This window comes from Macaca nemestrina, chromosome 15 (assembly GCF_043159975.1).
Source record: "Macaca nemestrina isolate mMacNem1 chromosome 15, mMacNem.hap1, whole genome shotgun sequence".
Lineage (NCBI taxonomy): Eukaryota > Metazoa > Chordata > Mammalia > Primates > Cercopithecidae > Macaca > Macaca nemestrina.
Genome location: NC_092139.1, coordinates 69,443,304 through 69,515,021, shown reverse-complemented (window position 1 = coordinate 69,515,021; position 71,718 = coordinate 69,443,304). Strand labels below are relative to the sequence as shown.

The window sequence follows — 71,718 nt, the reverse complement described above, 5'->3', positions numbered from 1 at the left end:
CTCTCTAGTGGGAGGTGGCCTAGACAGGTGCCCATTTTGGGGAGAGGTGAGAATACTCAGATGTGGGTGACTATTCCTGTTCCTCCCTGAATGTCAGGCCAGTGGTCTTGAATCATTCCCACAGCAACTGCTACAAAAGTGACTATCTTAATCCTTTGACTAGATGGGATACTTCTAGCTTTTCAGAAGTGAGCTGTTGAGTAGTAATGTCCGCTACAACAATACGCTCCCGGAATGGTGGTTCCTAAGAGCAAAGTCAATTAGTACAATTTCTCCAGGTATCCAGCTATCTCCAGGTGTGTGGTCCCATGAAGCACTCTAAGAACTGTAAACAATACTTCATAGGTATAGAAGGCATTTGTAATACTGTTGGTTCAAATGTGCTGACATGTAGCCAGTGGAGGAAGATGTTTCTTTGGAAGCCTGCCATCTTTCTGTAATGCACCTTCAACCTGAGGTGATTAAGAGTCATTATATTTCCCAGTCCTAAGTCATATTGACCAGTTCTGTGGTCCTATGACTAAGTGGAGGACAAAATCACAGGCTGTGAGTCATGAAAAGGGGGTGCAGGTTATAGACAAAGGAACTCATTAGCCAGTTTACAATGACTCATCAACTGACCAGATATAGCTTGACCGTATGTCCATGTAGAGTTGCTCATATTAGTCTGTAAATAATTCTATGCATAGTGAATGCAGCTACTGAATTATTAAACTGAGGCTACAAATGTGAACTGACAAAACCCACCTTTGGTCTCTCTTCATATTTTTCATGCTGTCATTTCTCTCTCCCTTCAGATGTTTTTCCATCTGACTGTCACTGGATAGTGGAATTGCTCTGATTACCGATGTCTTTTTTGTTCTTCGGTATATTAAAAGAGTAGTAACAGTTGATCTGGTGACTGGTGAATACGGTTTAATCTTTAATACCTTGTGATCCAGATACTTAGCAAACACACATGAAATTTACTAAATGACCAGCACTGCGATAAAGACTTTTAAAGCCTATCCCCTTTAACCTTCATAATAACCTAATGAGTAAGTGTTATTTTCTTCCTTTTAGAAATGGGGAAACTGGAGCACGGGAAAGTTACTTGCCAAAGACCAGTATCTACAGACCGAGTATACCTTATCCCAAATGCTTGGGACCACAAGTGTTTTGGATTTCCAGTTTTTAAAGATTTTGGGATACTGGCATTATACCTACCAGTCGAGCATCCCGAGTCTGAACATTTGATATCTAAAATGCTCCAATGAACATATCCTTGGAGTACATGTTGGCGCTCAAAAAGTTTTGAATGTGGGAGCATTTCAGATTTTTGACTTTTGGATTTGGATTTGGAATGCTCAACCTGTTTTCAGAGTCAGAACCAAGGTCTGAATGCTCATCACCTGGCATATAGTATGGTATAATCATCCCACCAAACTTATTCCAAAAGAAGCCTGAGTCATCTGCTGCAGATGCTTCTGGGCCACTAGGCCAATGTTAACCAAATTGTTATAGATACCATCTTAACTGTAGAGGATCCCACAAGACTGTGACCTAATAAAACCCTCATTTTCCCTATGCATTGTGACTAACACAGTATGTGATACATTGTAGGTCTCAATAGATGATGAATAGACAGATGAATGAGCACATGAGTTGAATGGTGAGGAGCAAGTGAAGTGTCATATTTAAAAGAGTTAATTCCCAGATTGATTCAAATGCGGACCTAACACTGCAGCTGTAACTCTGGGTCCGGGTCTTGGTGGCTCCTGCTTTGCTGAGCTTTAAAACTTTAGTAACTGGATGATGGTGAGATCTGGGGGGTCCAGAGGAGGAAACTGGTTCTGGAGTGGTGATGCTGGTTGTCAGAGGGCTGAGGGTGGTGGCCTTTTGCGAACTGGTATGGAAACATTTCAGTATTTTAACAAGTATGGAAGTAACAATATGCATTTTCCAAATAGAAACCTTGGAGGCCAGGTGCAGTGGCTCACACCTGTAATCCCAATATTTTGGGAGGCGAAGGCAGGTGGATCACTTGAGGTCAGGAGTTCGAGACCAGTCTGGCCAACATCGTGAAACCCCATCTCTTCTAAAAATACAAAAATTAGCTGGGCGTGGTGGCACATGCCTGTGATCCCAGCTACTTGGGAGGCTAAGGCAGGAGAATCTCTTGCACCTGGGAGGTGGAGGTTGCAGTGAGCTGAGATGGTATGTGAGTCTTGATTGGACCCAAGAAAGAGAATGCACTCCAGCCTGGGTGACACCGTGAGATTCTGTCTCAAAAAAAAAAAAAAAAAAAGAAAAAGAAAAGAAACTTTGGGCGCCACAACAAGTCAGTGCCAGTGCAATATCCTCACTTGATGATGTTTCCAAGCTCCTACCGAGGCTGCTGAGACACATCAATAATTGAAAAACTTTATGAAGTTGGGTTTTGTTTCAACCAGGTATACTTTTTTGCTTTATTCCCATAGCAACACTAGAGGGCAGTAGCTACCTTAAAGATGTAAACAAGGTTTCTCCAAGGTTGGCCAGCCCTCTCTCCCTGCCTCTGCCAAGGGGAATGAATGGCTTTTGTGAAGCCTGAGTATTGCCCCTCTGTTGTTTACAATGGGTCTGAATGTGGAGATGATTCCAGAAGGCATTTGCTGGAGGGCCTGGGATGTCCTTTAACCATGGATAATATGTTCTTGTCTGAAAGATGGAAACTTTCCCATCAACTTTAGAGGAATTGTAGATTCAGCAATCATTTATTAAACATGGGGATGGGAACACCCTGCACCATCTTAGCAGATGACTGGCTTTTAACCCATGCTTATTTAATTGGGACTTCACCATTTACTGTTGCTAGTTAATTTTATATAGGCAAAAAATTTCTTGGTGTCCCCTGGGATTCTGTAAGGACAATGTGCTATGAATGAGAATTCAGAAGGGAGTGGTGGTTTGTGTATTCATAAGGTGTCTACTCAAAGACTGAACTCTTCCATACATTGGCTGAAAGTTCCTGGCGTTAACTATATTAACTAGTCACTGTCCTAGCTGAGCTCAGGGGAGCAGATGTTTTCAGCACAACGGATCCATACAAAGGCAGTAAAAGATACTAGGAGAAGCTCAGTTTGGAAGCCCTGAAGTTCTTGGCTCCAGCCTTAACTTCTGTGACCCGAGGAAAGGCTGTGAGAGCCTGTACTGGTTGCTTAACCTCATTTTCCTTATCTTTAAAACAGAAGAGGCAGACACAATGGCTGTAGGGTCTCTCCAAGTTTTGATTTCTACAGTAAGAACAATATCACTTGGGCATGCATATAAAGCAAGACACAGAAATATAATTTCCTGTATGTGAGTCTTGGTAGGTCACAAGAAAGGAAGTGCATGCCATGTGAGCTCTGTTTCGTTTGGAGACACTTGACAGGGTGCACCGTGCTTTGATTACTCCTCACCAGTGGTTTCCACAGAGGGAGTGAGGAGCAGGTGATCTGCCAGTGTAATATGAAAGGCAGACTAGGCTCAGGGCTAGCTTAAAGGAAAAAGGAAAGGAGGTATCCATAGGGAAAATGGAGTTAGTTTTATATTCAAATCTTACCTGAGATGCCAACAAAGTAATGACAGAAAACTACATTTAGCTATATCAGTGGAGGCTAAAAGAAGATAATCAGAGAGACCAGGAAGCAACCTACTGCAGAAGGAGACAGAGGGAGGGAGGGAGGGAGGGTAAGAGAGAAGGCAGGGAGAGAGAGAGAGAGAGAGAGAGAGATGAAGAGAGATAGAAGGAGAGAGAGAGAGGGAGGGAGAGAAAAAAGAGAGACACAGAGAAAAAAGAGACAGAGAAAGGAGAGACAGAGGGAGAGAAAGGAAAGGAGAGAGAGATATGGAGAGAGAGAAAGAGAGAAAAAGTGAGAGAGAGAAAGAAGGAGAGAGAGGGAGAGGAAGGGAGAGGGAGAGAAAAAGAGACAGAAAAAGAGAAAAAGGGAGAGAGAGAAAACAGAGAGGGAGAAGGAGGGAGGGAGGGAGAGAGAAAACAGAGGGAGAAGGAGGGAAGGAGAGAGAAAAAGACGGAGGGCAAACAGGGAGAGAGGGGGAGTGGGAAGATGGGGGAGAGGGGAGGGGGGTAGCGAGATGGAGATGGAGAGGGAGAGGGAGAGGGAGAGGGAGAGGGAGAGGGAGAGGAATTGATTTGTGGTTGGAAAGTCCCGGGTTTAAATCTTGGCTCCACATGGGTAAGCATGGGCAGGTGAGGGAGGTCCCTGAGCCTCCTTTTTCTCACCTGTTGTTCATAAACGTGAGTTGCCTCTCCTCTCCTTCTTTTTCCTCGAATCTATAGTTCTAAGGAAAAAAAGTGTTTCATGTTTCATGCATTCAATAGAAGCTTTTTCCCCTGGTGCTGAATAAGTAGAAAAGGCACCAGAGGCCGGGTGCGGTGGCTCAAGCCTGTAATCCCAGCACTTTGGGAGGCCGAGACGGGCGGATCACGAGGTCAGGAGATCGAGACCATCCTGACTAACACGGTGAAACCCCATCTCTACTAAAAAATACAAAAAACTAGCCGGGCGTGGTGGCGGGCGCCTGTAGTCCCAGCTACTCGGGAGGCTGAGGCAGGAGAATGGCGTCAACCCGGGAGGCGGAGCTTGCAGTGAGCTGAGATCCGGCCACTGCACTCCAGCCTGAACGGCAGAGCGAGACTCCGTCTCAAAAAAGAAAAAAAAAAAAGAAAAGGCACCAGAAAGTGTAGTGAAACAATGAGGGTACTCTAAATCTGGCTTGAAGGGACTTCACCATTTCCAGAATGTTCCACAGCTAAAGATGAGCACATAGAGAAGGAGACCAGAAAAGACAGATGGATGAGGGACCTGGAAATTATTTTCATGTGAGTCCTGGCATGTTTCCTGAAATGGACCTTCCTGGCATTAGTTTGCATGAAAGAATTACTTTTCACTGGAGTGGAACAGACACCAAATAGCAATGGTGATGATGTGGAAGGATCACCTCCAGTGGCTTTGTAGGGGGTAGTAATAACAATGTGGTGAACCAGGGCGGGAAGAAGAACATGGAAAAAACACTTATAAGCAAATGTTTGTCACTCCTTGTGAACTTTCAGAAATAACCAGGTGAAACCCCTAATGGAATTAGAAAACCTTTATTAATAGCCAGGGAAAAGCACTAGGAATCAGAGGTGATTACTGTAAATGAAACCCGGTTTACAGGTGACCACATGCTATGTAAAGAATGAAGGAAATTGGGATTTATTCCATGAAATAGAGATGTAGGGAGACTGAATGAAGTTTAGCAGAAATTATGCCTCTTTCAAAATTCTGTTTTTCAGGTCTCCTTGAGTCTGAGTTAATACATGAGACACCAATAGGCTGGTTTAGAATTACATGTCTTTATGATTTCATCTTTATGCATTTACTTTTTGGGGTTGCCTCATATTAAAGAACTTCAGCTTCATTTTGTTAAAGTAACTTCAGCAAGTGAAAACAGACTATTCACTAATCTTGCATAAAAAAATCAATATTGTATTTGCATCGACTTCCCAGATCTAATTTACACTGCATATAGGGTATCCCCCAGGGAAGCTTAGCCCAAAGGAAAGAAGTTGAAGAGAAGAGGAAGAGAATGACTAGAATGAGGAGGACAGAAGAACACAGAAAGGGAGGAGGCCAGGTTGTGGATCAAGGCCAGGTCTGAAGGGGACAGCTGGTGGTACACATAGAAGCAAGAGGAAGGTCATCATGAGAAATTCTAGGAGTACAGAAGGAGGGTGTGTTTAGAGGTTCTGATTCCTCCAACAGGGGGAAACAGAAAAAGTCCAGAATCTTAAATAATGGGCTTGGGTCAGCCTCATGTATTCCATCAGGTCAGAGGGAGACAGGGTGTGTGTCTGAGGATCCAGGCAGAGTTTCAGGTGATGTAAATCAAGCCCAGTTGATAGTAGTTGAAGAAGATTCTAGAGAAGGAAACAGGAAATAGCATCTCTTGGTCAGAAATGGGCAGTCAGGTCTTTACTACTATACCCTCAAGAAATGACTGAATTCCAGAACGGCGTCTTCCTACCTCTGCCCTACCCATTACTTACTCTCTTGCAGTGTATGAGATACTTCCTGTGCACCACCCCACGTGCTCTTGGCTTTGCCTCTTACTTAAATGGCTGCTGCTGTGGCAATCAATCTATGCAGGCTTTGACAAGCTTCCTGCAGCCTGGGCCTCAGGAATTTTTGTCACACAGCATGGCATGCCCAAAGAATTGCTCAATACTCACAAATGCTCAGCTGTGAAATGCAGGGGAGCTTATGTCTCTTGGGGGACCCCTGGACAAATGTGGGACAGGATCTGATCAATAAATGTCTTCCTTCCCTTTCTTACTCCAGAGACTTTGTTCTGACTTCTCAGGTGATTCCATGAGATGTAAGTGGTCCGAGTGAGGGCCCATTGAAGAATGCAAATGTATCCTGGTATTGACTTGCTTTCCCTCCTGCTCTGTCTGTCCTCAGCCCTGCTGCCTAGAATCACCCTTCCAAAGAAACTACTGTCACATAAGCCTTTATCTCAGGCTCTACTCTGGGTAACCCAGGCTAGAAAAACAACAGACCAAGAGAGTGAGAAGGAGATGGGGATATCTTCCCTGGAGGGCTTCTTGAATTCAGCAAGTCGCTGCAGGGAGCAGGGGCTTCTCAGAACAAATGGTGAGACTTTCCCCATCCCTTGCTTTGGAGGGTGGTGAATACCTGGGGCAGGTACCTCTCTGGCTAATGATACTCCTTTTATAGGAGACATTTTTCTGCTTTTCAGAGATCATTTCACATAAAACTCAGACTTTGGGACTTAAAGTCCTACTCTCTTTTCTAGACCAATGACTCCCTAATTCTCCATGGCTTCATTGTAAGATCCAGAGTGCACATTTGCCCACTGACTTGATCTTCTGCCCCTGAATGTGGATCTATTCTTTATTATTCCCCTGAAATCAGTCTCCTGAGAACTGGCTGCCCCAACCCAGGTGTGGCCTAACTGATGCAAATATAGGGGAATTCTTGCCTCTGGTAGTTTGAGATTCAGTCCTTGGTCAGTTAATGGGAACCCAGATTATAGAATGCAGGTCTTTGCTTTCAGGAAATTCAATGACTGTGTTGGAAGCACTAATTACCTGCCTTAAAAACTAACATTATTAGCCAAGAATAATTATTACTGCAAGGAAAAGGAAGACAATCAGGAAGGAACACATCTTTAAAGCCACTTTCAATTTCAACTCACCTTCTAGCGGAGGGGGAAAGGTGCAAATCCTTATTCTCCTCTCTATTAAAAAGGAAGCCTTCAACTGTAAGCAATCTGCCACTGAATCCCATTTATATTTTTTACCTGTGGTGTGAATAGCAATTAGATGTAGTGACAAAAACACAACATGTGGAGGTTCATACAACTTTGGTATTTGTTATTTTAAGTTCCTTTTCAGGATATAAATGATTATTGGAGTTTGAGTGAGTTATGGTTGGTGGGTGAAGGGTGTGAGGTCTGAAGTGTGTGTGTGTGTGTGTGGTGGGGGGTAGCATAGGGAGGCTTTATGGTTACTATGGCTACACCACACAACTCCCCTGGCAACTTGAACAGGGTGTAAGGGCAACAAACAGGGGGAGTTGGAAAAGCATACAAATGAAATCAGAGGGGGTTACAAATTTCCAAAATGGAAGACTGTATTTCCTTAAATACCTCTACCATCTGGGCACGTTCTCTTTTAAGATTCTGTACTCCAGATGCATTTTTGTCAAACAAAGCAGAGTTATCTTTAGTAATATAAAATTCAGGGAGCAATGGCTGAGCGTAACAATTCTAAAGAAACCTTGGGATCGGCCATAGAGTGATGCCTGATTTAACTGGCATTATTGGGTCGCAATGCTACATAAATAAAATAACCCCCGTAATGGGAGCTACCTTGTTGAACTAGGATGGATGAGTGGGTCAGTGGGAAGATTCTCTTTATTATTCTCCTTTAATCTGCCTCCAACGCTGCACCTGCAACATCTCTTCTAGGTCTGCCTTGGCCCCAAAACCCACCAAACTCTGTGGGGAGATAACAAAAGGAAGGGTGTGAGGATGAAGGGTAACCTTGATGACTCTAATTCTGTTTTCCACTCTCCTCTCTCCTTCCACACAGGCCTAGCTCGTGGGTAATTGGATGGAGGAGAGGATGAAAGCAAGTGAAACTTCCTCCTTCCTTCAGGCCATAACAGCCAAATAGTCTCTTGCTTATGTGACATACACTTTGTGATTAATTCACTGCTTACCCTTCTTTGTCTATTGCTCCATCCTTTTCTCAACTCAACAGAGACTTCTATTTTTCTCTGTTTTTTAAAGTCTTAATTTTTAAAAGTTTTGTGGAGGTAAAATTCACATAACATAAAATGAACCATGTGAAAAGACAGGTTGAGTATTCCCTTATTTGAAATACTTGGGACCAGAAGTGCTTCAGATTTTGGATGTTTTTGGATTTTAGAACATTTGTATGTATACAATGAGATATCTTGGGGACAGGACCCAAGTCTAAACTTGGCATTAATTTATATTTCATATACGCCCTATATGCATAGCCTAAATGTAATTTTTATAATATTTTTAACAATTTTATACAGAAAATAAAGTTTGTGGTAAGTACTTTTATGTGCAGAATTTTCCACCTCTGGTGTCAAGGTAGCACTCAAAAAGCTTCAGATTTTGGAGCATTTCAGATTTTGAATTTTTGAATTAGGGATGCTCACCCTGTGTAGCTTTCAGTTGCGTTTAGTATACTCTCTGTGTTTCACAATAAACATCTCTATTTCATTCCAAAACATTTTTACCACCTCAAAAGGAAACCTGGTACCTGCTGAGCCATCACTCGCCACTTCCCCCCTCCTCCGCCCCTGCCAACCACTAAAACTTTTAATTGTAGTATAAAATACGTGCAGAAAAATGTGCAGGTCATATGTGTGCAGCTCAGTGACTTTCAACAGGTGGTCACACCCGGGGTCCCCTGAGCTCAGATCAAGATGGAATCTTAGCAGCTCCTCCTGTGGTCCCTCTCACTTCTAGCCCAACTACCAGAGAAGCCACTATCCTAATCATGGATTGTGTGTGTGTTTTTGAGCTTTCATCACATGGGCTCCAACCTTATGTTCTCCTTTGAATCTGGCTTCATATCTTCATCAGTATGTTTGTATGGTTACGGTTTGCTTATTCTCTTCACATCTTCATCAATATGTATGTATGATTGTGTTTTGCTTATTTTCATTACTGTATTGTATTTCCTTGGGCAAATTTACTCTAATTTGTTTGCTGGGTGAATATGCTTCACTTTACTTATCCATTCTATTGTTTCGTGGTGCCTAGTTTCCCTCTTTAGGACTGCAGGACAAATTCCCCTGCTGTCTCAGTGGAGGAGAGCTGCTTTGCCCAGGTCACACTCCTTTGCTGGGCAGTCCACATCCAGTGCTGATTGACATGTGGGGTATGAAGGCCTAGCCCCGTCACTCTAACTTGGGACAACTAGGAAGCGCTATCCCAGATTCAGAGCTCTCCCGTGGGGGTCAGCTGAGGCCATGATGACCTGCATTGCAGCCCACCCGGCTTCTCTCTGCCCAATTCTACTCCCTCCCCTCCCGCCATGGATGACGATTCTTTAATTAATGTCCTGCATGTGAGCATTGCTTTCTGGGTAGGAGTGGGCTTTGGATCATTTGTAATTTTTTGCTTTCATGAAGTAGTGCTGCTATGAACATTCTGGTACAGGTGTTCTGGTGAAGATGTGTGTGCATTTCAGTGGGGTATGTATCTCAGAGTGGAACTGCTAGGTTTTAGAATTAGCACTCACTCAGCTTTAATAGATAGTGCCAAACAAAGTGGTTGCACCAATTTACCTTCTTGTCAGGAGTCCTAGTTGTTTCACATCCTCACCAATATTTAGTTCTCTTTTACATGTTAGCTAGTATAATAGGGGTCATGATATTTCAATCAATGCGGTATTTTTTTTTTTTTTTAGATTGAGCTTCTCTCTTGTGACCCAGGCTCGAGTGCAGTGGTGCGGTCATGGCTCCCTGTAACCACCACCTCCCAGATTCAAGTGATTCTCCTGATTCAGCCTTCCTAGTAGTTGGGATTACACATGCATGCCATCATGCCTACCTAATTTTTGTATTTTTAGTAGAGATGGGGTTTAGTTATGTTGGCCAGGCTGGTCTCAAACTCTTGACCTCAAGCCATCCACCTGCCTTGGCCTCTCAATGTGCTGAGATTACAGGCTTGAGCTACAGTGCCCCGCCTTCAATGTGGTTTTAATTTGCACCTGCATTGCAGCCTATATACTTTTTAGGTACCTCTCTTGAGCCATTGGGCAGATACCCCTTTTTTAAGACTAAATATTTTTTAAGAGCAGCTTTAGGCCCACAGCAAAATTGACAGGAAGTATAGAGATTTCCCATATAACCCCTGCTCCTACATCTGCATAGCCTCCCCCCATTATCAACATGCCCCAACAGAGTGGCACATTGACACATCATTATCACCCAAAGTCCACGGCTTACATCAGCATTCTCTCTTGGTGTTGTACATTCTATGGGTTTGGACAGATGTGTAATGACATGTATCCATTATTATAATAGCACGCAGAGCATTTTCACTGTCCTGAAAATCCTCCTTGGTCTGCAGACACTCTTTACAATGATCACATCCCCCTTTATCCACGACAGGCATACATTTTCTTGTGCACCATTGGGACCAACATTTATTAAGTTTTTTTTTATTTAGGAAAACTATAAATATAATTTACCACAATTATCATAAGTATAGAGTTCCATGGTAATAAATACACTTAAATACTTTTTTCCCCTTCATTCCCCCAAGATATTTATTAATTTTAATACCTTTCTACCTACTGGGTACAGGTAAGACCGGTATGGTTTTATAGTGGACTGGAATATTGTTGCCTTATTACATTGCAGCAGCTCCCTGTAGTAAGAAGCAGCTGAAGAGGCTGGGCACGGTGGTTCACACCTGTGATCCCAACACTTTGGGAGGTTGAGGCAGGCGGATCACGAAGTCAGGTGATCAAGACCATCCTGGCTAACATGGTGAAACCCCATCTCTACTAAAAATACAAAAAATTAGCCAGGCGTGGTGGCGGGCGCCTGTAGTCCCAGCTACTTGAGAGGCTGAGGCAGGAGAACCTGGGAGGTGGCTTGAACCTAGGAGGTGGAGCTTGCAGTGAGCTGAGATCACATCACTGCACTCCAGTCTGGGTGACAGAGCAAGACTCCATCTCGAAAAAAATAAAATAAAATAAAAAAGAAGTAGCTGAAGAGTAACAGAAACCCCTGGGGCATGCTATCCTAGAGCAAGAGAGGTATGGCTAGTACTAGAAAGGGGCCTGGGGCCAGGGGACAGGGTAAAGATACCAGAAGAAGTTGGCTGAGGCAAAAGAAGGTCAAGGTTGATGCAAGAAAAAGAACATGAGTATACATAGAAATAGAAGTAGGTCTAAGCCCTGCTACTAATCAGCTTGAGCCACTGAATTTAGACCTCAGTTTCTACATGTATAAATTAGCAGGTTTGGTATAAACAAACCTTCCAGATTGTTTCCTTCTCATTTTACATTTTCATTAATTACAAAAGTTATATATATAAAACTAGTAATTGGAGTCCCACTTCTGGCATGACAGCATAAGGAACTCCAGTGACCTGCTCACCAGTGAAAATCATCAAAAAAAAAAAAAAAAAAAAAAGCCAAACAAACTAAAGCCTCTATAAATGGTCCTAATGGCAAATGAAAAGAAAAATATCTTCAAGCAAGCCTATGAATATTCAGCAGGAAAGGAGCGAGTCTCTGGTATCTGCCCCAAGACCTCTTCCTTCCTCTCCCCTCCCAGCTCAGTGAGGCTCTTTGCCTCATCCCTCCTGCTCAGCTGAGTGTAGAGACTCCACTCCAGATGGCTGCGGCCAAGAACACAGGGTTCTCTCTTCCCCCAGCTCCCACTGCTTTCTTCCTGGGAGGAGCAGGATATCAGCATTTCTCATCTTGCCCTCAGCTGCCTGTTGCCCAGGCTTAGTTCCAGGCAAGTGCTGGTGAGAGGTGAGGGCTCCCTTCTTCCTCTCAGCCTGTGCTATGCAACAGAGGAGGCTGAAAATACTAGGGCCCTGATCACTCTTGTGCCACCGCAGCTTGTGGGCTGATGGTTCCATATCAGAAGAGGTAAACCAAGAAGACCCCAGTCTGATGTCACACCCTTGATCCCCCAACTCCAATGAGCACTCAGCTAGAGCGGAAAGAAGCTTGTCATCATCCTCACCTCCAGCTTGAGAGCTGTCTCAGAGACTTTGCCTGGGGGAGAAGCAGGCCATACAACAAGTAGCTCCTAATCTCTTTCCAAAGGAACTGACTTCATTTGCGATAGAGAGTGGAGAAGTTCAAACCTAAGGGCCCTCTCTGGTGAGAGGCAATTGATGCATATGGGTCTAGGTCTTAAGACAATACTGTCTACGTGGTAGGCCAACTTGTCTGCAGGAGAGAACTGGAGAATAAAACAGCTGGGAGAAATCCTGTTGGGGTCAGAACAAATCTCAAACATGAACCTCAGGAACTGTGTCTCCAAAGGAGTCATAATTTGATTGGATTACTTTATAAAGAAATTTATGCCCCAGGGAATTGCTGAAAACAACAGAATGATCAGCAGGCAATTAGCAGAGTTAAACAGCTAGGAGTCAACAGGGAAAGAAAGAGAACTGAACCAATATGATTCATCCTACGGTCATCTCAGGGTGACTGTGGTCATACCCAAGTCTGTATCTCCCTAAGGAGCAACATCAGAGGTTTAACACTATGGAGTAGGGATAGGGAGTAGGGGGTGGGAGAAATAGACTTCACTCAAATCTAATCACTGAAAAATAAACAAGAAAATAACAAACAAGTCTTAGAGGGGAATTCCAGTACCCAGCACTGCTACAATATATTATCTAAAATGTTCAGTCTCAAAAAATATTGCAAGCCACACACTGGAGGAACACTGGAGCAAAGAAGGCAATAGAAACTGCTTGTGAGAATAACCAGATATCATATTTAGTAACAAAATACTTTAAGATAGCCGTTATACAAACATGTTCACAGAACTAAAGGAAACTGTGATTAAAGAAGTAAAGGAAGGTAGCATGACAATGTGACATCAAATAGAGAACGTTAAAAAACAGAAATTACAAAACAGAACCAAAAGCAAATTCTGGGGTTTAAAATTACATAACTGAAATAAAACATTTACCAGAGTGGCTCAACAGTGGATTTGAAGTAGTAAAAAAAAAAAAAAATTAACAAACTTGAAAATAGATTATAATTCTTTTATGTTCAAAATCTTATATGATGTTGGCCAAACTGATAACATTTAAACGTGAAGACCACAGCAAGACTTGTATTGGAACAGGTTTAATAGATTTTACCGTCATTTGTAGGGCATGGACCAGCCTAATTTGAATATTTAGGTGTGGGAGGTTATAGTGGGAAAGCAAGAAGCATGAAAAAGACTAACTTGTTCAATATGTCATTTGGTTCAGCCTGATTGCCCATGTATCAAGTGAGATTTTGAAAAAGTTTTAGACTTTGATTGTGTTACTCAGAAAAATAGAGTATGGATTTTGAGGTCTGGGTTTGACTTCTAACTTAGTCACTTTTCAGTTTACCTTGGCCAGCACCTAGTGCTAGGTAGTAACCAATCACAAAATTTCAGTGGCATACAACAGTAAGGACTAGTTTAGCTCGTGTGTTGGTGGGGCAGCCTGGGAGTTTGTTGGGTACGGGATAGATTGATCTAGGCATGGCTCAGTGGGGGTGGCTCTGTTTTATGTGTCTTTTTGGGACCAGAAGGCTAGACTGATGATGGCAGAGGGGCAAGAGAGCAGGTCCAACTGTAAAAGCACATTCTAAGCCTCTGTTTGCATCCCATCTGCTAACATCCCATCAGCCAAAACAAGACACATAGCTAAATCCATAGTCAAAGGGGCACTGTGAATTTACACAGCAAAGAGTATAGACAGATGATCCTATTACTGGGGGGAGGTAAAGACTTGGAACCATATGACAGTCTACTATAGTCAACTACTAGCAAGTTATTTTGTGTTATCTGAAAGAAGGAGATGATACTACCTAACCTTATAATTTTGCTGTGAGGGTTAATTGCAATATTTTATGTACCTCCCTTGACATGTCATACATAATCAATGGCTATGAATTTCCTTCCTATACAAAAGCCATAATGGCCAGGCACGGTGGCTCAAGCCTGTAATCCCAGCACTTTGGGAGGCCGAGACGGGCGGATCACGAGGTCAGGAGATCGAGACCATCCTGGCTAACACGGTGAAACCCCGTCTCTACTAAAAAATACAAAAACTAGCCGGGCGAGGTGGCGGGCGCCTGTAGTCCCAGCTACTCGGGAGGCTGAGGCAGGAGAATGGCGGGAACCCGGGAGGCGGAGCTTGCAGTGAGCTGAGATCTGGCCACAGCACTCCAGCCTGGGCGACAGAGGGAGACTCCGCCTCAAAAAAAAAAAAAAAAGCCATAATGGATATTATAATTCTTTTATGTTTGAAATCTTATACGATGTTGGCCAAACTGATAACATTTAAAAGTATGAAATAATTAATACATTATTTTTGTAACACGCTAGTAAAATAATGGATTTCTATCTATTATTTTCCCACTAGGTTCCACTTGCAAAAATATTTTGGCATTGTTGAATCCAGAGTGTATGGCCATTCTGAATATTGCTATTTTGAATTTTCTTACATCAAAACATTACCTGAAGCTTCTACACTGCTTTTCTGTGAATCCCTTCTTGTGGTTATATGAGAGTTTGTCATTTGTTGGACCATAATGGGGCAAACTATTTCATGGAGAGGTTTCAAGGCCTCTGGGCTGGGCATCCATTACCTGAGCTGGTGTCCTGTTGGTTTTAGAGTGTTGGCACCTGCTGAGTGATTGAGGCAAGGATCTTAGGGTGCAGGGCTCTCGAGCTCCATAAATCCTCTCTTCCCTGAGAAGAAAAGCTAGCATACTGGAAAAGCAACAAAGTCCTCCATGTTTTATTAGTGTGACTGCTGCCCGTGGGAGGAAAAACAAAGCCATCTGCAGGTGCTGTCAGTGTCAATAACACATGACACCAGGCTCCAACCCCACTGAGTTGATTTGGTGGTCTAAAATATTTTGGCCAGACATAGGACTGCATCTGTGGCTTTGTATATTTGTTGAAGGAGCTACCTAAGCTCATTTGTTAAATTTTTAAAAAGCAAATGAAGCGGACCTAGAATTGGTTTAATGAAGATGTGGCTCACAAGGGCAATGAGCAGCAGGTGGGCTCTGCTATCTGGGCAGGGTTAGTTCAATTAAGAAAAGCTTTGTCAGCAAGCTGTTGATTTCTTTGGGACCCAGATGAAAACCCACTGTTGTCGAGACTAGTTCCATGGCTAGACTCAAGGGCTGTCACTACTGGGGGAGCTGGGATGGAGACGGTGGGTCACTCAGAGGAGAGGCTTTGCTCTCCCCAAAGGCTGTAACAAAGCCTGGTCTGGCCAGCGCACTCTCCGCTAACCTTAATCAATCAGGCCATGCTGCCTCCAAACTCTGATTCCTCTAAAAGCCTCGCCTTTAATAGGTCGGTCTCCAGGCCCCGCTGGGTGTAAAGCTCCTTCCAGGCCACTCCCACTGCATTAGCCCTTGCCCCCTCTGTCCACTCCCTATCCCAGGACGGGCTAGATCCCCTAGAAGCCCCGCCTTCTCACCGTTCAGTCAGCGGAGCCTCCGAGGCGCAGCCCCCCTGGCCCGAGAGCCCAGGCTCAGCCCTGCACACATAGTCTCCTGCGTCCTGTGGTCCCACCGACGGAAGGCGCAGTGCGTCTCCAGAGCCCAGCACCTGCGACAGGGAAGGGGCGTCAGAAGCCGGATTTGCAAGGAAGCCTGGTCCCCCGCCAGCCACCGCCTCAAGATTTAGGGCTGCACCTGCGCGCCACAGCGGCGGGTCCAGATTACCCGTGGAAGCGGGTTCCCGCGCCAGGCACAGCTGAAGGAGGCGTCTTCCCCCACGTCCACGGACACGGGCTCCGGCTTTGCCTGCAGAATCGGCCCAACTGGACGAAGGAGATGAGGGGTCACAAGGCCGGAGAGGAATGCAGTCCCTGACCCGGGATCAGCCCCATAGAAACACCACACCCTCTAGGGGGCAAGAATATGCCCCAAGTCTACTCTCTTCCTCCTAATACCCCACGCCCACTCTCCTGACCCCGCCCCTCAGCAACCCTGAAAGCCTCGCCCACCTTTGACCACACCCACAGCCCCGCCCCAGCTCACACAGCACATCCAGCGCAGTGCTGCGGTTGGCGCTGCCCACGGCGTTGCTGACCTCGCAGGACACGGGCTCAGTCAGGAACGAGGCGCCTGCCACGACCTCCAACCTTGGCCCACGGGTCCCGAGCACCGAGGAGCCCCCTTTTGCCCACCTGAGGAAATGGTGGCGCTGTTACCGTTATCCCTGCTCTCTGGCACACCTACTCAGGTCCCAGCCCTTCCCAAGCTCACTCTTGGGGCTAGGGAGAGGTGGTCTTCGTCCTCACCTGTAGCCTGTGACTGGAGGCTGGGCTGTGGCCTGGCACAGGAAAGTGACCTTCTCTCCCTCCTGCACAGTGTGTGGTGAAGCAGACAAAGTCACCTCTGGGGGGTCTGTGAGGGTGGGACAATGGTCAGGTGGGCAAGGACCAGGAACACCTCTGTCACTGGCCTAGGGGTCCAGTGCCTGATTCCTCCACCCCAGGAGTCTGGGCCCCTAATCCCCTTCTCCCTTTGAGTCAGGAGTCTGGGCTTTCAGTTCCCAATTCCCCCAGTTAGGGAGTCAAGGCCCAGCTTCCTCTTTCCCCAGGGACCCCCAGCCATCTGTCGTCTCCTGCTCGGAGTCTCACTCTGTTGCCGAGTGGCAGGATCTCAGCTCACTGCAACCTCTGCCTCCGGGGTACAAGTGATTCTCCTGCCTCAGCCTCCCAGGTGGCTGGGATTAAAAACGTGTGCTATCATGCAGGGCAAATTTTTGTATTTTTAGTAGAGATGGGTTTCGACATGTTAGCCAGACTGGTCTCGAACTCCTGAGCTCAGATGATCCGCCCGCCTCGGCTTCCCAAAGTTCTGGGAGTACAGGCATGAGCTACCATACCTGGCCCTCTCCTGCTCTCTTAGATCCAGGAATCCAGGTCCCAGTTTCCTCATTCCCCAGGGGCCACAGTCCCCTCCTTCCTCATACCCAGGAGTCAGGGCCCCACACCCCTCTTTCCCAGGGCCAGCTGCACTCACACTGCAGGCTCAGTGTGATAGCTGTGTCCCTTCCCGCAGGCAGGGCCTGGCTCCAGGCCCTGCAGACCAAGGTGGCTCCATCATCATGGCTGGAAGGGGTCAGGGTTAAGGTGCTCTCCACTGATCCAGGGGTCCCTTCCTTCAGCAGGGTCTGGAGGGATGGATAAGAATAATAATGCCATCTACCCCTTACATCAGGGGTGTCCAATCTTTTGGCTTCCCTGGGCCATATTGGAAGAAGAATTGTCTTAGGCCATACATGCTAACACTAATGATAGCTGATGAGCTAAACAGTTACAAAAAAGTCTCATCATGTTTTAAGAATGTGTATGAATTTGTGGTGGGCCACATTCAAAGCCATTCTGGGCTGCATGCAGCCCACAGGCAACAGGTTGGATAAGCTTGCCTTACTTATATAGGGTTCACTATGTGTTGGGCACTCTTCTGGGCATTTATAGGTATTTATTTATTTAATCCTCACCATACCCTATGACATGCATGCTATTATTATTCCAATTGTATGGATAAGGCAACTGAGGCACAGAGAGGTTAACTAAACATCAATCAACTAGCAAGTGGCTGAGACATGATTTGAACCCAGGTAGTCTGGCCCTAGAATCTTGACCCTGCATCATATTTCAAGAGTCCAAACCCTTGAACCCCTGCCCTCCCATGTCTTCTTCTCCTCGGGATGAGCCTGTGGTCAGAGTGTACCCCAAGTTTTCCTGAATGGGCAATGGCTAGCACAGGAATTTGGACCTGACCTGATGGAAGGTGGTTCCATCCAACCGGACCCCATCTCGGAACTACAGCAATTCAGGGGTAGGGCAGGCATCCCCAAGGCTCCGACGTGTCAGGTTCACAGGAACTCCAGCAATGAGAGACACAGAGGGGCCGCCCAGCACCTGGGGGACTTCTGGGGGGACTGCAAGGTGGATTTGGGGTCAGAGATGGATCCTGATCCTCTCAGCTCCAATTGACCACTCCCCTGGGCTCCCTGGACTCTGCTACTCATAGCTAGTACTGGCTGCCCCCTTGGGCTCCCAGGGGACAAGTGGGTGAGGTCCTTACCCAGCACGTGAAGTTGGGCTGGTCTCGAGCGGAGGCCTGCTTGTGTAGCCTGACATTCATATGATGCTTCATCCTCTAGCTCCACGGGCCTAATGTGGAGGTCATGCTGGCCATTGGCTGCATTCCCTGATATCCAGTACCGGGACCACCCTGGAGTCAGGGAGGAGGCAGCACGCCATGGTTCTGACCGGTCCACACATTTGGTGGTAAGACACTATTAAAGAGTGTGTACTGGGCCCATAGAGACTCTAACTCCCTCCCAACCCAGAGTCACTGCAAACTTGGTGGTAATAAATTCAGAAAGGAAAGCAAGAAAATGATTGCCATGAAAGTTAGGTTAGATACTACTTCTGGAGTGAGGGGGAGGGGGGCTATGATAGGGGAAAGGAATACGGGGGCTTCTGGGGAGCTGGCAGTGGACTTGGGTATTGGCTGTGTGAGTGTCTATATTATTTGGTAAACCTTCCGTTTATGTTTACTGTATTTTTTGCATTTATGTTCTCTTTCTTTCTTTTCCTTTTCCTTTTTTTTTTTTTTGAGACAGGGTCTCACCATTACCTGGAGTGCAGTGGCTTGATCATGGCTCACTGTAGCCTTGAACTCCTGGGCTCAAGCAATCCTACCACTTCAGCCTACTGAGTAACTGGGACTACAGATGCACATCACCATGCCTGGCTAATTTGTTTAAAATATATATATTTTTTTCTAGAGATAAGGTCTTGTTATGTTGCCCAGGCTGGTCTCAAACTCCTGGTTTCAAGCTATCCTCTGGCCTCAGCCTCCCAAAGCGTTGGGATTCCAGGCGTGAGCCACCGCACCTGGCCTGTTTACTATTTTGCAATAACATAATAATTCCAAAACTCTATGGGTCACCCTCAAAGAAGCAGCTCAAAAATCAGGACTCCTAAATGTTTACCCAAGCCCATCAATTTCCCAAACTTAAAATGTCAAAATAGAAACTGCAGGTACAGCCGAGCCCAGCAACTCTACCCCTAGCCAGCCCGTCCCAGCGTGGAGAGAACCGTCTTACCTCGCGGGTCCCTTTGGCCCCCTAGGGCCAGCCCACTCTAAGTCCCCTGAACTAGCCCCCAGTAGGCGCCCAGAGCACACCGCAGCCGGGCTTCCTCCCCCAGCAGCACCACCAGGTCCTCTGGCTGTTGCAGGAAATGGGGCGACCGGTCTAGGAAAGTTGGGGGCAGCAGGGCTGAGCTTAGCACCTTCAAGAGCCCCCTCATTCAGGACCCAGGGGTCCCAGCCCCCAACTCGCTTCTCCCTAGTGAAGGGGCAGCCCGCAAGCAATCCCCCCACACCCACCCCATATTCATCCGCTCCCTTCGTGCGGTACCTGCGCTCCCTCTGAAGCAGAAGAGCAGGACGAGGAGGGCGGGGACCAGCATCCTGAGCGTGTGTCCCCCAAGGTTCACGAGATTTGCAGTCGCACGGGCCTCCCTGTCAACTTCTTCCTCGGAAGCACTCCTCCTGTCACCCTGGCCCGGAGCCCCCTTCGCGCTCGACTCTTCGCCCCAGCCTAGAGAACCCCTGTCTCTGGCCTGGAGTCCTCCAAGTGAGCTCATCCGCAGCCTCTGACGCTCTGAAACGCCTGCCAGTTCCGCGCCCTGGGTCTCTGGGAGACCCCAAGAGGGCCCAATCCAGCTCGCCCCGCCCGGGTCCGCCTCCTGGGAGCTCCGCCCTCTTCCCATTGAGAAACTCCCGGGGCTGGACGCGGATGAATGGGGGATGCAGGGCGGGGTCCCCCGGCGGGTGGACGCCCCCAGTTCAATTGGGGTCTGGGAGCCAGAACACCTGGGTTCCAGGAGGGGGTCCGGGCTGGGTTGGACACCTGCGCCCTGCCAAGGTTGAGGGGCAGGCATGGGGGTGAGGAGGAGGGAAGGGAAAGAGTGGAAGAAACTTGCTCAGCCCAGGTCCTGGAGGGACTGCGCTCAGTGGAAACCGAGCTATAAATGGGGGCCTCTGGGGCCTCGCCACTTTCCGCGCCCTGGGGAGGCGGGGTCCGGGGCTCCTCTGGCCTGCGGGTCGGGAAGAGGGCACGCCGATACCTGGGGGACAGTTGGGACCCCTGCCTTGACTCCCCCAGCCTCAAAACCCCTCCTCAAAGTGGGGAACAGAGGGCTGTTCCCTTGTTATGGCTGCAAACGTCCTAAGACCGAGGAATCCAGGACCCCGGCCCCTCCTTTCCCAGGACCCCGCAGTCCCGGCCCAGCCCCTCTCCCCACTCCGCTGGCCGGGCACCTCGGCCTGGTTGCCTGGGACGGCTGGGAGGCGGCGGTGCCTGGCCAGGGCAGGCAGGGAGGCTGGGAACCGCGCAGCTTGTCCTGACACTCCATGCAGCCCAGCCAGCTGGGGCGTTCCCAAGCTGCGCAGCTGGCCAAGCAGGTGGGAGGGACCCCGAGCAGCCTGAAGGAGGGCTGGGGAGCTGGGACCCTGATCTGACATTCCTGGACCTGTAAGAACTGGGGGGTCCACATTCAAATTCTACGCTGTTCTTAGGCTCAGACTCTGTGTCCCTAAATGGCGGGGTGGGGTTGGGAGTAGGGGTTGGACTTACAGGATTGTAAGGGACTGGTGGTTGAGGCCTTTGCTGGCTGAGACGCTGATGGCCTGATCTCCTGGTTCCTTGAGAGGCTGGAGACTCAACTCCTAGGTCTCCTGCTTGCAGCATGGTGCACTTGGAAGAGGGTGACAGGGGTCAGAATATCTGGTCTTAAGTCTTAGAGTCGGTGGATTTAACTGCCAATCTCTCCCCACCCCCACATGGGCCCAGGAGGATTTGGAAATCAGACGGTGAACATCTGTCCTAAGTCGTGTGTGTGTGTGTGTGTGTGTGTGTGTGTGTGTGTGTCTGTGTGTGTGTGTATGGGGCTGGTGGGGGGCGGGGGGATGCAGGGGTGGGTAGGGTGGCCAGGAGGATCAGAGGCCCAAATTCCTGAGTCCTTGGAGAGAAGGGACTGAGACCCCAGGGTCTGAGAGGAGAGGGGTCTGGGGGCCTACACTCCTGGCTTCTATGTGGCATATCTAGTGCATGGATTTTGAAATAGGATGGCATGGGCCCAGAACTCCTGAGTCTTGGGGAGGAACTCAAGTAGTGGGACTGTTTTTCCAGGCACTTGGTGCAGCTTCCCCTTCCTGGCTCTCTGGGGCCATGTACATGGAAAGATGGAGAGCCCAAGGTCCCAAGAGCACTGGGAGAAGGAAAACAGACAAGGTGGAGGGTGGAAGGTTTGTGCTAATTAAAGGCCCCAGCAAGGGACAGCTCCATGCTCTGGCCCCTTGGGACACCATCTGGCAAGGGCCCCCAGGAAAGAGCCACCGCCCCCCCAGCTCGGCATCCAGCCCATTTCCCAGGGGGTGTAGGGGGCAGTTGGGAGAGGGGAGGTGGGAGGAGGGCAAGGGGTCAAGCATGTGAGGGAAGAGGGAAGGCCAGCATGGAGGATGAAGCTGGGGGCTGGGGCCAGATGCCTCATCTGGTTCCTGGGGAAGGAGACGCAGGTGGGGCCGAGTCCTTGAGGAGGCGGGGAGAAAACTAGCATTTCCGATTCCCGCAGGAGATAAGCAGGCAGAAGAAGCTTATCCCAGGCGAGTGTATGTGCACGCGGGGAGGGCAGGCCTACCAGCATATGGTTATAAAATCCAGGGATGTGATGAGGGGAGCCACTCAGAGATGGAGAGACACATAAGAGAAAGAGGCGTGGTCAGAGTGTGGTTAAGAACAAATATTTATGGAGCTCCTGGTGTGTGTGAGACAGAGTGTGGGGTGAGGGGAGCGACAGAAGTGAGAACAGAGACAGAGAAACAGAAGAACAGAGACATGTAGAGACGGAGAGACAGTGAAATAAAGATTGACTGAGACTTAACCACTTAATACAGAGAGAGAGAGAGTCTCAAACAGATGGAGAAACATAGAAAGATAAATCGGCTGGACACGATGGCTCACACCTGTAATCCCAACACTTTGGGAGGCTGAGGTGGGCGGATCACTTGAGGTCAAGAGTTCAAGACCAGCCTGATAAACATGGAGAAACCCCGTCTTTACTAAAAATACAAAAAATTAGCCAGGCGTGGTGGCGCATGCTCGTAATCCCAGCTACTAGGGAGGCTGAGGCAGCAGAATCACTTGAACCCAGGAGGCGGAGGTTGCAGTAAGCCGAAATCACACTACTGCACTCCAGTCTGGGCAACAAGAGCGAAACTCCATCTCAAAAAAAAAAAAAAAAAAAAAAAGAAAGAAAAGAAAACAAAACAAAAAGAAAAAAAGACAAATCAAGGGCTGGGTGCGGTGGCTCATGCCTGTAATCCTAGTACTTTGGGAGGCCAAGATGGGAGGATTGCTTGAGCCCAGGAGTTCCAGACAAGCCTGGGCAACGTAGCAAGACACTGTCTCTGCAAAAACATTTTAAAAAAATTAGCCAAGTGACCAGGCGCAGTAGCTCACACCTGTAATCCCAGCACTTTGGGAGGCCAAGGCAGGTGGGTTACCTGAGGTCAGGAGTTTGAGGCCAGCCTGGCCAGCATGGTGAAACCCCGTCTCTACTAAAAATACAAAAATTAGCCTGGTATGGTGGCTGATGCCTGTATTCCTAGCTACTCGGGAGGCTGAGGCAGAAGAATCGCTTGGACCTGGGAGGCAGAGGTTGCAGTGAGCCAAGATCGTACCATTGCACTCCAGCCTGGGTGACAGAGCAAGACTCCTTCTCAAAAAAAAAAAAAAAAAAAAAAAAAACAGAATGGTGATGTGGGCCTGTAGTCTCAGCTACTCAGGAGGCTGAGGCAGAAAGAACACTTGAGCCCAGGAGGTTTGAGGCTGCAGTGAGCCATGACCACACCACTACAGTCTAGCCTGGGCAATAGAGCAAGACCCTGTCTCTACAAACAAATTTTTAAGTTAGCTGGAGTGGTAGTGCGTACCTGTAGTCCCAGCTACTCAGGAGGCTGAGGCAGGAGGATCACTTGAGTCCAGGAAGTTGAGGCTGCAATGAACCAAGATCATGCCACTGCCCTCCAGCCTGGGCAACAGAGCAAGATTCCATCTCGAAAGGAAGATAAATCAAGATGGATAGAGGGAGGAAGAGAGAGAGACATGGAGAAGGAAAGAAGAGATGGGGGAGATGGCAAGAAAAAGAGACAGAAGAAAGCTCATGCAGTCCTTGCCAAAGGGCGTCTACTCTGGGCTCACACTGCACCCATACTGGGGGCCGGCAGAATTGGACTCTGCCTTTTACTCCTGCCCACACCCTGTGCACTCCCATGTAGGACTCTGTCACACACACACATGCTCTCCATGTGCTTATTACAGATCACAGTTCACTCTAACCTTCCCCACTCTCACACCCATGTACACACACGGATATCTTCCCTCTCTCCTACAGTCTCCCAGTCTCTCACACTCACTCTTGCATACTCCCCAGCAGAGATCCCTGACATCATTTAGTCGCTAATGTCTACTCAAGAAAGGAAGGGAGGCTAGGTGCGGTGGCTCATGCCTGTCATCCCAGCATTTTGGGAGGCCGAGGCAAATGGATCACCTGAGGTCAGGAGTTCAAGACCAGCCTGGTCAACATCATGAAACCCCATCTCTAGTAAAAATACAAAAATTAGCCAGGCCTGGTGGTGTATGACTGTAGTACCATCTACTTGGGAGACAGAGGCAGGAGAATTGCTTGAACTTGGGAGGTTCAAGCCATGGGAGGTGGAGGCTGCAGTGAGCCGAGATCATGCCACTGCACTCCAGCCTGAGCAACAGAGCAAGACTACCTTGAGAAAAAAAAAAAAAGAAAGAAAGGGACTTCCCAAGGTCATGTATCAGGGCAGGGAAGAGCTGGGGGCCCAGCTGGCTGCTCCCCTGCTGAGCTGGGAGACCACCTAGGTCTGACTTCTCCCATCCTCCCAGCCTAAGCCAGGCCCTGGGGCCATGGAGGCTGGGGAGGCACCGAGAAACACGCCTGGCCTGTGCTGACAGGGGATTTTATGCTCCAGCCCAGCTGGCTGGGAGGAGCCTGCTGGGCAGAGGCCGGAGCTGGGGGCTCTGGAGGGTACCTGGGGGAGGTTGCACTGTGAGGATGAGCTCAAGTTGGGTCAGAGAGCAGGGCCAACTCTGCCAGTGCCTGCATCAGCCTCATTGCTCTCCTGGGCTCCTGGCCTGCTAGACTCTGGGCTGCAGGTCCTTTTTGAGAGGCCGTGAGTAGTGAGACAAGGAGCAGGGGTGATGGGTGGCAGGAGAGAAGATAGAGACTGAGAGAGAGAGAGAGAGAGAGAACGAGACAGAGAAAAAATGAGAGAGAATGCCTTAGACAAAGAGAGAAAGATGAAAAGATAAAGAGATAGTCTAGGGACACTGGCTCATGCCTGTAATCCCAACACTTGGGAAGGCCATGGTGGGAGGATGGCTTGAGGGAAACAGTCTGAGATCAACCTGGCCAACATAGTGAGACCCTGTCTCTAAAAAAAAAAAAAAAGAAAAAAATTATTTTAAAGGGACAGAGAAAGAGACTCAGAGATTGAGACTGAGAGAGCAAGACAGAGATAGAGAGACACTGACGGGAGGAGAGGAAAACAGAGAAAGGGAGGAGAGTAATGGAAAGAGAGATTTAAAAAAAGCAGATGGCAGAGACACAGAGAGAGGGACTCAGAGAGAGCCAGAGAGACGCAGGTGGCTGGCTGCGGGCACTGTGGGGGTAACAGTAGGGGGACCCATGATGGCCCTGGGGACGATGCTCAAGGCTCCTCTCCTGCTCCTGGGGCTGCTGACTGAAGGTGAGTGGGATCCCAGCCTTGTACCCAGTGCCAAGTGGCCCCCATTTCCCACTTACCTTCCCTAGACAAACCCTCTGCCCTTTCCTTGCACCCTGCTGTGTCCCCAGGCCTGACACAGTTAGCGATTCCTGCCTCCATCCCCCAGGGCTTCTGGGCCCTGCCTGAAAACCTGGCAGTGGTGAAGGGGGCCTCGGTGGAGCTGTGGTGTGGGGTCAGCACCCCTGGCAGTGCGGTGCAATGGGCCAAAGACGGGCTGCTCCTGGGCCCCGACCCCAGGATCCCAGGCTTCCCGAGGTACCGCCTGGAAGGGGACCCTGCTAGAGGTAAGGGATAAGAGCCTGAGACCCTCAGCCACCAGCCCAAGTTGCAACCCTGACCTCCGACTCCCCCTGCAGGTGAATTCCACCTCCACATTGAGGCTGGTGACCTCAGCGATGACGCACAGTATGAGTGCCAGGTCGGCCACTCCATGATGGGGCCCGAGTTCGTGTCTCCCAGAGTGATCCTCTCCATCCTGGGTATGGGTGACAGACCCCCAGGACCCACGAGTCTGGGCTTCAAGCCCTCCCTTACCCCAGGACCCAGGAGTCCAAGCCCCCAGTTTCTCCTCTCCCAGACCCTTGGTACCAAGCTCCAATCTTCAAATCCTTCTCAGTGCTGGAAGCTTACCCCAGACCCTTCTCACCAGTTCCTCCCAAGCTGCTCCACCTGACCCCGGAGGCAGGCACCATGGTCCCTTGGGTAGCTGGGCAAGGGTACATGGTCAGCTGTTTGTCTGGGGATGCAAAGCCAGCACCTGACATCACCATTCTCCTGAGTGAGTGAGGGTGAACTGGGTGGCAGGGGGCAGCATGAAGCCTCTGGAGTGGGAAGGGTGTGTGTCCCTGACCAGTGCCCTCCTAAGGGCCCCAGAAAAGATGTCATCCCTGGGATGGGGACCCAGGAGAAGGTGTGAGGAGATGCTGAGGCCAGTGTGGGACACAGTGGATGGGAGGGCACATTGAGGAGGCGGCATCCAGCACAAGACTGAGGACCAGATAGAGATATGGGCAGTAGCGCTGGTGCAGACATGAGAAGCTGAGGGATGGGGTACATGGTACAACCCAGCAAGGAGTTGAGAGGAGTGGGGAGGCCCAGGACCCAGCACTGAAGATTGCAGCCTTCAGGCAGTCCAGAAAGTCGGGAGGGGATCCAGCTGTGCCCCAGGCCCTTGTCCTCTAGAACCAGGAGGGAGGGGGCATCACATCCACTCTGAGGACTTCCAGGCCATGCTCCCCAGAATCTATCTTGTGGGGAGCCCAGAACCCCTCTAGCTCTCTTGTTGCCCCAAGGTGGACAGACAATATCCGACATCTCTGCAAACATGAACGAGGGCTCCCAGCAGAAGCTCTTCACTGTGGAGGACACAGCCAGGTGTGGAAACTGAAAAAAAACCCCAACCATGACCCCTAATTTTCCCCATGGGAACCACAGACCCCAGGGATGAAAGCATGAAGCTTGGGCTACGTATGAACATCTGCGACCCAATGCTTCTTCATGGGGAACTCTCAAAGCTGACTCTCAAAGCTTCTTCACAGGGAACAGGGGTGGTGGCTCATGCCTGTAATCTCAACACTTTGGGGGGCTGAGGTGGGTGGATCACCTGAGGTCAGGAGTTCAAGATCAGCTGGTCAACATGGTGAAACCCTGTTTTCACTAAAAATACAAAAATTAGCCTGGCGTGGTGGCACATGCCTATACTCCCAGCTCATCAGGGGGCTGAGGCAGGAGAATTGTTTGAACCCAAGAAGTGGAAGTTGCAGTGAGCTGACATCGCACCACTGCACTCCAGCCTGGGCGACAGAGCCAAATTCTGTCTCAAAAGACAAACAAATAAACAAAAAAACTTCATGGGAACCTCAGTTCCAGAGTCCCAGGCACTAAAGTTTGATCAGATGTGGGTCTCTCTAGGCTCCAGTTCTCGCTGCTCACTCCCAGAATCTCTCCCATGGAACCCCGGATCCCAGAGGAGATCGCCATGGGGACTTAGACCAGGTGTGGGGACCAGAGGCGGCATCCCCGCCTCTTCTCCCTGACTCTCCAGATTTCGGATGATGACTCTGACTCCAGAACCATGAATTCTCATCCCAGGGTGACACCCCAGAGCTCGGATAATGGGCAGTTGCTAGTCTGTGAGGCGTCTAGCCCAGCACTGGAGGCCCCCATCAAGGCCTCATTCACCGTGAATGTTCTGTGTAAGTGGAGAACTGGGCCAACTAGGGCACTGAGGATGGGGAGCAGGCACTGGGGAGTGTAGGGGAATCACAGGAATCATGGAAATTCAGGCACTCAGAGAAACATGGGGTTTCAAAAGCAGGTTGTGGGGCCTGGAAAGAGTGGATGGGCTACTCCAGGCCCATTGAGTGACTGATATCTCCCAGTCCCTCCAGGACCCCCTGTCATCGAGTGGCCAGGCTTGGATGAGGGGCATGTGCGGGCAGGACAGAGCTTGGAGCTGCCATGTGTGGCCCAAGGGGGGAATCCCTTAGCCACACTGCAGTGGCTGAAGGTGAGGGCAGTCGCGGGCATGGGAACTGTGGGGAGAGCGGAGGCCGGGAGCTGGTCCTGAGCTGGCCCAGGCCTGTCCCTGTCTCCAGAATAGCCAGCCGGCGTCCACAGTGTGGGGCACAGAGCACACCCAGGCCGTGGCCCGCAGTGTGCTGGTGATGACCGTGAGGCCAGAAGACCATGGAGCGCGGCTCAGCTGCGAGGCCCATAACAGCGTGTCTGCAGGGACCCAGGAGCGCAGCATCATGCTGCAGGTCACCTGTGAGTCCTGGTGCCAGCTGCCCACCTGTCGGTCTGTGCCTCAGAGAACCATCTATGTGTGCCCCCAAATTATGCCTACTGGATGCCAAAGATCTCAGCATGTGTCTCCAGTCCTGTTCTTCTCTCTGGGCTGGTATGTGAGAAATTCAGCTCAGCTTAATGTCTTCCCTCTCTGTCCCTGCAGTTCCCCCTAGTGCCATTACTATCCTGGGATCTGCATCCCAGGTTGAGAACAAGAACGTGACACTCTCCTGTGTCAGCAAGTCCAGTCGCCCACGGGTCCTGCTACGATGGTGGCTGGGCTGGCGGCAGCTGCTGCCCATGGAGGAGACGATCATGGATGTGAGGCGGGGGCCAGGCTCCTGGGTCTGAGCATGGGGGGTGCAGGGTATGACTCGTGGCTTGGGAAGGGGATGGGTCCAGCAGCCTGGGGGCTTTCTCCTTGAGGACCATGGGTCCAACAGAGGGGTGTTAGAGATGGCTCATGTGTCCCTGCTGGAGACTGAGATGGACTCAGGCCTCTAACACAATGGATGGGGGTGCTGCAGTCCCCACATCTGAAGCTCATTCCCTACCAGGGATTACATGGTGGTTACATCTCCATGTCCAACCTGACATTCCTGGTGCGGCGGGAGGACAACAGTCTGACCCTCACATGTGAGGCCTTCAGTGAAGCCTTCGCCAAGGAGACCTTCAATAAGTCGCTCACCCTGAACGTAAAATGTGAGTGTCTGCCCTTACCCAGCAATGCCCCCAAGCCTCAGGACCCAGCCCAGAGAAAAAGTCACTCTTCCTGCCTCTCCTCTCAGATCCCGCCCAGAAACTGTGGACTAAGTGTGCCCCAGAGGGGCAGAAGCTCCGGGCTGGGACCCGGGTGAGGCTGGTGTGTTTGGCCATCAGGGGCAACCCAGAGCCCTCCCTCACATGGTACAAGGTTGGTGCCACTAGGGCTATGGGGGTGGCCAGGAATGTGGGGGAAGGACCAGGCCCCCTTCTTTCCTTCAGAATCTTGGGCAATCTTGGAAAAAGATTAAATTTCTGGAAAAGTACTAGAGATTCTGAGGTTTGGCAGGGAATCAGGAAAGACAAAAAATGCCATGAGAATTAAATGGAATCCTAGGAAAATTCTGGGGAAACAGAGTTCTAGGATAAAAATTGGAATTCTGAATCAAGATTAGGTATTCTAGAGAAAAGGTAATTTCGTTAAAATTAAGGAAAATTCTAGTGAAAAAATCTCAGAATTCAGCTGAAATGTCAGGAATTTTAGGGAAAGACTTGAATCCCAGAAAAAAAGAAAAAGAAAAAGAAAATTTGGAGAAAAGCTAGTAATTCCACAGACTATCGAAAACTCATTAGTATTAAATCAAATTCTTGGGATTTGGAGGTAAGAAAATGAAATTTTGTTAAAATGAAAGAGAAGCGTAATTCTAAGAAAATCCTGAGAAGTTAGGGAGCTGGTTGAAAATGTTGGTGGGAAGACTAGGAATTATAGAAATGACAATGGAATTTCATTTTAATAGGATGGAATTCTGGGGAAGTGCTGAGAATCTGGGCAATATAAAGGAATCTGTTAGAAGACTGGGATTATAAAATATAATATCGGGAAATATTCAGAATCTATGGAAAGTTTAATTTGTGCAGCAGCAACAATAAAAAAAAAAAAGAAAGTAATCTATGGAAATGCACTGGAATTAAGGAAAATTTCAAAGGAAATCTTTGGGGACAGTGGGAATTTTAAGAAAAGGAATTGAGGCATTCTGGGAAAGGCCTGGGAATTTCAAGGGAGTTTCCTGCACTTGGTGTTGGGTAAACAGAGCAGAAATAGATTTTGAGGAGTGCGCTGACGGCCAGCAGGTGGCTGCAGAGGCTGAGCGGGGGTTTGGGTGTGGTACAGAAGAGGGATTCAGATCCCCAAAACTGCCGTGCACAGGGATCCGGGGAGGCGGGAGAGACTCCAGGGCAGGGGTTACTCAGTTCCACTCCCCACTGCTTTGCCCTAGGCGGGTGGCGCTGATGGCGGTGTTTCTCCGTATCACCAAAAGGCTTTGTCTGGGCTGGCAGCACCAACCCAGTGGGCAGGGTGCGGGAGTTGGGGGTTGGTGGAAGCAGCAGGGCTGCCTGCGGCCCCCAGTCACTCCCGCCCCATAGGACTCGCGCACTGTGACTGAGTCGCGGCTGCCACAGGAGCCGCGGTGCATGCAGCTCGGCAACTTGGAGAAATCTGGGAGCACCTTCTCCGGAGAGCTGGTGCTGGTCACAGGGCCGTCGGACAACCAGGCCAAGTTCATGTGCAAGGCTGGCCAGCTCAGCGCGTCCACGTAGCTGGCGGTGCAGTGTGAGGGCGCGCACGGCTGAGGCCCTGGGGCGGACTCCGCCGGGGCAGGACAGGGTGGAGGACAGAGCCAGGTGGGGCAGGGACCCAGCGAACCCTGGACTCGGGGGGTGCGGGCGGGGGCGGGGTGGGGCACCCGAGACTGGACGGAGCCTGGGGTGCAGGCGGGATGGACGCAGACCAGGCCGCCCCTAACCTCTGAGTCTCGCTCCTCCAACCCCCTCTCCCAGTTCCCCCAACTAACGTGACCATCCTGGCCAATGCATCCGCACTGCCCCCGGGGGACGCCTTAAACTTGACATGCATCAGCGTTAGCAGCAACCCGCCGGTCAACTTGTCCTGGGGCAAGGAAGGCGAGAGGTGGGAGTGTGAGGGACCCCGCCCCTCTCTGGCCTCGCCCCGCTCCACGCATGTCCGGCCGGTGCCTAGCCCCTCTCCAGCCTCTGGCTCTGCTCGCAGCCCTGGCCTCACCCCGGGTCCACAGGCTGGAGGGCTTGGCCGTCCCGCCCCGGAGAGCCCCGTTCAAAGGCTCCGCCACGGCCAGAAGCGTCCTTCTGCAAGTGTCATCCCTCGATCATGGCCAACGCGTGACCTGCCGCGCCCACAGCGCCGAGCTCCGCGAAACCGTGAGCTCCTTCTATCGCCTCAACGTCCTGTGTATGCGCCCCGGCTGGAAAGGTCCTCTTGATGCCTTCCTGACCCTAACCTACTCCTTGCGTCTCCGTCGCGCCCCCTGCCCCCCGCCCCGCCTTTTTTTTTTTTTTTTTTTTTTTTTTTGATGGAGTCTGGCTCTGTCACCCAGGCTGGAGTGTAGTGGTGCGATCTGGGCTCACTGCAAGCTCCGCCTCCCATGGTTCACGCCATTCTCCTGCCTCAGCCTCCCGAGTAGCTGGGACTACAGTCGCTTGCCACCATGCCCGGCTAATTTTATTTTTGTAGTTTTGGTAGAGACGGGGTTTCACCGTGTTAGCCAAGATGGTCTTGATCTCCTGACTTGGTGATCCGCCCGCCTTGGCCTTCCAAAGTGCTGGGATTACAGGTGTGAGCCACCACGCCCGGCTGGCTGGCTGGCTGGCTTCCTTCCTTCCTTCCCTCCCTCCCTCCCTCCTTCCCTCTCTCCCTCCCTCCTTCCTTCCTTCCTTCCTTCCTCTTTCTCTCTCTTTTTTGATGGAGTTTCCCTCTGTGGCTGGGGCTGCAATGCAGTGACGCAATCATAGCTCACTGCAGCCTCCAGCTTCTGAGCTCAAGTGATCCTACCTCAGCCTCCTGAGTAGCTGAAACTACAGGTGTGCACTACCACTTTTGGCTAGTTTTTTTTTTTTTTTTTTTTTTTTTTTTTTTTTTTTTTTGTAGCAACAGGGCCTCACTATGTTGCCCAGGCTGGTCTTCAACCCCTGGGCTGAAGCAATACTCCTGCCTTGGCCTCCAAAAGTGCTGGCATTACAGGCGCATCCCACTACACTAGGCTGATTTTTTGTACTTTTAATTTTAAATAGAGATGGTATCTCTCTTAAGTTGCCCAGGCTGATCTTGAACACCTTGACTCAAGTGATCCTCCTGCCTTGGCCTCCCAAAGTTCTGGGAGCAGAGGCGTGAGCCACTGAGCCTGGCCTGGGTCTTTGCTTTGACGCTATCACTCTATCATTAACCCCATCCTGAAACTTGAAACTCCCTACCTTCATCCTGACCAGTAGTCCTGGGCCAAATCCTATCCTGTCCACTCCCATATTGCCTTTGTCCTCTCTCCTAACCCCGATCCCTATCATGACCCCTCTTTCCATCCTTCAACCTGATGCTGGCTTCTACTCTTTTCCTAAACTGTATTCTAATTTCTATCCCGAACTTTACCCTTGAATTCAGTTCTGAACTTGTTGCCTTGTCCACAACCTTAAACCCGTAGTGATCTCCCCACTTTAACCCTTGAACCTGTGCCTGATCTCCAATCTGTCCTTGATCCTGACCTTGACAACAATCTTGACTCCCTGTGGCGCCCCCTCTGAAGACCGTCCAGAGTTCCTGGGGGAGCAGGTGCTGGTGGTGACCGCGGTGGAGCAGGGTGAGGCGTTGCTGCCCGTGTCCGTGTCCGCTAACCCCGCCCCCGAGGCCTTCAACTGGACCTTCTGCGCCTATCGCCTCAGTCCAGGTGAGGGAAGTGGGCATGAGGAGGGGTCCCGGGAATGGGAGGGCCTGCCAGATCCTTTATTCTGGCCTTCCCCAGCGGGCGGGCCCCGGCATCGCATCCTGTCCAGCGGGGCTCTGCATCTGTGGAATGTGACCCGCGCGGACGACGGCCTCTATCAGCTGCACTGCCAGAACTCCCAGGGGACCTCGGAAGCGCTGCTGCGGTTGGACGGGCACTGTGAGTCCCGCCCACCATGGAAACCACACCCACCAAAGGAACCTTGCCCAGTGTGGAGTCTCCTCCTTGTGGGAGCTCCGACCATCCGGGGATAGCCACCCATCCTGGAACCCTCCCGCTCTGGCTCTGGTAGTCCCCGCCGCGGTGTAACCACGCCCACGGCGGAACCCCTTCCACTAGAGAGACCCAGTGTGGAATCTCTGCCCAGAGAGGGGGCCGACGTAGACTCGGAAGCTGCTCCCGTCAGGAATGGGAGCCCATTGTAGAAGGCCCCCCCTCACAATTCTGGAAGCCCACCCAACCCACTCTATCACAGAGGCATAGTGGAGGGTGGAGACAACCTCGCTAACCTTGAGAACTCTCCTCCAACTCTTTCGTATTAAGGGCAGATTGGGTCCACATCTCTAACTTTCCTGGAACTCCTAAGACATCCCTCCCACCTGGGGCCCTCTCCCACAGAGACCTGTCTGGTCCCAAGTGCCTTCCCTAAGCCTCTGCCTTCCACCAGATGCTCCCACCATCCGTGCCCTCCAGGACCCCACTGAGGTGAACGTTGGGGGTTCTGTGGATACAGTCTGCACGGTTGATGCCAATCCCATTCTCCCAGGCATGTTCAGCTGGGAGAGACTGGTGAGGACCCAGCCTTTGGTGAAAGGAGGTGGGGTCCAAGGGTTGTGGTTTCTTGACTGTGAGTTCCTTGGGAGTGGGGACCACCTACATCTGTATGATCCTGTATAACTATATACTCGTCAGGGAATGCTCCCAGAACGAATAACTGTTGGTGGCAAAATGAATGGATGGATGAATGGTAGACAGTCAGGCGAGTGAGTGGGTAGATGGATAGATGGGTCGATAGGTAGGTAAGTGGATGAACAGGTGGATGAATGAGTGAGTGGATGGAGGAACAGATGGACAAATGAAAGGATGGATAAATGGGTGAGTGGATGGGTGAGAAGATGATTGAAGGAGAAAAATCAGTGGATAGAGGGTAGATGGATGAATGGATACACCAGCAGAGGAAAGATATCTATGGAAGGATGATGGATGAATTGATGGATGGATGGGTGGAAAGATCAATGGAGAGATGAATAAATAAGTAGCTGGGTAAATATCTGAACAGATGCATGCATTTATGGGTGTGCAAGCATGAGTGAATAGTTGTGTGAATGGGTGCAGAGCTACAAGGGTGGATACATGGGTGCAGAGAAAGAAGACAAATGGGCGGAGGAATGAGTGAGTAAACCGATGAGTGGATGGAAAGATAAATGGATGAATGGATAGATAAGCAGATGGATAAATGGATGGATAGATGGTTGCAAGCGTAAGTGGTTGGGTGAATGGATGGGTAGGTGGTTGCCTGGATTGGTGGATAAAAAGATGGATTGGGTAAATGGACAGATGGATGACAGGAGAATTTTTTTTTTTCTTCAGTACCTCTGTGGAGGGTGATTGTGTCTAGGAGAATGAGGCTACAAAAGGGACAGTTTGGGCAGTGATGGATCTGGGGCTAGACTGGGAGGACAATTCTTGACTCGGGCCTCCGGGGAGAAGAGGAGGAGGACCAGAGCCTGGATGACATGGCGAAGATATCCAAGGGACCCACGGGGCACCTGCAGATTCACCAGGCCAAACTGGCCCAGGCTGGTGCTTACCAGTGCATCGTGGACAATGGGGTGGCGCCTCCAGCACGAGGGCTGGTCCGTCTTGTTGTCAGATGTGGGTATCACCCAAACACCTGACTTTAAGACCTGCCACCGAACCCACAGCCCTCATGCCTCCCACATAGCTCATGTTGACCTCCCATCCCCTCCCAGTTGCCCCCCAGGTGGAGCACCCCACTCCCCTAACTAAGGTGGCTGCAGCTGGGGACAGCACCAGTTCTGCCACCCTCCACTGCCGTGCCCGAGGTGTCCCCAACATCGTTTTCACTTGGACCAAAAATGGGGTCCTTCTGGATCTCCAAGATCCCAGGTGAGCCCAGGCCCAGCCAGGCAGCACTCCAGCCCCAGGTCTGGACCTCCAGCCCCATTTCCCCTCCCTGAGTCCCTGCAGAGAAGGGTGCAGAGAAGGAAGATTAATGCATGGAGGAATGAGTGAGTGAATGGATGAGTGGATGAAAAGATTAATGGATGAATGGATAGATAGGCAGATGGTTAAATGAATGGATGTCTGTATAGATGATTCCAAGCATAAGTGGTGGGGTGAATGAAAGGATGAGTGGTGCCCTACCTTCTCTCTAGGTACACAGAGCACACATACCACCAGGGTGGTGTCCACAGCAGCCTCCTGACCATTGCCAATGTGTCTGCAGCCCAGGATTACGCCCTCTTCACACGCACAGCCACTAACCCCCTAGGCTCGGACCAAGCCAACATTCAATTCGTCAGCATCAGTATGGAGGGGCTGTGAGGGTGTTGGGGAGGGGGTGCTCCTTGGATCCATTCTCACATCCCTGATTGGCCCTGGGCTGCCCATGTTTCTGAAACCTGAGAATATGTGTATATGTGAGGCTGGAGTTTTTGCCTGCCCTGAAAATCCTAGTGGAGACTGGATCTTCAGGGAGACCCACAACAAAGGCAAAAGAAAAAGAAAAGAAAAGAAAAAAAAGATGGAGAGGGGGTACTTATTAGCTCAAGTAACTGAAAAATAGATTTTCAGGGGTTTCTGGAGCTAGGTTCAGCTGTCATCAGCAACTCTCCATTCTTTGTTGTTGTTGAAACAGAGCTTTACTCTTGTCACCCAGGCTAAAGTGCAATGGTGCAATCTTGGCTCCTTCTGGAGCCAAGCCTACCAAGTAGCTGAGATTAGAGGCGCCTGCCACCACACCCAGCTAATTTTTGTATTTCTAGTAGAGATGGGGTTTCACCTTGTTGGCCAGGCTGGTCTCCTGACTTCAGGTGATGTGCCTGCCTCAGCCTCCCAAAGTGGTGGGATTACAGGTGTGAGTCATCACACCCAGCCCTCTCCATTGTTATGTTTGCATACCTCTGTGTTGGCTTTATTCTAAGGGCCCTCATAGTGGTCTGTTAGATTCCCAGAGGAAACAGAATTCTTTCTCTTCCTAACAGTGGTATAAAAATACTAGGATTAGCCAGGTGTGGTGGCTCACGCCTGTAATCCCAGCACTTTGGAAGTCTGAGGTGGCCAGATCACAAAGTCAGGAATTTCAGACCAGCCTGACCAGTATGGTGAAACCCCGTCTCTACTAAAAAAAAAAATAGCTGGGCGTGGTGGCGCGCACTTGTAATCCCAGTTACTCGGGAGGATGAGGTAGGAGAATTGTTGAACCTGGGAGGTGGAGGTTACGGTGAGCTGAGATCGGGCCACTGCACTCCAGCCTAGGCAACAGAGCAAGACTCCATCTCAAAGAAGAAGAAAAGAAACCTAACCAAGCCAGGCGCGGTGGCTCATGCCTGTAATACCAGCACTTTGGGAGGCCAAGGCGGGTGGATCACCTGAGGTCAAGAGTTCAAGACAAGCCTGGCCAACATGGTGAAACCTCATCTTTACTAAAAATACAAAAAATTAACTGGGCATGGTGGCGGGCACCTGTAATCCAGCTACTTGGGAGACTGAGGCAGGAGAATTGCTTGAACCCAGGAGGCAGAGTTTGCAGTGAGCCAAGATTGCACCACTACACTCCAGCCTGGGCAATAAGAGTGAAACTCTATCTAAAAAAAAAGAATGAAAAAAGAAAGAAACCTAACCTTCATTTTCCATAGAAGCAACCATTTGGTCTTGAATTTTTTTTGCTGTTTCTTTTGGTTTTGTTTTCACTTACTTCTTTTTAAAATTATTTTTAATTGTAATGTTTAATTTGAGAAAGGGTCTTGCTATGTTGCCCAGGCTGGTCTCGAACTTCTGGGCTCAAGCAATCCTCCAGCCTTGATCTCACAAAGTACTGGGATTTTAGGAACAGTTTGATGTTTGCCAGAGGAGTGTTCACAGTGACCTTATAGAACATGACTATACCGTGAACAATGAGAAGCAATTGTATATTTAAAATCATTCCTAGGGAAAACTTGGACAGAATCTTCTGGGATTCTTCTGTATCCTCTGACTGCTTTCCCATCTGTCTCCCCATAGGCCGCCCTGACCCTCCATCAGGATTAAAGGTTGTGAGTCTGACCCCACACTCTGCGGAGTTGGAGTGGAAGCCTGGCTTTGATGGGGGCCTGCCACACAGGTTCTGCATCAAGTGGGTCCTTGTCGAGGCAGGAAGGAAGGGGAGGCAGCCAATGGGCTGGGGCACTTCCCTGAACTTACTATCCCCCCTGTCCTGCAGGTATGAGGCCCTGGGGACTCCAGGGTTCCACTATATGGATGTCCTACCACCCCAGGCCACCACCTTCACACTGACTGGTCTGCAGCCTTCTACACGACACAAGGTCTGGCTGCTGGCCAGCAATGCCTTGGGAGACAGTGGACTGGCTGACTAGGGGACCCAGCTTCCCATCACTACCCCAGGTGGGAAAGAAGGCTTGAGCAGGTTGGAGTGTGCCTCAGAGGATGTGTAGGGTAGTACAGTGAAGTCAATACAATTCCCTTTTTATGATGAGTTACTGAGGCCTAGAGCTGTTAAACAAATTGTCCAAGGTCACACAGCTAGTAAAAGATAAAGACGAGACTGAAACTCGGGCAGATGAACTGGAGACCAGCCGTTAACCACAACCCATACTGTCTGAATGTGATTAATGACCAAGGGAAATTAGAAAACAGTTTGAATTAAATGAAAATGAAAACATATAAAAATTTGAGGTTGCAGTTAAAGCAGTATTTAGAGGGAAATATATAGTATTAAGTGCTTATTTTAGTTATTTATTTTTTATTTATTTTATTTTTTTGAAACGGAGTTTCACTCTTGTTGCCCAGGCTGGAGTGCAATGGTACGATCTTGGCTCACTGCAACCTTCATCTCTCGGGTTCAAGCGATTCTCTTGCCTCAGCCTTCCGAGTAACTGGGATTACAGGCATGTGCCACCATGCCTGGCTAATTTTGTATTTTTAATAGAGACGGGCTTTCACCATGTTGGTCAGGCTGGTCTCGAACTCCTGACCTCATGATCCACCTGCCACGGCCTCCCAAAGTGCTGGAATTATAGGCCTGAGCCACCACGCTCAGCCTTATTTTTTATTTTTGAGATGGGGTCTCACTCTGTCACCCAGGCTGGAGTGCAGTGGTGTGATCCTGGCTCGCTACAACCTCCGCCTCCCTGGCTCAAGCAATTCTCCTGCCTCAGCCTCCTAAGTAGCTGGGATTACAGGCATGTGCCACCACACCTGGCTAATTTTAGTATTTTTAGTAGAGACGGGGTTTCACCATGTTGGCCAGCCTGGTGTTGAACTCCTGACCTCAAGTGATCCACCTGCCTTGGCCTCCCAAAGTGCTGAGATTACAGGCATGAGCCACCATGCTTGGCCAGTTTTTGTTTGTTTGTTTTTGTTTTGAGACACAGTTTTGTTCTTGTTGCCCAGGCTGGAGTGCAATGGTGCCATCTCAGCTCACTGCAACCTCCGCCTCCCAGGTTTGAGCAATTTTCCTGCCTCAGCCTCCCAAGTAGCTGGGATTACAGGCATGCGCCACCACGCCTGGCTAATTTTTGTATTTTTAGTAGAGACGGGGTTTTACCATGTTGGCCAGGCCGGTCTTGAACTCCTGACCTCAAGTGATCCACCTGCCTTGGCCTCCCAACGTGTTGGGATTACAGGTGTGAGCCACCACGCCTGGCCTAGTTTTTTTTTTTTCTTTTGAGAATCACCTCGAATGCATATTCTAAGTTTTCATCTTAAGAAAGCATGGCTCATGCCTGTAATCCCAGCACTTTGGGAGGCCAAGGCGGGTGGATCACCTAAGGTTGGGAGTTCGAGACCAGCCTGACCAACAAGGAAAAACCCTGTCTCTACTGAAAATACAAAATTAGCCGGGCGTGGTGGCACATGCCTGTAATCCCAGTTACTTGGGAGACTGAGGCAAAAGAATCACTTGAACCTGGGAGACAGAGGTTGCAGTGAGCGGAGATCATGCCATTGCACTCCAGCCTGAGCAACAAGAGCAAAACTCCATCTCAAAAAAAAAAAAAAAAAAAAAAGAAAAAATAAAGAAAGAAAGAAACTAATAAAAACAAATTAAACCCAAAGTAAAAAGAAAGAAGAAAATAATAATGGTAAGAGCAGAAATGAATGAATTAGAAAACAGAAAAACAACTGGGAAAAATCAATGAAACCGGAAGCTGGTTATTTGAAAAAAAATCAGTAACATTTATGAAGCTGATTAAGACAAAAAAAGAGAGAAGATACAAGTTACCAATAACAGGAATGGAAGAAGGGATATTACCACAGACTCCACAGACATTAAGAGGATAATAAGGGAATATTTTGAATGACTTTATTCCAATAAATTCAGCAAGTAGGATAAGAAGGACAAATTCCTTGAATATGATGAATATGTTACAATTCTGATAGGTACAGTATTGCAATGGTTAATCCTTACAGAGCCTGGTTCAGAGAAGCTTGGGTTCAAATCCCCTCTCTGCTACCTCCTAGTTGTGTGACCATAGGCAAGTGTCTCAGTTTCTAAAAATATATTATATAGCACAGATCTTTGTGGCTCAGTTTCTTTTTCTTTCTTTTTTCTTTCTTTCGTTTTTTTTCCCTTTCTTTCTTTTTTGTGTGTGTGTGTGTGTGTGTGTGTGTGTGTGTGTGTGTGTGTGTGTGACGGAATCTTGCTCTGTCACTCAGGATGGAGTACAGTGGCATGATCTCCGTTCACCGTAACCTCTCCCTCCCAGGTTCAAGCAATTCTCCTGCCTTAGCCTTCCAAGTAGCTGGGATTACAGGTGCATGCCACCCCACCTGGCTAATTTTTGTATTTTTGGTAGAGACGGGGTTTCACCATGTTGGCCAGACTGGTCTCAAACTCCTTACTTCAGGTGAGCCACCTGCCTCAGTCTCCCAAAGTGCTGGGATTACAGGGGTGAGCCACCACTCCCGGCTGCAAGCTTCTTCTTTCTGTTTTCCTCTTCCTGACAGAGCAGGCTTTTTCTCAATGTAAGGAAGGACACTTTCTCATCTCTACAATCTTCTCTGCTCTTCCCCCTACCCCATTCCTGTCTTCCCTTTGAACACTAAAACATAAAGTATGACACTTGCCTCCTTTGCTTTAGAACTTATACTTCTATTAAGGGATCGAGAGCCCAAAGTCTTTTTTGGTTAACTCAACAAATTGATAATTCAGGTGAAAAGGATCTTGTACACTGAAAGTGCTCATCAACAATTAATTTTTGGGCCAGGCGTGGTGGTGCATGCCTGTAGTCCCAGCTAGTCAGGAGTCTGAGGCAGGAGGATAGCTTGAGCCCAGGAGGTCAAGGCTGCAGTGAGCTATGATCATGCCATTACACTCAAGCCTGGGCCACAGAGTGAGACTCTGTCTCTTTAAAAAATAAAATAAAATAAAAAATAAAAAAATTGGCCAGGCACAGTGGCTCATGCCTGTAATCCCAGCACTCTGGAAGGCCGAGGTGGGTGAATCACAAGGTCAGGAGTTCGAGACCAGCCTGGCCAACATGGTGAAACCCCATTTCTACTAAAAAAGTTAGCCGGGTGTGGTGGCGGGCGCCTGTAGTCCCAGCTACTTGGGAGGCTGAGGCAGGAGAATTGCTTGAACCTGGGCGATGGAGGTTGCAGTGAGCCAAGATTGCGCCACTGTACTCCAGCCTGGGTGACAGAGCAAGACTCTGTCTCGGGGAAAAAAAAAATTATCTGGGCGCAGTGGCTTAGGCCTGTAATCCCAGCACTTTGGGAGGCTGAGGCAGGCAGATGGAGTCTTGCTCTGTCAACCAGGTTGGAGTACAGTGGTACAATCTCAGCTCACCGACTTAGTGTTAAGTTGTAATCTCTATATCCACTCCCCAGGTCTGGACCAGCCTTCCAGAGAACCTGAAGACCAGTTGCCCATAGAGCCGCCTGCAGGCAAGTCCTCTGTCCCCTGATCCCTCCCGTCTCCCCAAAGGAGACGTCTCTTTGTCTTTGACCCTACCTGCTCTGCTCGTAGTCACAGCTGCTTAACAACTTAGTTCTGGCCGAGCTCAGTGGCTCATGCCTTTGGGAGGTCAAGGCATGTGATCTCTTGAGCCCAGGAGTTGAGACCAGCCTGGGCAACATGGTGAGACTCCATCTTTGCAAAAATAAAAAATAGCTGGCTGTGGTGGCATGTGCCTGTAGTCCCGACTACTCAGAAGGCTGAGGTGGGAGGATTATGTAAACCCAGGAGTTGGAGGATGCAGTGAGCTATGACTGAGCCACTGCACTCCAGCCTTGGGAACAGAGGGAGACCCTATCTCAAAAAAATAAAATAAAAAAGGCTTAGTTCTCTCCCTGCAGACTTGCAGACCCCTTAGAGCTTCCTCTTTTTTCTTTCTTTCTTTTTTTTTTTTTTTTTTTTTTGACACATAGTCTCATTCTGTTGCCCAGGCTGTAGTGCAGTGGCAAAATCTTGGCTCACTGAAACCTCCATCTCCCAGGTTCAAGCAATTCTTTTGCCTCAGCCTCCCGAGTTGCTGGGATTACAGGCACCCGCCACCACACCTGGTTAATTGTTGTACTTTTTTAGTAGGGACAGGGTTTTGCCATGTTGACCAGGCTGGTCTCAAACTCCTGATCTCAAGTGATCTGCCTGTCTCAGCTTCCCAAAGTGCTGGGATTATAGGATTACAGGCATGGGCCATGGCACCCGGCTTTTTTTTCTTTTTTTTTTTTTGAGACCGAGTCTTGCTCTGTCACCCAGACTGGAGTGCAGTGGTGCGATATCGGCTCACTGCAACCTCCACCTCCCAGTTTCTTCTCTTGCTTCAGCCTCCTGAGTAGCTGGGACTACATGCATGTGCCACCACAGCCAGCTAATTTTTTGTATTTTTAGTATAAATGGGGTTTCATCGTGTTAGCCAGATGGTCTCTAACTCCTGACCTCGTGATTCGCCCACCTCAGCCTCCCAAAGTGCTGAGATTACAGAGGTGAGCCACTGCATCTGGCCACTTTTTTTTCTTTGATCTTTCTCTTGCCTGGAGTGATAAATTTTTCTCTCTTCCAAATTTAGTTTAATTCTGAAAAAATTAGCTCACTCCATGTCCTGTAAGAAGCCTGCATCAGTTAGCATTTGCTGTATAACAAACCACCCCAAACATGGGTGCTTATAGCAACATTCTTTCTCATGATTCTAAGAGTCTGGCAGAACGGTGCTGGTCTGGGCTGGCTTAAGTAATCTCTGCAGTCAGCTGGCAGCTCCACTGGACTGGGTGGTCTAGGGTTGCCCCCTTCCCACATGTCTGATGGTCATCTGGCCTCTTGGTTGGAACAATGGAGATAACTGGGCACGTGTCTCTTCTTGACTTTTTCACATGAAGGTGGTCACAGGGGTCAAAAGCAGCAAGAGAGTACATTCCAATTTACTAGCTGATTCTGTCCCAGTTACTATTGTCTCATTGGAGACATGGCTCAACACAGAGTCAGTGTGGAAAGGCCCTGTACTCAAGGATGTGACTACCAGGAGAGGATTGCAACCGTTTGGCAAACAATCCCCTTCAGAGCCTGAGAAAAAGGTTGCAAGTGACAGAAATACAGCTGTTTTGTTAACACATAAAAGAATGACTTGGCTGGGCACAGTGGCTCATGCCTATAATCCTGGCACTTTGGGAGGCTGAGGCAGGTAGATCACTTGAACCCAGGCATTGGAGACAAACCTGGGCAATGAGGTGAAACCCCATCTCTATAAAACAAAAACAAAAAAATTAGCAAGTCATGGTGGTGCACACTTGTAGTCCCAGCTACTCAGGAGGCTGATGCGGGAGGATTTCTTGAGCCCAGGAGGTTGAGGCTTCAATGAGCCGAGATCACGTCACTGCACTCCAGCCTGGGCAACTGAGTGAGACCCTGACTCAAGGGGAAAAAAAAGGCTTGGTACATGAAATAAAACTTCCAAGTGTGGCCACTTTCAGATGCTCAAAAATCTCACCAGCGATCTGTTTTTCACCCTCTCTCAACTTTGTCTTCATCTGTGCTGGCTTCTTTCTGAGTTTCTTCAATCAGAGGGGCAGAGAAGCCCTCCCCAACCTCTGTCTTCTTGACAGCTAGTAGAATTGTCCTAAACGTTTTGTTAAAAACACACATTGGGTCAAATGCCTGTGTCTAAACAATCACTGTGGAGAGAGGAATGGAGACTCTTATTGTTCAGGCCAGGCCATGTGCCCACTATGGAGTCCTGCCTGGGCCCAAGACTGAGAGTGGTGAGTGGCTGTTCTCCCCAGGGGAAAAAAGTGCTGTTAGTAGAAGATAGGGGAGATGGCCACCTAACAGATGCCTACTTAGAGGGATTCAGACTTGTCCTCAGGGATACAGCAGCCAAGTCAGCCTGATATTGACTGGGATGGAAGTTAGTGGAAAGAAGTCATTTGAGGCTGGGCGTGGTGGCTCACGCCTATAATCTCAGCACTGTGGGAGGCTGAGGTGGGCAGATCACTTGAGCCCAAAAGTTCAAGACCAGTCTGTCCAACATGGCGAAACTCTGTCTCTACTAAAAATCAAAAGCAAAACTTTAGCTGGGTGTGGTGGCATGCGCCTGTAGTCCCAGCTACTTGGGAGGCTGAGGGAGAAGAATCACTCAAACCTGGGAGGTAGAGGTTGCAGTGAGCTGAGATTGTGCCACTGCACTCCAGTCTGGGTGACAGAGTGAAATAAACTCTTTGTTTTTTTTTTTTTGAGACAGAATCTCACTCTGTCACCCAGGCTGGAGTGCAGTGGTGTGATCTCGACTCACTGCAATCTCCACCTCCCTGGTTCAAGTGATTTCCCTGCCTCAGCCTCCCGAGTAGCTGGGACTACAGATGCCTGCCACCACACCCGGCTAATTTTTTGTATTTTCGTAGAGACGGGGTTTCACTGTGTTGGCCAGGCTGATTTTGAACTCCTGACCTTGTAATCCACCTGCATCGGCCTTCCAGAGTGCTGGGATTATAGATGTGAGCCACCACGCCCAGCTAACTCTATCTTAATTAAAAAATAAAATAAAATAAAGAAGTCCTTGAGATGGGATTTTTTTTTTTTTTTCCAGAGACAGGGTCTTGCTCTGCCGCCCATGCTGGAGTGCAGTGGTGCAATCATAGCTCACTGGAGCCTTGAGTTACTGGGCTCAAGCAATCCTCCTGCCTCAGTCTCCCAAGTAGCTGGGACTATAAACATGCACCACCATGCTGCTAAACTTTTAAATTTTTTGGAAAGAAGTGGCCTTGCTATGTTGCCTAGGCTGGTCTTGAGCTCCTAGGCTCAAGCGATCCTCCCACCTTGACCTCCCAACGTGCTGGGATTACACGCATGTGCCGCAGCGCCTGACCTTGAGATGGAATTTGAAAGGCAAACAGAAGTTTGCTTGAGAAGAAAGGACATTTGAGGACAAACACTTAGCTATTCCAAAGCTCTAAGGTGCGAATTTGCTTCAGTGATTCCGGAAACAGCTAGTGGTTGGTTTGGTTTGTGTGGCTGGACAATCCAGTACCAGGGTCTAAGTTCAGTGGACATGGCTGGAGGCGTTGGAAGAGGCTGGACCACAGAAAGTCTTCAGTGCCCAGTTAAGGAGCTGAAGCTCCCTCCTGAGTCCGGAGTTCAGTTCTGAGTTTGCAGAGTTCAAGCAAAGGGAGGACATTTTGTTAATGGCTTGACTTAAGAGGCCACCTGCCCTTGGGTGGCAGAAGGGTTGGACACAGAGACCCCTCCCCATCTGTTTCTCTGACCCTGGGGGAGGGACTTGGTTCAGGGGTAGGCTTTCTCGGGGAGACCCACTCCTGGCCTACAGCCTGTTGTCTGGGATTCACTGAGGGGTATCTTCTACCCCTAGGACCCTCGGGGCTGCCCCTGCTGCCTGTGCTGCTTGGTCTTGGGGGACTTCTGCTCCTCTCCAATGCCTCCTGTGTCGGGGGGGGGTCCTCTGGCAGCGGAGACTCAGGCGTCTTGCTGAGGGTGAGGAGAGACCTTCCCTGCGGGGGTGGAGACCTGAGGGTGATGGGGAACCTCCTGGGGCCAGGGGAGGGGCTTGTATGGGGTCACTGAGCCTTTTATTCCTGTTTCCTTCAGGCATCTCAGGGAAGACAGAGGCAGAGTAAGTGGGGATATTTTTCTGTAAAGAAGGCTCTGAGGGAGGAGGTTTGGGGGAGATGGGTGGCGGGGGGCAGCACTCAACTGCCCTCCACACCTCCATCCTGGAAGGTCAGAGGACCGAGTCAGGAACGAATATGAGGAGAGCCAGTGGACAGGAGAGCAGGACACTCGGAGCTCCACGGTGAGTGGGGGTGGCCCTGGAGACCCCACAGTCAGGGCACCAACGGTGACTGAAACCCTGCCGTTAGCATCAGGTTGATCACTGCCCTTCCTGGGACCGTGGGGTCAGAGGATGGAAAGGGCTTTGTCTGTTTTGCGTGTGGGGAACAGGTCAGCACAACAGAGGCAGAGCCGTATTACCGCTCCCTGAGGGACTTCAGCCCCCAGCTGCCCCTGACACAGGAGGAGGTGTCTTATTCCCAAGGTGAGTTAGGACCCCACTCAGAGGTACCCCCAACGCCTGGACCGGGTGCCTTGATCATGTCTCCCTTCCACTCCAACTCCAGGTTTCACAGGTGAAGATGAGGATATGGCCTTCCCTGGGCACTTGTATGATGAGGCAGAAAGAACGTACCCCCTGTCTGGAGCCTGGGGACCCCTCTACGATGAAGTGCAGATGGTGAGGAGCTTTGCATCAGTAGCCATCCTTTCTGGCTAGTGCTGGGAGCCTACCTCCTACTGCTTGTATTAAGTTAGGGCCAGCTAGCTGCTGTAACAAAGAGGCCTGACCATGATCCAGTGGTTTAAAGAAGACAGTTGGCTGGGCATGATGGTTCATGCCTGTAATCCCAACACTTTGGGAGGTCAAGGCAGGAAAATTGCTTGAGCCCATGAGTTTGAGACAAGCCTGGGCAATATAGTGACTTGTCTCTACAAAAGATTAAAAAAATGAGCCAGGCATGGAGGTGTGCACCTATAGTCCCAGCTGCTCAGGAGGCTGAGCCAGGAGGATCCCTTGAGCTCAGGAGTTAGAAGCTGCAGTGAGCCATGATGGCATCACTGCACTCCAGTCTGGGCAACAGAGCAAGACCCTGTCTGTGAAAAAAAAGATGGCAGTCTATTTCTTTTTCACAGTCAGACACAAGCGGCCCTGCTCAAGTCATCTGAGTCTAAATGAATGGGCTAGTTCACTGGGGGTTCAACCCATGGGAAAAGGTGAAAGAATGTGGAGAAGGCACAACCTTGCCTTGTGGCCCAGGCCCAGAAATGGTGCACACCACTCTGCTCTCACTCCCCTGATGAGAAGAGAGTCACACGGTCACACCTGATGGCAAAGGAGGCTGTAAAATATGGTCTAGCTTGGCAGTGATGTGCCTTGCTGCAATTCTGCTGCTGTGGAAGGAAGTAGACATGAATGTTTTTAGATAATTAGCCGTATCTACTCCACTGATTAAAGGGAGAGAAAGAGAAAATTTGGGGGCCCATTCAACTGAAAAATCAAGGCATACAATTGTCATCAGGCCCAGCTGGGCCCAGAATTTTCCTCCCCAAAAATGCTATTATGGCTAGGCATGGTCACGGCTCACATCTGTAATCTCAGCAGGCTGAGGTAGGTGGATTGCTTGAGCCCAGGTGCTGGAGACCAGCCTGGGCAACATAATAAGACCCCATCTTGAAAAAAAAAAAAAAAGCCGAGCATGGTGGCTCACGCCTGTAATCCCAACACTCTGGGAGGCCGAGGCGGGTGGATTACCTGAGGTCAAGAGTTCGAGACCAGTCTGGCTAACATGGTGAAACCTTGTTTCTACAAAACATGCAAAAATTATCTGGGTGTGGTGGCACACACTTGTAATCCCAGCTACTTGGGAGGCTGACGCAGGAGAATTGCTTGAACCTGAGAGGCGCAGGTTGCAGTGAGCGGAGATCATGCCACTGCACTCCAGCCTGGGCAACAGAGCAAGACTCTGTGTCAAAAAAAAAAAGTTTAAAAAACTAACTGGGCATAGTGATGCATGCCTGTGGTCCCAGCTACTCAGGAGGCTGAGGTAGGAGGAACGCCTGAGCCAGGGAAGTTGAGGCTGCCGTGAGCCCTGACTGGGCCACTGCATTCCAGCCTGAGAGACCATGTTTCAAAAAAGAAAGGGAAAAAATGTTCCTAGAAAATCTAGATTTGTATCCTACGAGATTAGAAATCTTCAACGAAAGAGAACGCCTATTTTCCAGTGGCCCCAAATGCCCAATGCTGACACTTGTTGGTCTAGTTTGGGTCACATTCTCATCCCTGAACACATCCCTGAGTCAGGGGATGGAATATGCTAACAGGAGAGGCCTGGGTCAGTTCACCATGCGATCAGGGAGTAGGGGCCAGCCCCACTCAGTTCACTGGACTGAGAATGGGAGAGGGACAGAGCTCGCAGGGAAGTGAGGATGGTGGCTGTACAGGAAGAAACAACAGACAGGCACTTTGACCACCAGCCAACCCCCACCCATTGCTGCACAGTTAGGGAGATGGGACAGAACCCCTGATTTCTTGTGTGGCCTTGGCTGATGCTCTGGCACCTCTGGTCCAAGGATTTCCTTCTGTCTCTGTGAACGACCTCCGATACAAGGCACTGTTATCAGATCCTAGCTCCTCACCAGCATGGTGCAGAGCGCTGTCCATGGTGCTGGACCATATGCGCTCTCTTTAAGAGATCCGCAGATGGAGGCTGCAGGCTTTTTTCGAAAAGGGCCAGATAGTAAACCCTTTGGGCTGTGTGAGACATACGGTCTTCCTCAAACTCTACACAAACTCTGCCACTGTAAAGTAAAAACAGCCATAGACGATGCATAAATGAATGAGTGTGGCTATGTTCCTACAAAACTTTATTTTTGGACACTGTAATCTGAACTTCATGTAATTTTTCTGTGTCACAAATGTTATCTTTTTTCATTTTTCCTCAACAATTAAAAAATGAAAAACAGGGCTGGGCACGGTGGCTCATTCCTGTAATCCCAGCACTGTGGGAGGCCGAGGCGGGCGGATCACTTGAGACCAGGAGTTTCAGACCAACCTGACCAATATGGTGAAACCCCATCTCTACTAAACATGCAAAAAGTTAACCGGGCGTTGTGGCGGGCGCCAGCAGTCCCAGCCACTCGGGAGGCTGAGGCAGAAGAATTGCTTAAACCCAGGAGGCAGAGGTTGCAGTGAGCCAAGATTGCACCACTGCACTCCAGCCTGGGCAACAGACCAAGACTCCGTCTCAAAAAAAAAAAAAAAAAAAAAAGAAGAAAAGAAAAAAAGAAAAATAAATGAAAACCATTCTTAGCTCTTGGGCAGTAAAAAAAAAAAGCAGATGGCAGGCCATATTTGGAGTATGGGCCAATTTGCTCTGAAGTCTGCTGAACTAAAATAATCATTTTCTCCAAGCCCTAGAACAAAACACATCCCCAGTTAGGGCCACCTTTCATGTTTTTGGTTTGTTTGTTTTGTTTTGTTTTGTTTTTCTCTTCTATTATGATTAGGGAACTGTTTTGGAAATTCATAGGACAATAGAATCATAACTTACATTCCATAGTTGCCATAGCTGATAACATGGACTTTTAAAGTGTTCAGTTTTAAAAATTTTAATGGAGGCTCGCTCTGTAACCCAGGCTGGAGTGCAGTAGCACAATCTCAGCTCACTGCAACCTCTGCCTCCCAAGTTCAAGCGATTCTCCTGCCTCAGCCTCCCAAGTAGCTGGGATTACAGGCATGCACCATCATGCCTGGCTAATTTTTGTATTCTTAGTAGAGACAGGGTTTTTTTGCCCATTGCCCAGGCTGGTCTTGAACTCCTGACCTCAAGTGATCCGCCTGCCTTGGCCTCCCAAAATGCTAGCATTACAGGCATGAGTCACCATCCTCAGCCTAAAGGTTTTATATTTCTGACATTTACATTATTTTTCTAACATGAAATCATTGGATATCTTGGGCTTGCTTCAAAATAATCCAGTTAGTGTGGGAGGGGAATAAGATAGAAATATAGATAAATCAATTGAGCAAGGGTTGCTACTGGTTTTTTCTTTTTTCTTTTTTTGAGACAGTCTCACTCTATCAACCAGGCTGGAGTACAGTGGCATAATCATGGCTCACTGCAGCCTTGACCTCCTGGGCTCATGTGATCCTCTTACCTCAGCCTCCTGAGTATCTAGGACTATAGGCACTCACCACCACACCTAGCTAAATTTTTTAAAAATCTTTTTTATAGGCTGGGTGCAGTGGCTCACAGTTATAATCCCAGCACTTTGGGAGGCTGAGATGGGTGGATCAATTGAACTTAGGAGTACAAGACCAGCCTGGGCAACAATGGAAGCCTCGTCTCTGAAAAAAAAAAAAAAATTCAAAAATTAGCTGGTGTGGTGGTGTGTGCCTGTAGTCCCAGCTACTTGGGAGGCTGAGGCAGGAGAATGGATTGAGCCCAGAAGGTGGAGGTTGCAGGGAGCAACCATTGCACTCCAGCCTGGGTGACAGAGCCAGACCCTGTCTAAGAAAAAAAAATATATATATTTTTTGTAGATGCAGGATCTCACTATGTTGCCCAGGCTGGTCTTGAACTCCTGGTCTCAAGAAATCCTCCTGCTTTGGCCTCCCAAAGTGCTGGAATTACAGGCATGAGCCACCGTGCCTGGCCTGATATTATTGAAGTCAGGCGATAAGCCCATGGGGTTCATCATAGGCGTTCATTATAACGCACTCCTTTTTTGTATATTTTGGGGGTTTAGTAAAAGCTAAAACAGTTTTTGTCTGGAAAGTTAAGCAGGGGCGTGTATCCCCCAGATCTTCAATGAAGACCTACAGGGCATCTCTCCATGGTTCTAACTCCACTTTTTGCCTGTCAGGGCCTCTGGAACCTCCACTGGCCTGAAGACGCATATCAGGATCCAAGAGGAATCTATGACCGGGTGGCAGGAGACTTGGACACTCTGGAACCTGATTCTCTGCCCTTCGAGCTGAGGGGACATCTGGTGTGAGAGCCCTCTCAACCCCCTTGTCCTGCACCTGCAGGAATTTACACTCCACTGGTCCCTTTCATTACAGCCTGAGCCGAGCTGGTTAGGTGAGCTCTATAAAATGCAAAGGGACTCGGCTTTATCAGGAGAGGACATGGAAGGGGCTGAGTGACAGAAGCTGGAAGCTGGTACCAGACTAGAAACAAGGTATATCCTGGGGTTGGCTTTAGATTCTAAACTTTTCCGAAAGGACAGGGCAGATTGTAAATGGCATCTCAAAAATGAAATGCTGCCAGGTGCGGTGGCTCACGCCTATAATCCCAGCACTTTGGAAGGCCAAGGCAGGTGGATCACCTGAGGTCAGGAGTTTGAGACCAACCTGGCCAACATAGTGAAACTCCATTTCTACTAAAAATATAAAAAATTAGCTAGGAATAGTGGTGCATGCCTGTAGTCCCACGTACTTGGGAGGCTGAGGCACGAGAATCGCTTGAACCCAAGAGGTGGAGGTTGCAGTGAGCCAAGATTATACCACTGCACTGCAGCCTGGGTGACAGAGTGAGATTCTGTCTCAAAAAATAAAAATAAATAAATAAAATGCTATTCTGAGGGTCCCTATGTGCTTCATGAAGTAAAGTTTTCAGAAGTGGGAAAAGACATATTAAAAACTCTGTTCATTTTGCATTCCATGACATCTAAAATAGCTAATAAGAAGTAGAATTTATGAACCCATGTTGTATCCTACCTATTATTTTATTATTTCCCACAGTTATCTAACACAGGAGACATAAACTATGGCACATGTAAACATAAGTTTGCTCTATAATCATTAAAATAAACAGACAATCAAAAGAAGCTAGAGGAAAATAATACATACTGTATGCTTTCATTTATAGAAATTCTAAAATAGGTGAAACTAATCTATGGTGGCAGAGAGCAGAGCAGAGGTTTCCTGGGGCCATGAGAGGAGGGTTGACTGCAAAAAGGCATGGGAGAACTTTCTGAGGTGATGGAAATATTCTATATCACAATTGTGGTGGTGGTTGCATGGATGCACAGATTTGTCAAAACTCATTGAACTGTACACTTAAGATGGGTGCATTTTTATTGTACATAAATGCTGTCTCAATAAAAGTGATTTTAAAAACAGGCTTCATAATAGAAGCCCAGTAAAAGGATTCCTCCCTCCCTCCCTCCCTCCCTCCCTTCCTTTTCTTTTCTTTCCTGTCTCTCTCTCTTTCTATCTCTCTCTCTTTCTGTCTCTCTCTCTCCCCCCCATCTCTCTATCTCTCTCTCTTTCCCCTTCCCTCCCCTCCCTTCCCTTCCCTTCTCTCCCCTCCCTTTACTTTCTCTTCTCTTCCTTTCTTATCTCACTTTGTCACCCAGGAGTGCAATGGCATGATCTCAGCTCACTGCAACCTCCACCTCCCAGGTTCAAGTAATTCTCTTGTCTCAGCCTCTTGAGTAGCTGGGATTGCAGGCGCCTGCCACCAGGCTCAGCTAGTTTTTTTGTATTTTTAGTAGAGATGGGGTTTCAACCAAGTTAGCCAGGCTGGCCTCAAACTCCTGGCCTCAAGTGATCTGCCCGCCTCGGCCTTCCAAAGTGCTGAGATTACAGGCATGAGCCAGTACTCCCGGCTCCATCTTTCTATTGAATAGCAGGATAGCTGAGAAGTCTACCTGTTTCCATGAAGAACGGACTTTCTTCAGACTACCACTTCTACTTGATTAACCATATTATCAAAATTTTCTAGTTCACGTTTTTGTCAATATATTTATTTTTCTTTGGTTTTGTTTTTTACAAATACACCCCAACTGTTGAATGATAATGCTATTTTTTATCAGCACAGACTAAAATAAGTTTTTACACCACAGCACTAGAATACACAATACATTAAGATCTAAATGATTTCCCTGTAATTAAGAGGTGACTTCATTCCTAACAGTAGAATTTTTCCAATTGTATATATATATATATTTTTTTTCAAATAAATCCACAGCCAACAACATGTAATTGTATATTTTCCTTTTCAAAAAAAAAAAAACCTACAACATTTTTTTATTTTATTATTATTTTTTTTGAGACAGAGTCTCACTTTGTCGCCCAGGCTGGTAGTGCAGTGGTGTGATCTCAGCTCACTGCATCCTCTGCCTCCTTGTTTCAAGTGATTCTCCTGCCTCAGCCTCCCGAGTAGCTGGGACTACAGGTGCTCACCACCACACCTAGCTAACTTTTTGTATTTTTAGTAGAGATGGGGTTTCACCATGTTGATCAGGCAGGTCTCGAACTCCTGACCTTGTGATCCACCTGCCTCATCCTCCCAAAGTGGTCAGGAGTTCAAGACCAGCCTGGCCAACATGGCGAAACCCCATCTCTACTAAAAATACAAAAATTAGTTGGGCGTGGTGGTGCATGCCTGTAATCCCAGCTACTCAGGAGGCTGAGGCAAGAGAATCTCTTGAACCAGGATACAGAGGATGCAGTGAGCTGAAGTAACGCCACTGCACTCCAACCTGGGCTGTGGACTCTGTCTCAAAAATAAAATAAAATAAAATAAAAAAGAATAAAAATACAAAAATTATCTGGGTGTGGTGGCACACACCTGTAGTTCCATCTACTTGGGAGGCCAAGGTTCAAAAATTGCTTTAACCGAGGAGGTGGGGGTTGCAGTGAGCCAAGATCGTGCCACTGAACTCCAGCCTAGGTGACAGAGATAAATTCTGTCTCAAAAAAACAAAGAAAGAAAAGGCTGGGCATGGTGGCTCATGCCTGTAATCCCAGCACTTTGGGAGGCCGAGGTGGGCATATCACCTGAGTTCAGAAGTTCAAGACCAGCCTGATCAACATGGCAAAACCCTGTCTCTACTAAAAATATAAAAATTAGCTGGGCGTGGTGGTGCGTGCCTATAATCCCAGCTACTCGGGAGGCTGAAGTGGGAGACTTGCTTGAACCCAGGAGGCAGAGGCTGCAGTGAGCCGAACCCATGCCACTGCACTCTAGCCTGGGGGACAGAGTGAGACTCTGTCTTAGAAAAAAAAAAAATAGGGAGAAGGATACAACCACATGTTACTAATACTACTGACTATAAAAGTGCATAACCTGAGCCAGGTGTGGAGGCTCATGCCTATAATCCCAGCACTTTGGGAGGCCAAGATATGTAGATTGCTTGAGACCAGGAGTTTGAGAGCAGACTGGGCAAATTGGTGAAACCCCATTTCTACAAAATAATACAAAAATCAGTTGCACATGGTGGTTTGCAACTGTAGTCTCAACTACTCAGGAGGCTGAGGCAGGAGGATTGCTTGAGCCCAGGAATTCAAGGCTGCAGTGAGCCATAATCACACCACTGCACTCCAGCCTGGGCAACAGAGCAAGACCCTGTCTCAACAAACAAACAAAGAGTCTGGTTACCTTTGGGAGAGAGGGGAATGGTTATTGAAACTGACACCAGGAAGGCTTGGGGTGAGAATGTTCATAATGTTGTTTTCTTTTCTTTTTCTTTTTCTTTTTTTTTTTTTTTGATATGGTGTCTTGCTCTGTCTCCCAGGCTGGAGTGCAGTGGTGCGATGATGTCTCACTGCAGCCTCCAACTCTTGGGCTCAAGTGATCCTCCCACCTCAGCCTCCTGTGTAGCTGGGACTACAAGTGTATATATATACACATATATATACACACACACGCACATATATATATACACACACATGCATATGCATATATATACATATATACACACATATATGTATATATGTATGTATAAATATATGGCAGTTGTTGGAAAAAGGATTAAGTTCTTGATTTGATTCTCAGCTTGGTTGTTGCTGGTATATAGCAGTGCTAATAATTTGTGTACATTGATTTTTGTATCCTGAAACTTAACTGAATTTATGATATCTAGGAGCTCTTTAGATGAGTCTTTAGAGTTATCTAGATATAATAGTATCATTAGAAATCAGTGACAGTTTGACCTCCTCTTTACTGATTTGGATGCCCTTTCTTTCTTTCGTCTGATTGCTCTGGGTAGGACTTCCAGAACTATGATTAATAGATGTGGTGAGCAGGCATCATATTCTCAGGGGGAATGCTTTTAAACTTTTCCCTATTCAGTATGATGTTGACTGACGGTGGGTTTGTTATAGATGGCTTGTATCACCTTGAGGTATGCCCCTTCTATGCCAATTTTGCTGAGGATTTTAATCATAAAGGGATTCTGAATTTTGCCAAATGTTTTTTCTGTGTCTATTGAGATGGTCATACAATTTTTGTTTTTAATTATGTTTATGTGATGTATCACATTTATGACTTGTATATGTTAAACCATCCCTGCATCCCTGGTATAAAACCCACTTGATATCATTAGATTATGAATTTGGCTGTTCTTTCTAGATATATAAAATTTTACTTTATATAATTTGAAGTTATATTATTAAGAGCATATGCATTTCAAATTGTTTTGTCTTTTAAATGAATCAATTATTTTATCATTATAAAATGTTTCTCTTTCTCTTTTCTACGATTTTCCTGTGAAGTCTACTTTGACTGGTATTCACATTAGACTTCATACGTTTTTTATAACACTGGAACTTATTCCAGACACATGGCACAATAAGGACTAGGTTTGCATTCTTGGCTTAAATAAACTAAGAAATTTTTGATAAAATATACGTATCAATGGTCTTCAGACAGTGAACATCAGATAGGATAGGACGGTGACCTCGAGACAGGGAAAATGAAGGTAGGAACTAAATCATCCATCCATCTTATTGCCTTTATTGAACACAGAATAATTTTTCTGAGATTGGATCTATGGAAGTATAATCACAAACGCAAACAAATGGATATAGTACATTGAAGAGGTATTAAATTTTTTATGCATAAGAAACAATATCAAAATGAGTTAAATTTACATTTAAGTCTTTAATTCATCTTGAGTCAATTTTTTTGTATATGATGTAAAGAAGAGGTCAGTTTCAATTTTCTATATGGCTAGCCTCTTATCCCAGCATCAATTATTTAATAGGGAGTCCTTTCCCCATTGTTTGGTTTTGTCTGGTTTGTCAAAGATCAGATGTTTACAGATATGTGGTCTTATTCCAAATTCTCTGTTCTGTTCCACTGGTTTATGTGTCTGTTCTTGTACAAATACCATGCTGTTAGGATTACTGTAGGCCTGTAGTATAGTTTGAAGTCGGGTAGTGTGATGCCTCCCGCTTTATTCTTTTTGCTTAGGATTGCCTTGACTATTTGGACTCGTTGACGGGTCCATATGAATTTTAAAATAGATGTTTCTAGTTCTGTGAAGAATGTCAGTAGTAGTATAATGGAATAGCATTGAGTGTATAAATTGTTTTGGGCAGTATGACCATTTTAACAATATTGATTCTTCTCATCATGTTTTTCATATTTGTGTCATCTCTGATTTCCTTGGGCAGTGGTTTGTGGACTGTAAAAGCTTTGGAAGACCACCTAGGCTATACCATTCAGAACATAGGCATGGGCAAAGATTTCATGATAAAGACACCAAAAGCAATTGTGACAAAAGCAAAAACTGACAAATGGGATTTAATTAAATTAAAGAGCTTCTGCACAGCAGAAAGAAAAAACAAACTATCATCAGAACAAACAGATACCTACAGAATGGGATACAATTCTGGCAAAATATGCATCTGACAAAAGTCTAACATCCAGCATATACAAGGAACTTAACCAAATTTACAAGAAAAAAAAAAAGGCCATTAAAAAGGGGGCAAAGGACATGAACAGACACTTCTCAAAATATGACATACATGCGGTCAACAAGCATATTTAAAAAGTTCAACATCGCTGATTAGAGAAATGCAAATCAAAACCACAGTAAGATACCAACTGATGCCAGTAAGAATGGCTATTACTAAAAAGTTGAACAGCAGATGCTGGTGAGATTGTGGGGAAAAGGGAACACTTTACACGGTTGGTGGGAGTGTAAATTAGTTCAACCATTGTGGAAGACAGTGTGGTGATTCCTCAAAGACCCAAAGACAGAATTAACATTCCACACAGCAATCCCATTAACGGGTATATGCCTAAAGGATAATAAATTGTTCTACTGCAAAGACACATGCATGCATATGTTCCTTGCAGCACTATTCACAACAGCAAACACATGGAATTAATCCAAATGCCCACCAATGATAGACTGGATAAAGAAAATATGGTACATATACACCATGGAATACCATGCAGCCACAAAAAAAAAAAAAAAAAATGAGATAATGTCCTTTGCAGGGACATGGATGGAGTTGGAGGTCATTATTCTAAGCAAACTAAAGCAGGAACAGAAAACCAAATACTGCATGTTCTCACTTTTAAGTGGAAGCTAAATGATGAGAACACGGCCACATAGAGAGGAACGACACAGACTGGAGCCTATCAGAGGATGGAGGGTTAGGGGAAGGAGAGAAGCAGGAACATAACTAACGGACACTAGGCTTAATACCTGGGAGATGAAATAATCTGTACAATCAACCCCCATAATGCACGTTTACTTATGTAACAAACCTGCATATCTTACACATGTACCCCGATCTAAAAATAGAAGCTTAAAAAAGAACAAAATGAGTTAAATTCTTGGAAAATTATTCCAAATCAAATTACATATAGCAACGTGTTAAGATCTACTCACTGTAAAGAACTCTTTTACTCATCATACAAGCATTTAGTGTAAGTGTTCTACTTGCTAGGCAATAGGAACTAGAGGCTGGAAAAAGAATGCTGAAGAAAATGCCCATGCCATTAAGAAATTTGTATACATATGTGTGTATATATATATGTATCATGTACTTATTAGAACAAATTAAGACATGATTGAACAATGGTGCAAACAGCAATTAACAATAACAAAAGGCTAAAATACAAAATTATTAAAATAATAATAACCTAACAATTTTTAAATTGAGAGGCAATATAAAAGATACTGAAAAGATCCAAATGTCAAAATGTGTGTGTGTGTTGAGGGGGATAGAGTTACGGGGTAAATGTTTATATCTTTTCATTTCTCTCTTTTTTGTTCTTTGCAATCAAATTAAGTTTTCTTCAGTTTAAAATCACTTGTTACAATGATATTCCTTAGCCTCATGGTAACTGGAAAACAAAATTCAGTAATAGACACCTTAAAAATAACAGACACCTAAAAAGCAAGGAATTAAATCACACTACCAGAGAAAATTACCTCGCTATAAATACAGACAGTAAGAAAGGGAAGGAGGGAAGAAAAGAAAGGAAGAAAGAAAGATGGAGAGAGAGAAGAGAAAGAGGAAGAAATGAGCAGAGAAACAAAAGACAAAAGAGAGTAGCAAAACGACCAGAAAACAAGTAAAACTGACAGTAGTACATTTTTACCTGTTAGTAATAACCTTGAATATAAATTAACTAAATTCTCCAATTGAGACAGAGTGGCCGAACGGATTTAAAGACAAGATCCAACTATATACTGCCTACAAGAAACTCAGTTCACATATGAAGATATACATAGACTGAAAATGAAGAGATGATAAAAGATATCCCATACAAATGGAAACAAAAAAGCACAGTAGCTATACATATATTCGATAAAACAGAAACACAATTGTATAATGAGAAAGAAATCAACACAGCAGTATCACCATTATAAGTGCAAATGCAACCAACACTCGAGCACCTAAACACAGAAGCAAATATTAACAGATCTTAAGAGACAGATGGACTGTAATGCAATAATAGAGCACCTCAACACTCTACTATAATCAACACCCCACTATCATCAATGAACAGATAATCCAGACGACAAAAAACCAGTTAAACTGTAATCTCTACTGAATGGACCTAACATTTCACAGCTTTCCACTCTGCAAATGCGCAATGCACATTCTACTTAGCAGCACATGGATCATTCTCCAGGACAGACTAGGTGTTAGGCCAAATAACAAGTCACAGCACATTTTTTAAAACTGAATTCGTATCAAGCATCTTTTCTAATCACAGTGGAATAGTGTTAGAAATCAGTAACAGAAGGATCTTTAAAAACTGTACAAACATATGGAAATTAAAATACATGTTCATGAACAACCAATAAAAAAATAAGAAAATAAATTAAAAATTTATTGAAACAAATAAAAATAGAAACACAACATAACAAAACCTGTGGAATGCAGCAAAAACAGTTGTAATAGGAAAAGTGCATAGCTGTAAATGCCTACATCAGAAAAGCAAAAAGATCAAAAATAGTCAACCTGACAGTATACCTCAAGTAATGAGAAAAACAAAAAAATCAAATGTTAAAATTAGTAGAAAGAATATCATAAAGATTACAGAAGAAATTTTAAAAACAGAAAAAAAAACACAAAATGCAAAAAAATACAGTCAATGGAGAGCTGGGGGATTTTGAAAAAAAAATAAAAATTGACAAGTTTTAACTAGACTAAGGAAAAGAAAAAGAAAGCTGAAATAAAATCATAGATGAGGCTAGGCATAGTGGCTCTCACTGGGATCCTAGCACTTTGGGAGGCCGAAGCTGTTTGGATCACTTGAAGTCAAGAGTTCGAAACGAGCTTGGCCAACACAATGAAATGCTCTCTACTAAAAATACAAAAAAATTTACCCAGGTGTGTTGGCAGGTGCCTGTAATCCAGCTACTCAGGAGACTGAGGGAGGAGAATGGCTTGAACCTGGGAGGTGGAGGTTGCAGCGAGTCAAGATCATGCCACTGCATTCCAGCCTGGATGACAGAGGGAGACTCTCTATGACATGCTTGAACTTTCTGACTTGTCCTATCTTTCCCTATTTCCTAAATAATGAGTCATTCTGCTTTAGGATGACTAATTTACTCTAAGAATTTGCCATACAAGATCCTCTCTCACGTAAAATTTGTTTTTTTATAACATTTCTAACCATAAACACATCTTCATATCCACAATTTTCTTTGTATCTCTCCTCCCTACTAATTTCTTATGCCTACCCAAATCAAAAAAGATCAGGTAATGTAAGGTGAAACAGTAGAGCCTTAGATTTTGAGAGGGACCTGTTTGCTTACAGTTCTTGGGATTCCATGAGGAAAAGAGAAGTTTCTCTTAAAAAGGGGTCTGTGGCACCTTCTGTTTTTCCTGTGGAGTCCCAGGCTGTCAGAAATTATCTCAGTTCCTCTCATGTGGGCACTGAGAGTGGCAACAAGACAAGGAAAATAATTCAGACAACTAAGAAGAAAAAGAAAAACTTAGTACTATCTTCATTGTAAAGGCAGATAAACTGAGGCACCATGCAGTTTAAAATTTTATGTTCACATAGCATTAGACTCTACAGCTCTCTATTTTAACCATCCTGTAATTCTGCTGACTCTATGTCCAGTCACTGATGCACTTGTATGGTAGCTCGTGGCCCCTTACAGCTTGGAACCTGGGTTTCATTTCCTGCTCTACAAGTGTATAAGTTAACAATTTTTCTCCAGGTTTGTTGGATTCTAATTCTATATATCCCAAATTTTATTAATATTACTGAATATTAAAGGGGGCTGTGATATCTTTAGTCTGTAGAAATATTAAACAACCTACAAACAAAGGACTGTATGAGGTTAAACAGTATAGAAATTTCTATATGCTTTAAAACATCGAGGCAATGTCTTGAGAAACACACCTAAGAAACTGCAACCAATCCACTCTGAACAAAATTTAGACACTATTCTTCAATATAAGCTATCTAGTGGCATTTTTACATATCCTTACGTATATCAGAGTAGTTTACATGCTCATAACCTTAAAAATAAAAAGTGTCAAAGTTATAGACCCTATGCATTTCTGTGGGCTTGAAAAATGATACAATATAGATTGTTTCTTTAAAGTAGCCGATAAAATGCATACACTTCTAGAGTAATCACTAAAACAAAGATTTGATACCAAAGGTAGTAATACCATAAATAAAACAGGGTTCAACACTGCAGTTTCTTAAAGGCAAAAGTTAATACTTTGTTTTGGTTGTGAATCTTGGCCTTAAAACATTGTACACATGATTCTCCCCGTCCTTTTCCTTTGCAAAGATGCGATGAACCAGATTTGCTCATGCAGATGAGAATACTCTCGAAAATGATGGCAGAGAAATAAAATGAAGGGAATATAGTTCACTTAATAACCTCATAAATTGGAACTAATTACCCCCGTGGCTCTTGCATAGCTCCAGACTAAGTGAGAGAGATGAAATGGCTGTTTGCTAGCAATATTTTATTTGATGCTTCATTTTTGATTCCTTGAATAACTACTTACATCACATTAACAGGATCATGAAAGTATAGCTATTCAAGTAACCATAATTAGGCAATCAATGTTTTTCCTCATCTCTAAAGCATAGTAATGGACCGAATATTTTATGAATACAACTCAGTGACAAGTAGTTTATTTTTAACTCAGTTTTGGTTTGTTGTTTGTTAAGGCCATTGCTTAGGATAATGAAAACAAGAGGAGGAGAAACAAGAATAGAAACAAGAAACTGAAGCAGCAGCATAAGAAAATGAAGACGAACAAGATGATGATTAGATGAAAAAAAAAACCAGATTGAAAGAAAGGAAGACGAACAGGTGCGGGAATTAGAAAGCCCTTTATGATACTTTATTTCCCCTCCTGGTTTATGAAATTTGAAAAAAATCCAAGACTTTTCACAACAAAACCAAGCTAAAAGATACACCAATAAGTCACCCCCTAAATTCTGTTAAGAATAAGACAATGTTGTCACTCACACCTGGGCCAGGCACCAGCAGGAGGAGGGCACCTCCAGACTCTGCAGGAGAAGGAGGAGGACTCCTCCTTGCGCAGGCTGTGCCTCCCCTGCTGCCAGCACCTGCAGTACAGCACCTGCAGCTTCCTCCCCACCTCAGGCCGGGCTGGGCCTGGTGGGCTCCACAGCATTCCCACTCCAACTTCTTGGATCCCAGACTTGCTGCTGCTGCCACCACTAACGCCAACACGATCACCGCTGCTGTTCCCCTCAATGCACCACCCTACAAGCCTCCTACCACCTGGCCCCCGTCGATAATCTCCTACCATTGCAGTCGAGCTGCAGTCTCTGTCTCCGCCACCAATTGCAGCGAGGCAAGCCACAGAACCACACCGTCTGCAAGCTCCTGCCTCCAGCACGCAACAGGTGACTCATCCATCTTCTGACTCGAAGCAACTGGGTGGTCAAAGCCAGACATGCCTAGAACAGGACGCAGGGAGTGGGAGTGTTAGAGGCTCACCTTGTCATGCTGGCCACTGGGTGGCAGGGGCTGGTTTCAGCGAAGGCACAACTGGGGTGGGTGTTACTGCCTTTGCTGAAACCGGCCCCTGGTTAGGTACAGCTGGCCAGGAACTGCTGGTCTTACCCTGGCTGCACTCCTTGTTGTACAGGAGAAGCAAAAACTCAGACCCAGCCAGCCCTCTCCAACCAAGTGCTAGTTCCTGTTTCTGATGCCTCCACCCACAGGGCCCTGTTTTCCCGTGGTGCCCACTACTCCCGGGTAGGGAGACCCAGGTTGTCTCTGCAACACAGTGAGAGGCTGCAGACCTGGGAATCATGGCGGGTGTTGGGGCCTTACCGTGCTCAGGATTCCCTGGGAAACACTGCGTGCCTGCCACGCTCCAATATGAGCAGAAGGAGGTTGCCCTCTAGAATCTAGAGCCTGGGAAGAGGAAGACGGCCCCTTTCTCGGAGGCCACAGCTATGGCTGCCACCTCTGTAGACCGCTGCTAGCAGCAGCAGTGCAGTGCAACCCCCAATAGAGCTCCCATGCTACAGGGCACGTAAACCTGATAGTGCCCCCAAATCACCTCACTGCCCCCATCTGTGCAGCCAGGGATAGTGCCCCTAACCAGCTGGGGGTAGTGACAGCCCAGATAGCGCCCCCAACCTGCCCCCTGTCATAACAGTGCAGGAGCTGATAGCGCCCCTAACCCTCTTCCCAGCTGGTAGTGCGGCCCCAGTAGCACACGCAACCACCCCCACCACCAGGCAGTATAGCCAACCCCGCCGTCCCACGCCCCCAACACCCCACCCGCAACGTGACCTTGATAGGACCCTATCCAGGGTTGTGCATCCCTGGAGAGCTCACCTACCCTGCCACCTTTCTACCATGCTGGCCAAGCTGCAATCTCCGTCACCTCCACAAACCTCAGTGAAGCGAGCCTAGGTGCCACAAGCTCAACCCTCCAGCTTGTGGTATGTGGATCCCACTTCTGGTTCTCTAAGCTGGGCTCCCAGCTTCAATTCTGATTGGATGAGAGCAAGTCTCAGGACAACCAATCACAGCATGAAAATAAAGTCCAATCAGGATAGGCCTAGAGGTTTTCTCTCATCCAATCAGAATATGTAGTCCAGGAACCTTATTTGCATAACCTCAGTATATAAAGCATGCAGCGGGGACATCCCACCATTTCAGGCTTTTACGTGGCTGTCTGCCCGGCTGCTCCGTGCAAGGCTTAGAGGACCAGGAGAAGGAGTCGTCACTTGCCACGGCTAGAGGCTGGAGCGGCACCACAGCTCGCCTCGCTGTGGTAGGTGCTGATGACAGAGACAGCAGCTCCGCTGGAGCGGTGGGAACAGGTAAGTAGTTTTGGGGTAGTTAGAGGGATAAAGAGAGTGGTTAGCGGCAAAGGGAAAAATAGGATGGCGATCAGGAAAAGGCATCGCAAAAAGACGGTGGGGAAAAGATGGTTGGAAAAAAAGTTTTTGGGTAGATATTGGGGGGAAAGAGGGTGGGAAGTGGGAGGAGGAAAGAGAGGGGGGTGGGAAGGAATGGGCAAGTAGGAAGGAGAGAAAGTTTGCAGTTTTTAGGTATATGGAGGGGGAAAAGAGGGTGGCAAGCGGGGGAAGGAAAAAGAGGGTGGCGAGTGGGAGGGAAGCAGGGTTTTGCCAAAAGACAGTGGGCGGAAAAGACAGATGGTGGGGAAAGAAAAGACAGAGACGGTGGCTAAAAAGCGGGTAGATGCAGTGGGAAAAGAGGGTGGCAAGTGGGAGGAGAAAAGAGGGTGGTGAGAGGGAGCGGGGAAAGAGGGTTAGGAAAAAGATGATGGGGAAAATAGTTTTGGGGTAGATGGAGGGCAAAAGGAGAATGGTAAGGATTAAGGAAAGAAGAGGGTGAATGGGAAGAGGGGGAAGGATTTGTGAAAGTTTGGGGGTGTAGATGGAGGAAGAAGGAGTGGAGAGCAGGAGTGGGGAGAAGGCTTTGAAAAGACAGTGGGGAGATGTTTTTGCATAGATGGAGAATGTAAAGAGGGTGGCAAGAAGGAGGAGGGGAAAGACGATGGGGAAAACAGTTTTTAGGTAGATGGAGGTTGGAAAAGAGAGTGGTGAGCAGCAGGAGTGGGGAGAAGGCTTTGGGAAAAGACGAGGGGAAAGTTTTTGGATAGATGGAGGAACAAAAGAGGGGAATGAGAGCAGAAGGGAGAAAAAGAGGGTGTCCAGTGAGTGGGGGAAAACAGTGGAGAAAAGTTTTGGGTAGATGGATGATGAAAAGAGTGGTGAACGGGAGAGTAGAGAAGGCTTTGCGAAATGACAGTGGGGAAAAATAGTGGGAAAAAAGCTTTGGGGTAGATGGAGGAAGAAAAAGGGTGGCGAGAGGGAGGGGGTCAAAGGTGGTTGGGAAAAGAAGGTGGGGGACAAAGTTTTTGGGTAGCTCTTTTTTCTGATGTCTTAAATCAGGTTATTCGTATTTTTGCTTTGAGTAGTTTGAGTATTTTATATATTTTGTGTTGCATTAACCCCTTGCCTGATGCATAGTTTGCAAATACTTTCTTCCATTCTGTGGATTGTTTCTTCATTCTACTGATTGCTTCCACTACTTTGCAAAAGCTTTTAAGTGTAATGCAATTGTATTTTGTCTATTTTTGCTTTTTGTTGCTTGTGCTTTTGGTGTACATATTTGGAAATCCCTTGTGCTAGCCAGTTTCACAAAGCATTTTCCTATGTTTTCCTCTCTAGTAGTTTCATAGTTTCAGGTCCTACATTTAAATATTTATTTTGAGTAAATTTTTGTGTATGGTAAGATAACAGCCTAGATGGATTATTGTACATGTGGGTTTTGGGTTTTCCTAGCACAGTTTATTGAAGAGATTGTCCTTCCCCAATGTGTGTTTTTGGTGCTTTTGTTAAAAGTTGACTGTGAAAGCTTGAATTTATTTCTGAGTTCTCTATTCTGTTTCATTTGTCTATGTCGGTCTGTCACTCGTCTGTCTCTGTCTCTCTTGTCTCTTCTCTATTTTTTTTTTTTTTTTTGCCACTACCATGTTGTTTTGGTTACTAGATTTGTGGTGTATTTTGAAATCAGGTAGTATGATGCCTCCAGTTTTTTTTTCTTTTTATTCAAGATTCTTTTGTCTGTCTGAGATATTATGCATTTCCATGTGAATTTTAGGAATTTTTTTTTTTTTTTTTTTTGAGACGGAGTCTTGTTCTGTCGCCCAAGCTGGAGTGCACTGGCGTGATCTCGGCTCACTGAAAACTCTGCCTCCTGGATTCAAGCTATTCTCCTGCCTCAGCCTCCTGAGTAGCTGGGATTACAGGCATGCACCACCATGCCCAGCTAATTTTTGTGTATATAGTAGAGAAGGGGTTGCACCATGTTGTTCAGGCTGGTGTCAAATTCCTGACTTTGTGATCCAAGTGGTTTGGCCTCCCAAAGTGCTGGGATTACAAATGTGAGCCACCGTGCCCGGCCGTTTTTTGTTTTGTTTTGTTTTGTTTTTTGTTTTCTATTTCTATGAAGAATATCTTTCCTAATTTAACATGGATTCCATTGATTCTGTAGATCACATAGGGTGATATAGATATTTTAACAATAATCTTCTAGTGCTTGAACATGGGATATCTTTACATTTACTTGTGTCTGCTTTAATATCTTTCATGTATGTTTTATAGTTTTAATTGTGACATCTTTCACCTTTTTGGTTAAGTTTATCTCTAGGTATCTTTTTTGGGAGGCATTGGGTAACTACTGCAATGAAATAGCTTTCTTGATTTCTTTCTTAAGTATTTCACTATTGGTACATAGGTGTGCTACTCATTTTTATATATGGATATTGTATCTTGCAACTTTATGAAATGTTTATTATATCTAGTAGGATTTTTGTGGAATTTTTAGGGTTCTCCATATATATATGATCGTGTCACCTGCAAACAGTGACAATTTGACTTCCTTTTATTTCCAATTTGGATGCCTTTTGTTTCATTCTCCTAAGTGCTCTAGCTAGGACTTCAAGTACTGTGATGAATAAAAGTGGTAAAAGTAGCCACACCTGTTCCAGATCTTAGATGAGGAGCTTTTAACTTTTCCCCATTGATTATGATGTTAGTTGTGGGTTTGTCATATATGGACTTCATTGTGCTGAGATGAGTTCTACTGTTGAGGCCCTCTCATGCATTTTTCAGTTCATCCATTGCATTTTTCAGCTTTGAGGTTTCTGTGGCCTTTTAAAATTACTTCCATTACTTCTCTATATTTGAATTTCATTGAGTATCCTCAAAACAGCCATTTTTACTTCCTTGTCTGGAGAATCTCACATTTTTTTTTTTTAAGATGGTGTCTTATTTCATCACCTATGCTGGAGTGCAGTGGCACAATCTTGGCTCACTGCAACCTCCGCCTCCCAGGTTCAAGAAATTGTCCTGTCTCAGCCTCCCAAGTAGCTGGGACTACAGGCACCTGCCACCACACCCAGCTAATTTTTGTATTTTTAGTAAAGACGGGGTTTCACCTTGTTGGTCAGGCTGGTCTTGAACTCCTGACCTCAGGTAATCCACCCACTTTGGCCTCCCAAAGTCCTGACAGGTGTGAGCCACTACACCCAGCCAAGTCTCACATCTTGAGCTCTCCTGGGTTAGTCACTGGTGACTTATTTATTGTTTGGTGAGGTCGTATTTCCCTGAATGTTCTTAATGCTTTTGAGCATATGTTCATGCTTGGGAGTTGAATAAGTGGGTATTTATTCCAGTCTTTGCAGTCTGTTCTTGTTGTACTTGTCCTTCTTGAGTCTTCCAGAAATTCCAAGAAATTCAAGACTGTTGAGTTCCTCAAGCCTGTGGTCACTGCAGCTGTTTCAGCACCAGAGGGCACCTTAAGCTCAGGTTCACTGTGACTTCTGCAGACTGAGGTCCCTGGTGGCCATGACAGACTTGGAGTAGGTAAGGGAGTGGCTCCCTGGGTTCCCAGGCAAAGCTCTTTATTTACGTGCCTCCTCTTCTCCTTGCAAGGAATCTGGGCACCAAGCTTTGTGGATCTGGGCACCAAGCTTTGTGGATCTGGGAGAAGTGTGATTTGGGCACTCTCATGGCCACTGCAGCTGGCATCACACACGCAAAGCCCACAGCCTCCCAGAACAGAGCAGCACTGGGGCTTGTCTGAGTCCTGTGACCAGTATATTGCCTCACTGCTGCTGACTGACTTAGGTTTCTAAGCCAGGTTAGTCTGCTGGTCAGGGTTTGGGTCAATCCTGCCTGGGATCAGGGCCACAGTGTTCTGCCTGATACTGTGTCCACTGTGGTAGGGCTTGATACTGGGTTCTCCTCTTTCTTGCATAGGGAAGGAATTCTCTCTGCACTGCACTGCCTGGAGTTGGGATTGGGGTAACACAGGCAACCCTGTGGCCACTGCAGCTGATGTCATATACGAAGCCCACAGCCTACCTGACCAGCACATCGTTGGTTACTGGAGCTCACCCAAGGACCAAAGTGACTGTGGCCTGCCTGTCACTGACATTTATTTGGGGCCTGAGGCCACTTGAATCAGCTGGTAGTGAAGCAAGTCAGGACTCAGGTTTGTCCCACCAGGGCAGTGGATTCCCTTTTAGGCCAGGTCATATCCAAATGCTCTCTCTGTGCACACTGGCCTGGAATCAAAGGCCATGGGGTTCTGCCCAGTGCTGTGCTTTACTATAGCAGAGCTGGCATTGGGCTCCAAGGCAAAGTCCCATGGACCCTTCCTTGTTCCTTTTGCTAGAAGTGGACACATTCTCTGTACTGCACTGCCTGGGGTTGAGGGAGGGGCAGTGCAGGTACTGCAAGACTGTCTTTTCACCCTCTTTAATGTGTCTTCTCTTGTTTTTAAGGTAAAACCACGTTCCGTAATCTGTCACCTGATTTCTTTAGCTCTTGTGAAGGTATTCTCTGGCTTAGATTGTTGGACAGTGGTTGAATTTAATGTTCCAGCAGAGACACAATCACTGAGATTCTATGTTCCATCTCCCTCCACCTCTTCTCATTTATTTAGTTCTTCTTCAATTTATTTCAACAATATTTTGAAGGTTTCAGAGTATGAGTTTTGAACTGCTCTTGTTAGTTTCTAAATGTATTACTTGTTTTGTTGCTATTATAAATGGGATTGTTTCTTTAATATTTTAAGGCAGTTCATTGACAGTATGTAGAAATAAAATGAATTTTTAGTATTGCGTTTATATCTGGAAACCATGCCAAATTTATTTTGAATACTGTTTTACTGAATTTCTTAGAATTACATATGTATAAGAGATCATGTCATCTGTAAACATAATTTTATTATTTTATTTTCAACCAGTATGTTTTCAATTTTCTATTCTTTACTAACTACACCTTACTAGAATCCACACTATAATGTTAAGTAGAATTTGCAAGAGTGGACATTCTTGTAATTAGTCTTACCAGGAAAGGATCCAACCTTTCATTGCTGAGTGTGATGATAGCTGTGGGTTCTGTAGATAACTACCACTAGTTTCAGGAAGTTATCTTACTGTCCATAACTGGAGTGTTTTCATGATGAAAATATCTACTATTTTCTCAAATGCTTTCCATCTGTTGAGATGCTCATCTATTTTGGTCTTTTACTATATCACTATAGTGTTTGCATTCGTTGATTTTTCAAATATTAAATCAATGGTGCATTACTGGGGTCAATCACATCTGCACACAGTGCATAATTTATTTTATATGTTGGTGGATTCAACTTGGCAGTATTTTGTTGAAGATGTTTGATTTTATAAAACAAAGATACTGGTCTATATTGTTTTGTGATTCAGTTTTAGTGTCAGAGTAATCCTGTTTGTAAAATGAATTGGGAAGTGTTCTCTCCCCTTTTATTTTCTGCAACAGTGGGTGAACGATTGATATTTGTCAAATATCAAAGCAAGTGTAATAATTTGTGTATTACTGACATTTAATTTATGTTAATATGCTAATATTTTAAATATATCAAGCAATAAAAAACATTTTATATTTGTTTATATTATAATATATATGTGATAAAATACGAATTACTTAGGAATCTTTTAGAATATATTACATGCTAGAAAATATTTCAGGTTAAATTTCCCACTTAGGAGTAAAGACCATTGGCAACATTATTATCAAAAACATGACAGAGGAAAGAAAGGATTACAGGATATGGTTGCTTTTTTTCTTAAGTGCAGTTTTAGGTTCACAGCAAAATTGAGAAGGTACAGAGATTGCTCATATCCTTGACCACAGATGCATAGTCTTTAGCATTATCAGCATCCCCCACCAGAGGGTACGTTTGTTACAACTAATGAACCTAACACATCATTATCACTCAAAGTTCACCATTTACATTAGGGTCCACTTTTGGTGCTGTACATGCTATGTGTTTGCATATATGCATAATGACATGTATCCACCATTATAGTATCACACAGTTTCACTGCCTGAAGAATCCTCTGTGCTCCACCTAGTCATCTATCCTTCCCCCTCAACCCCTGGGAACCACTAATTTATTTCTGTCTCCTTAATTTTGCCTTTTAAAGGATGTCACATAATTGAATCACACAGTGTGTAGTCATTTTAAATTGGCTTCTTTCACTCACTATTATGGTTCTCTTTTCTTTATCTCTTTCTACGATTTGATGGTTAATTTCTTTTTAGTGCTATACAGTATGCTATTGTTTGGATGGAGCACCTTTTACTGAAAGACATCTCAATGCTTCCAAGTTTTAGACATTATTAATAAAGACGCTATAAACATTCATGTGCAGATTACTGTGTGGAAATACGTTTTCAACTCATTTGAGTAAATACCAGGAAGGATGATTGCCAGGTTGTATTGTAAGATGCTATTTCATTCTGTAAATAAACACCAAACAGTATTCTGTCATTTTGCATTCTCACCACCAATTTTTGAGAGTTTTGTTGTTCTACATCCTCGTGAGCATTAGGTATTGTCAGTGTTCTGGACTGTAGCAATTAGTTATCTTATTGTTTAAATTTGCATTTTCCTGATGATCTATGATGGTGAGAATCTTTTTATATGATTATTTACCATCTGAATATCTTCTTAGGTAAGGTATTTGTTTACGTCTTTGGCCCATTTTAAAAATCTGATTGTGTTCTCCTTGCAGAGTTTTAAGAGTTCTTTGTACATTTTGGGTGTCAGTCCTTTAGAAGATATGTATTTTTTTGGCAAAGATTCTCTCCAAGCCTGTGGCTTATATTTTCATTCTCTTGACAATGTATTTTACAAAGCAGAAATTTCTAATTTTAATCAAGTTTAGTTTATCAACTGTTTTATTCATAGATTGTACCTTTGTCATCACATCTAAAAAGCTATCACCCAACCCTAGAGCATCTAGATTTTCCCCTGTATTATTATGGAAGAGTTTTATGCTTTTATACTTTACAGTTAGGTCTGTGATACACATTGAGTTAAGGTTCATGAGGGGTGGGTATAAGGTCTAGATTCTTTTTTTCTTTTTTTTTTTTGCATATGAATGTCTAGTTTTTCCAACACCATTTGTTGAAAAACTATCTTTTCTCCATTGCATTGCTTTTGCTCATTAATCAAAATCATTGGACTATCTGTGTGGATCTATTTCTCCATAGTCCATTCCATTAGTTCATTTGCCTCTTTTTTAACCAATACGACACTGTCTTCATTACTGTAACTTTAAATACATCTTGAAATTGAGTAGAGTCAGCCCTTCAGCTTTGTTCTTTTCCTTCAATATTGTGTTTTCTATTCTGGATCTTTTGCATCTCCGTATAAACTTTATAATAAATTGGTCTTATCTGCAAAATAACTTTCTGGAATTGTGATTGGTATCTCAATGAATCTGTATGTCAAGTTGGAAGGAACTGACATGTTGATAATATTGCATCTTGCTTTCCATGAACGTAGAATATCTTTCCATTTATTTAGTTTTTTGATAACTTTGGTTAGAGTTTTGACATTTTTCTTTATTATATCTTATACATATTTTGTAACATGTTTACCTAAGTATTTTTGTTTGGGGGGATCCTAATAGATGATAATGTCATCTGTGAACAAAGACAGCTTTCTTTTTATTTCAGACTGTATATCTTTTTTTTTGTTTTTACCATATTGAATTACTAGGACTTCCAGTATGATGTAGAAAATCAGTTGTGAGAGAGGACATTCTTGCCTTATTCTTGATCTTAGCAAGAAAGATTCAAGTTTCTCAATATTAAATATAATGTTAGCTGTAAGTTTCTTGTAGCTTTTTAATTTTTTTGTATCAAGTTAGGATGTTTCCTTGTATTTCCTAGGTTTTTAGAGTTTTTACATAAATGGGTATTGGATTTTGCCAAATGCTTTTTTATCATCTATTGATATGATTGTGCGATTTTCCTCCTTTTGCCTACGGATGTGATGGATTACATTAACCAATTTTTGAATGTGGAGACAACCATGCATACCTGAGATTGATTAATCCCACCTCATTGTGGTTGAGTGATATTTTTATATATTTTTGTGTTTCATTTGCTAATATTTCCTTTTTAAAAATAGAATAGTTTTTTATTCCTATGCAGATTTTTTCTTTATACAGTTGAGATTATCTTATATACGATTTTAACTATGGACAACACAGCACTCTTTACAAGTTTTATAAGTAAGTTGTTATGTGCACTATCCTTTCTTTTAGGCCTTTTGCATCTATGTTCATGAGAGATATTGGTCAATAGTGTATTTTCTTGTAATGGCTTTTCTGGATTTGGTATTAGGGTAGTGCTGGTTTCACTGAATGAATTAGAAAGTATTCCTTATAAGTTTCTCTTCTAAGAGAGATTGAAGAGAATTGGTGGTGTTTCTTTCTTAAATGTTGGTAGAATTCACCAGTGAACACATCTGGTTCTGATGCTTCCTTTTTCAGAAGGCTATTAAGTATTGATTTAATTTATGTAAGAGACAGAGGCCTATTTGGATTATCTATTTATTTTTATGTGTTTTGATAGAGTGTGCCTTTTAAGAAAGTGGTCTGTTTCAAATAGTTTATCAGCTTTGTGGGCATGTAATTGTTCATAGTATTCTTTGTAACTTCCTTATTTTTATAGATTTAGAGTTACAAATTCAGTTGTGTTATATGAATATATTGCATAGTGGTGAAGTCTGGGCTTTTAATATAGCCATTACTCAGAGTGTACATTCTACCCATTAGCTAGTATTTCATTTCTTCCTTCCCTTCCACCTGTCCACACTTTAGAGTCTCCAGTGTCTATTAATCCATACTATATGTCCACGTGTATCGATTGTTGGTGAGAAAAAGAAGTTATTGGCCGGGCGCGGTGGCTCAAGCCTATAGTCCCAGCACTTTGGGAGGCCGAGACAGGCGGATCACGAGGTCAGGAGATCGAGACCATCCTGGCTAACACCGTGAAACCCCGTCTCTACTAAAAATACAAAAAACTAGCCAGGCGAGGTGGCGGGCGCCTCTAGTCCCAGCTACTCGGGAGGCTGAGGCAGGAGAATGGCGTAAACCCGGGAGGCGGAGCTTGCGGTGAGCTGAGATCCAACCACTGCACTCCAGCCTGGGCGACAGAGCGAGACTCTGTCTCAAAAAAAAAAAAAAAGTTATTAATTTTCTGTTTCTGAGGCATTTCACTTAGGATAATGGTCTCCAGTGCCATCCATGTTGCTGCAGACGACATAATGTTATTCTTTGTTATGGGTAAATAGTAGTATATTGTGTGTGTGTGTGTGTATCACATATTTTCTTGTCCAGTCATCTGTTAATAGACACTTAGGTTGATTCTGTGATTTTGCTA

General features: G+C 46.4%; 1 protein-coding gene and 1 pseudogene across 1 annotated transcript; one reads left to right on the top strand and one right to left on the bottom strand.

Moving 5' to 3' along the window:
• Nucleotides 1-15,359: 15,359 nt before the first annotated feature.
• Nucleotides 15,360-19,997, bottom strand: LOC139358388 (kin of IRRE-like protein 2; annotated as a pseudogene).
• A 5,098-nt stretch (nt 19,998-25,095) lies between these two features.
• LOC139358930 (nephrin-like) lies at nt 25,096-49,772 on the top strand. The gene is given in 30 exon segments (XM_071080950.1): nt 25,096-25,153; nt 25,261-25,476; nt 25,549-25,671; nt 25,842-25,970; nt 26,485-26,566; nt 27,284-27,387; nt 27,574-27,701; nt 27,790-27,961; nt 28,146-28,303; nt 28,540-28,684; nt 28,771-28,895; nt 30,110-30,296; nt 30,524-30,653; nt 30,778-30,950; nt 32,296-32,436; nt 32,512-32,652; nt 33,161-33,310; nt 34,201-34,368; nt 34,467-34,623; nt 34,893-35,044; nt 36,739-36,850; nt 36,938-37,119; nt 40,564-40,620; nt 44,535-44,611; nt 44,614-44,656; nt 44,771-44,795; nt 44,903-44,975; nt 45,125-45,218; nt 45,301-45,413; nt 49,598-49,772. Coding segments are annotated over 30 exon segments (3,747 nt in total). The 3' UTR covers nt 49,730-49,772.
• Nucleotides 49,773-71,718: the final 21,946 nt, after the last annotated feature.